At 34.2% G+C, this 61,285-nt stretch overlaps 2 protein-coding genes and 1 non-coding gene across 3 annotated transcripts in view; all 3 read left to right on the top strand.

The window, feature by feature from the left end:
- The first annotated feature begins 1,371 nt into the window (after positions 1–1,371).
- LOC134245343 (centromere protein I-like) lies at positions 1,372–34,363 on the top strand. The gene is made up of 18 exons (XM_062727641.1): positions 1,372–1,456; positions 8,682–8,816; positions 9,181–9,299; positions 9,499–9,606; positions 9,814–9,909; positions 10,136–10,225; positions 10,693–10,845; positions 11,169–11,336; positions 13,343–13,463; positions 13,630–13,718; positions 13,866–13,983; positions 14,210–14,274; positions 28,435–28,529; positions 29,009–29,162; positions 29,612–29,733; positions 31,502–31,772; positions 31,937–31,978; positions 34,234–34,363. Exons 1-18 carry the CDS (start codon positions 1,399–1,401, stop codon positions 34,345–34,347), a joined length of 2,118 nt encoding a protein of 705 aa, XP_062583625.1. The 5' UTR covers positions 1,372–1,398; the 3' UTR covers positions 34,348–34,363.
- Positions 7,010–7,083, top strand: Trnat-ggu (transfer RNA threonine (anticodon GGU)). The gene has a single exon. It is a non-coding gene; the product is annotated as a tRNA-Thr (tRNA).
- A 26,098-nt stretch (positions 34,364–60,461) lies between the features above and the next one.
- LOC134245342 (protein O-mannose kinase-like) overlaps positions 60,462–61,285 on the top strand; it is a 3,222-nt gene continuing 2,398 nt past the window's right edge. The window contains exon 1 of the mRNA XM_062727640.1: positions 60,462–60,865. Coding sequence (XP_062583624.1) covers positions 60,533–60,865 — 333 coding nt within the window. The 5' untranslated portion in view covers positions 60,462–60,532. The remainder of the gene's footprint in view (positions 60,866–61,285) is intronic.

The following is a 61,285-nucleotide window of genomic DNA, read 5'->3' as shown; positions in this document are numbered from 1 at the left end:
TGCCAGGGTCGACAAATATTTATTTTCTGAAACGGTTCAGATAATGCCTACAGTTGACCTTGGTCGGTCATATAAGTATATAAAATTATATATACTGTTCAGAAATCTTTACACAGGCTTTCTGTTAATATTTAAATAAAGTATGTTTTAATTAAACATATAGCCTAATTTTCGCCACGTTTCGAAATCGCACTTTAATTTGAATATACATGTACGTATTCTGCACTTCTCAAGGCTGTTATATATCAGATCACTCTCACGACGCAGAACGAATTTCGTCAGTTTAATGGTTTAGGTATTGCGCAGCGAGAAAATTGAGTGAAAAAAGTTCATCGCTGTATTGCATTTGATTAAGGTCAGACGACACGTTCCTCAAATATATGTTTTGTATCTCTCGGTATTATATAATTTTTTTTCATATTTGTCATTCTCTTCTGATTTCTACATTGTTTTCAAAATGTTTTTAAATATAAGTACACCAAAAATTGTGTTATATGCCATTTAGAAGAATACCATTAAGGGTTATATAAGAAATATGACCCTATGGTATCTTGGCCAAATGCCTGGTAAGGTATCCTAATTTTTTCTGAGGAAACTTGTTTAAGTACCTATACTTCAATGACAAATTATCAGGATAAATTATATATTTTTGAGGAACGTGTCGTCTGACCTTAAATATAATAAAGGAAAGAAAGGCATTGGTTTGGTCTACAGGAATCGGTGTAAATGTCCAAAATATGGTTAGCTGACCACAGCTGCACAGACCTTGCAAAAGTACGCGCCTAGGAAAATCTATTTACAAAGAAATGTCATGCAAGATCTAGTAAATTATATTGAGGAGAAATTATGTAATAGATCTCTTAGAATGTTCCCCCAGGTACTGGGTTTTGGTTTATAAATATGTTTGTACCGTTTTGATGTGAAAAAAAAAAAAAAAAAAAAAAAAAAAATTTCTAAACCATGCAAGACCCAAGTACCTGTGGACGTCCCTTTTAGAATATTGTTTCTGCATTGAAAGGCTGATATTTCCTCTTAATCATTTTTATGATTTTTGTGTGTGCATTTTTTCAGAAAAAATAAAGTAATTTTTTTTATTTGCAAAAAATTTGCTGTAACATGCATCAATTGAATTTCTAATAAAATATGTTTAAAAAACATAATGATGCATTTTTATTTACTAAATAATGATAACCAAATATATACAATCCAAAAAAGTTACATAATATATATTTTGATTTAATAAATGCCCTTTGATCCGCTCGACAGTGATTGTTGATAGAAGGGTCGGGTTCGGAATACCATAAATATTGTGTTTACTTTTGGCGGCCAATTCAGAATCGTTATCGTCCTACGGGCCTATCAATTTATCAAAAGAATGTAGCCCTCAGAAAACACAAGATGCCTACACTGGACAAAGACAAAGGAATTGTAGATGCAGTAGAATATTTTGTTAAGGGTAAATATGTCTTTGTTAGCGATATGGTATCAAATTTTAGTTTGTAAACAATTTTGAAGAACCCCTGGACAACTGTCTAGTAGTTGTGTATCAGCTGGTGTATTTAATATTATGTTACTTAGTAAGTTTATAATAATCACTACATATAGTTACATAGAATAACCAACAAAGCATTAGTTAGCTACTGAAAGTATTTTTGCTTGATTAATTTGTTAAAATTTAATGACAATTTTCCAGCTAATAAAATCTACACGAAAAGTAAACAAAAAATAAAAGAATATTTTAGGGTACTACTAAACAGAGTACGTTAGAGTGCGATAGAGTACCCTCGAGTGCCCAGTAGTCGTGCTCTTAAGAGATTATCAGTGCTAAGAACAATTTAAATGAAAAGTATGGTTATTTCTTCTGATAGTTAAACTTACTGTGTAATTGTCTAATTTTCTTGATATAAAAAATATTTCTAAGCGCTTTATTGAAATTAATATCGGGACTCAAACCACGTGAGTTTTACGTCGGCCATATTTGTTTTGGACCAGTAGTCGTGCGCTTGAATGAAGCAGCAAATATTGGGCCAAGAAAAATGAAAACAAAATAAAAACAAATTTCAGGTGACTAAAATGTTATATTTCAAGGATCAATTCAATCATTTTTAGAATTTATTTGATTTAATTAGGTTTACGAATGTTTTTCTAAATTAAGTCATAAGTTTTTCATCACTATTTATTTACATGTATTTCTATGTAATAATTACGTATTTCAGTATAAGAACTATAGCATTTTTATGAAGTCATCTTTTAAAATTCTTGACAAAAGGAAAAACATAAAATACCCAGTGATCATCACGTATGATTATGCTAATTAGCCATGTGCTCGCCGTGTCCATAGGTGGCGCTTTCGTGCAGGAAGAGCATATATTTAGAAACTTTTAAAAGAGTATTAGCAAAATGGCGGCATTTATTGATGCTTATGTTTATTTGATTAATTTATAAATGTTTCCTCGGCATATTTGACTTTTCGTTTCAGAGTAAGCACTTTCTTCTTTGAAAATCAGTTGTTTATGACGTAATATCATAGCACGTGACAAACTTTTGACAACAAACAAAATGGTGCACGACTACTGGGCACGCACGACTATAGGACCCTCGACCATACTTTAGAGTACGCTAGAAAAATTATGTTATTCAATGCAATTAAATTGTTTATTTATGTATGTACAACCTGATTAAACATTATTACCGGTATACATGGTATAAACTTATTTGCCAATATTTGACTTTCCAATATTTGTTTTTAGCGATATTTTGACAAGAAATAACATCCAAAATTCAACGCATTAAGATTACGTTATACCTATAGCTAATACCCCTATCTCGATAACTATTTTGTTTCAGACTTTCTTTCTAAAGACTTGCATCTAAATTTTATCAAATATGAACAGTCAGGGGCATAACTTAAACAAGTTATTTTCAAAAATAACTCAAATGAGTTATTTTTTTGTCTCAATGAGTTACTTCTCTTTGCTATGACCTACTTTTTCCCAACCTTAATAACTCAAACACGTTATTTTTCCAAAATAGCTTCAATAAATAAATAACTTATTTAAGTTATTTTGTGTCATTCCTCCCTAACTTCACACCCCGTGCACCAAAGGATTTTGCTCGTGCACCAAGACAAAAACAAATGTTTGACTAAATATAAACCTTGCTCAATGCAGGAAAAGTGTCAAAAGTCTTGGGAAAAGTTGGGATTTTTTTTTATTTAATGATAAAAGTTGTACATATACACCATGTGGATAAAACCACAAAATAAGGATTAAAATGCTGTTTATCTCCACCTCCTCACACATTCTCCATTGGAGTCGGTGAACTCCATCTAGTATTACATAATGGAATCCCAAAATGCAATGCAAATTGGCAGGAAACATGAAATATCCAAGAAATCAATGTCCAAGTGGGATATAAAAATAACTTATTTAAGTTATTTTTCAAAAAAAATTTATTTGTGTGAAATAATGAAAAATAACTTATTTAAGTTATTTTTTTTATAACTTGTTTAAGTTATGCCCCTGACTGATGAAATTAATTGCATATGTAAATATTTTTCACATTCACAATGAGACATTTTAACATGTTTAAGTTAAATTAGATCGGGATCAAACGATCGAACGTAACCTGAAATCAAAAATTGAAATAACTTGTAAGATACAGAAAACATACAATTTGTTTTTTGAATATATATTCAATCTGTTAAACTAAAGTAGAAAAACATATAAAAAGTGGTTTAACTCTTTACCCCCTAATGCATTACATCCTTTACCCCCTGATGCCACCATTTGAAGCTATGCCCCATTTCCCTGATGCCACCATTTGATGCATACACACAACAACCCTAATTTTGCTCTGTGATTTCCCCTGTTTCTAAGTAAATTCAGCTCTAAATAATAGCCAATCATGTGTATTACACATTAGGTAATGTTACTATAATTAGTGAAGTCACAGCTTGGTGTGAATTCACTTGAGATTTACCTGTGTGAAAACAATGGCACCCAGTCTGTTTACGAGAAGAAATTGGGCCTTGTCACAAGCAAAATGCAGCCTTAATATTGCATTTTATGTAACATACCTTGGATTGCATTAGCATTCACAATGTTTTTACATCAGTTCTAAAGTTGAATTTAATAGAAATAAAATTTTACAATAAAAATTAGAGGAACTTTAACAAGAACAACAATGGCGGCCACAGATTTCCCATGTGTTTTATGAGTACTAAATAATCTACTTTCAGCATTTTTTTCATTTGGGCATTGATTTAGATAAAAACATGTATTAATTTATTTTCCCCAAGACTTTTGCAAGAAGTGGTCAACTAAATATATAAAATATTTATAAACATGCCTGCTTGAACATGATTGTGAAGTTAAGTTGGCTCAAGTCTAAGATAACTACCTATCATTATTAATCTATCTTAATCAATATTAATTAAACAAAAAATAATGAGCCTATTAATTGGTTTGGTATTATTAGCTCACCTGAGCCGAAGGCTCAAGTGAGCTTTTCTGATCAAAATTTGTCCGTTGTCTGTCGTCGTCGTCGTTGTCGTTGTTGTCGTCGTAAACTTTTCACATTTTCATCTTCTTCTCAAGAACCACTGGACCAATTTCAACCAAACTTGGTACAAAGTATCCTTGGGTGAAGGGGATTCAAGTTTGTTCAAATGAAGGGCCAGTCCCTTTTCCAAGGGGAGATAATTATGAATTAGAGAAAAATTAATGACATTTTTAAAAAATCTTCTTCTCAAGAACCACTGGGCCAGGAAAGATGAAACTGATGTGGAATCATCCTCAGGTAGTGTAGATTCAAATTTGTTCAAATCATGACCCCCGGGGGTAGGGTGGGGCCTAAATGGCCGATCAAAGTTTTACATAGGAATATGTAGGGAAAATCTTTAAAAATCTTCTCAAGAACCTTTGGGTCAGGAAAGATGAAACTCATGTGGAATCATCCTCAGATAGTGTAGATTCAAATTTGTTCAAATCATGACCCCCGGGGGTAGGGTGGGGCCAAAATGGCCGATCAAAGTTTTAAATAGGAATATATAGGGAAAATCTTTAAAAATCTTCTTCTCAAGAACCACTGGGCCAGGAAAGATGAAACTGATGTGGAAGCATCCTCAGGTAGTGTAGAATCAAGTTTGTTCAAATCATGACCCCTGGGGCTAGGACTGGGCCACAATGGCCGATCAAAGTTTTACATAGGAATATATAGGGAAAATCTTAAAAATCTTCTTCTGCAGAACCATTGGACCAGAGAGGATGAAACTCCTGTTGAAATATCCTCAGATAGTGTAGATTCAAGTTTGTTCAAATCATGACCCCCGGGGGTAGGGTGGGGCCAAAATGGCTGATCAAAGTTTTACAAAGGAATATATAGGGAAAATCTTTAAAAATCTTCTTATCAAGAACCACTGGGCCAGGAAAGATGAAACGCATGTGGAATCATCCTCAGGTAGTGTAGATTCAAGTTTGTTCAAATCATGACCCCCGGGGGTTGGGTAGGGCCAAAATGGCCATTCTAGGTTTTACAAAGGAATATATAGGAAAAATCTTTAAAAATCTTCTTATCAAGAACCACTGGGCCAGGAAAGATGAAACGCATGTGGAATCATCCTCAGGTAGTGTAGATTCAAGTTTGTTCAAATCATGACCCCCGGGGGTAGGGTGGGGCCAAAATGGCCGATGAAAGTTTTACATAGGATCATAGGGAAATCTTTTAAAATCTTCTTTTCAAGTACTTCAAAGCCAGGCTTCGTTATATTTATTGGAAATCATCCTCAGGTAGTGTAGATTCAAGTTTGTTCAATTCATGACCCCCTAGGGGAGGGGGGTTGTAAAATTCAAGCCACCCCCCCCCCCCCCCCCCCCCACCCAGTTTACTTTCAGTTCTGATCTGATCTGTGTTTTTTCCTAGCCAATTGCTCAGGTGAGCGATGTGGCCCCTGGGCCTCTTGTATTTTAAGTTTACTGGTATATTTTATGGAAAATTTCTTTCATAGAAAGGATAATATGAAGATTAGTTGTGAAAAATTCATTTTACCTGGTTTCACCTATATATTGTTAATTGTAGATTAATTATTCTTAGAAAATTATATGACAATACTAAAGTTCAATCCATTCCTCAAACATTGATATATAATATGTGCCACTTTGATGATGTTTAGGTACTTAATTAGCATGTTCTAAATGTAATGGTCAGTCATTTCCAGTCAGTCAAAATGGCTTCAGGGGGCAGCCAGATAAACACTCTAGGGAAATCGCAAATGCGTCAAATGGTGGCAACAGGGGGAAAAGAGTTAATTGCATTAAATTACAAAATATTACTAGCGTACTCTAAAGTACTCTATCGTACTAGCGTACTCTGTTTAGTAGGACCGAATATTTTATCATGTTTATATATATTTTTTATTTATAGTCATTAATCTGTCAAACATTTCAACAGTGATCGACCTTTCAGACTTATTCTTTGTGTTTAACATTTACAACATACATGATTTCTACAAGCAATCTTTGATTTACTTCTTTGGATATGAATCTTAAAACAATGTTGACTAGTTAGAATATTCTAACTGTGTCTCGGGACAAGCCCTCACCACAGTTAGAATACCACCCATATACTCGCAATGTAGCAAAAAATGGCAGAATTGCTCCAAAACGATTTTGAAGGATACAAATGGATTTGCATAGAAAATAACTTATAAATTAAACAAAATGTCACCAGGTTCACAGGTGCGTGAAAGTCAGTCAATATATCGGGTCTCAATAGCTCAGTTGGTTAGAGCGCCGGCACGGTACGCCAGAGGCCCTGGGTTCGAGTCCCGGTTGAGACTTGATTTTTCACCACCTGTGACATTTGGCGCCCAACGTACAAAAACCCACTATTTCCTTGGAACATGCCTCACAGCATATCCTTAACTGGTAGAATTCGAGGACGAATTTCTACAAAGAGGGGGAATATGTCACCGGGTTCACAGGTGCGTGAAAGTCAGTCAATATATCGGGTCTCAATAGCTCAGTTGGTAAGAGCGCTGGCACGGTACGCCAGAGGCCCTGGGTTCGAGTCCCGGTTGAGACTTGATTTTTCACCACCTGTGACAAAAATTAACCTTCTTGGGGCTGGGTAAGTATTTAAACCTAAAATTTAGTCTAAATAAAGACGAAAATCAAATAATTTTCTCAACGTTTTTTCTCGCTTCAAATTTTCACGCCATATTTACATTCGGAACTCTCTTGATTGTTCATTCATAGAAAATGCACTAGTACAAGTCATCACCCATGTTTACTTTGCTCCATTGTGAATACACAGAACGCATTCTATCGTTAAACCGGGTCTGTAGGACATTTATAATTTTAATGATAGAACATTCTATCTAAATGTTGACCAATCTGAATGGAGTGTCTTACAACTTTAGCCTAATAACACATCTTGCAAGTGATGGTTTGCTCTCATAATGCCACTTTTTCTATAAATAACAGACCACAACAATATATTGTGGTTTATACTTTACGTTAAAACTAAATGTTAGTCTTTGAATACCAGAATACCACTATTGTACAAAAAAAAAATCACTATGTAATTTCCAGTATGGCCTACAGCAAATTTTGTTTGCATCATTAAGAAGTTTGCAAGTTATTGTCCATAACTCTGTAAACTCTTGGACTGTAAGAATTATTAAGAATTGTTAGTTACCATTAATTTAAACAATGCTTAAGAAATGAAGAGCCTCCCAAGTTCAACATGTTCAAAGGAAGCATTACTGTCTCAAATATTTGAAGAAAATGGATATAAAAATTTGTATACCAGGGTTCAACATTAATGTTAGTCCGTTAGTCTCAGACTAATACATTTTCATTCGGACTAGTAAAATTTGTAGCTAATTAGTCCGAACGGGCTAATAAAGTTTTCAGGAGAAAAAAGAATTAACCGATGTTTAAATATTCTTGACAACTTTCACTGGAAAACCCTGTATTTGTTTTTAGCTTTCTAGCTTCTTGGCGGGAAGTTAGGTATTTCTGAATCAATTCGGGGCTTAATTTTAGGACTCATTGGTATGAAATTAAACATTTTAGCAATCATGATTTGATATGACACATAAAGAAAGATGTCAGATGTTTGGATAATGTAATCATGCCCAGAGAAAAAAGAATGGGATCCGGAATACGATCGTAGCACGATTTCAACGAATTTTGGTATACACCTTTCATGTAAATGCTTTGTTTATTTCAAAAAAGTATATAAAATACATTGCAACATTTATTCTATTATCTATTTATATTTTTGACGGACTAATGAAATTGCCCGCGGACTTGTAAAAATAAAGGGGCACTAGTCCGGTCAGACCAAAGCCTAAAAATGTTGGTGTCGAACCCTGTATACTGAGATTTAAATGTACATTTCTAAAACAGTAAAGGCAAAATTATTGTAAAATTCTTAAGTCCTCTGAGACAGATGGAAAAGGAAAATTATTAATTTGAAAGTACTGCCTGTATCTCTCTTTGAAAATTACAGACAGCTTTGGATTTATCTGGTATTTGGTAGAATAAACATGCTGAATATCCCATTCATACTGTGTGCTCACAGTAAATGGAAATGAAAGCTCAGAATTGTAACACATGAAATTCTTAATAATCATCTCTGTTCTGGTTAATATAGACTTGTTTTACATTCAACAGAAGAGAAAATAAAGAGGAGGGGCAATGTACAATTGTCAGAGGCTTTGGAGACGCTGGAGAGGGTCTCAAAAAGTCAAGGTTTATCCGCAGACGATATCATCACACTTTGTGAAGTCGCCGCCAGCGGTCGCCATGGTAAAAATATGAACCAAATGATTTAAATATAAATTGTAAGCTGAAAAGATCATTATTCCAGGAAATCATATTAAAGTTGTTTGCTGATGAGATTGTTTTATTTGCAACTTGCAAGAACTTTATTTTCAGGTAATTACTTAAGACAGTATTCTCACAAAAAAATCATTCTTTCATATAATAATATTCTTTATGGTAATATAGAGCAAATAAACACAATTTATGAAAGTTTTGTATGGTTAAGAAAAGTAAGATTGTAATTCCAGGTGAACATTGTAATTTCAGCTGATATCAGTTGTAAGCTGATAAGATTGTAATTCCAGGTGATGATATCAGATGTAAGCTGATAAGATTCTTGTAATTCCAGGTGATGATATCAGCTGTAAGCTGATAAGATGCCTGATTCCGGCCAAGGAGTTTCCAGACAGGGCTGTGATGGTGTCTATTTCCTACATTTGTTCCAACATCCCATCCAGCAAAGTCCAGGTAGGTGGATCCAAGTTTTTGTGAAATATTTGAAATAAGAATTTAAACCAATTTTTTTTTTAATCTGTGCAATGAGAAAATCTGAATCTTATCTTTTGATCTACTGATTTGAACAGAATTTACTGATGTGGAAGTAGATTTTACGTGCTATTTCGAGCCATGATTCTTAGGTTGACCTAGATTATTACTTCTATTTCAGGCCATGCTTTTGAGATTGCTGATTGCTGTATATGACTACATTGACAAAAAGGAAACAATTCAGAAGCTAGGATACTTACTTTTCTGTTTTATTGAAAACTCCTTCTTGGTAAGTATGAGACAATGTAAAAATAAAGAATAAAATACATGGACGTTTTTGAGTCATTTGTGATGGTGATGTATTTTTGTGTTATCTTGAAAATAATTTAGAGATTAACAATTATTTGTACACATAGACTTTTCACTAATTTTTATTAATTCTGGAAATTGATTAACTTGATACTCATTTAAAGTTAACATTACATGACTTTTGTAGACGCCCTATATCTGCCATCTCCTGTACCTGTTAACAAGGAAGGAAGATGTTCGATTGTTCAGAGTTAGAAAGCTACTAGATCTACAAACCAAACTGGTACTATTCTTCTATGACCTTTGATTTTATTAAATCTTGTAATGAGAATTTAAAAATTACATTAACTGTGTCCATTACATTTTGGATTTTAAGATAAAAAGGGAAAGAATTCAGTGTTTCTTAAAATTCAGTTTAACAAAGGAAAAAATGCATGCCTTCAGATTAAATGGCTCCAGATATGTTGTTTAGCACTTTCAATGTCTTTTTTTTTTCCCTATTTTGACAGGGCCCCCAGTCGTACCTTATTGGACTGTTGTCGATTTACAAATTGTACTTTCCAAATCTGGTGTCCATTGTCATTCCAAGTACCAAAAAGGTAGACTAGCTTAAATCACCATATTCTGTAAAGGTAGACTGGCTAAAATCATAATATTCTGTAAAGGTAGACTAGCTAAAATCACAATATTCTGTAAAGGTAGACTGGCTAAAATCACAATATTCTGTAAAGGTAGACTGGCTAAAATCACAATATTCTGTAAAGGTAGACTAGCTAAAACCACAATATTCTGTAAAGTCAGAATAGCTTAAATCATAAATTCCAGTCAAAGCATACATGAAAACCTGGGATTAAGGGTAGTGAGCCTTTATGCAATAAAATATTAGAAAATACAGTAACAAGCAAAGGCAGAATATATTTACAGTGTATGTACTTTAAGGCAGTGTATTCTCAAGTAGTTGGTTTAATAATAAACAATTTCTTGGTTTCACTGCTAGTGAATCTGTATGAAGAAATGCAGGAATTATGGGAATTTAAGGTCACTCAAGTTAATTGTTTTGTTGCAGCACTTTTTCCCCACCAGGGACAGACAGTGGTGTTCTATTATTAGAGAAGTTCAGGAGGGGAACCAGAATATAGAGACATCCCACCTTAAGCTGTCGCTGGAGTTGTCAGAGAAACTGAGAGCCGCCGAGACCACAATGCTTCAGGGAATACCAGTCAGTGACTCAGAATTTACTACCTCTAGTGATCAACGAAAATATTTACATCATTTATAAGATTAAAAAGAGTTGTGCCTCTTGGAATTACAATAACATTTGTGTTTATCTTTGATAGAACAAATATTTGAAAAGTTTGAAAAGCCAGGATGATGAAAAGTTTAAAAACTTTGCATTTAAATTTAGTAAATGGAACATATATCCCACCCTTCCCTCTTAATTAATTACTACTGTGTACGCTGATTTTGACTTGTATTACTAGCCTGATTTTGACTTCAATTACTAGCATGTATTACTAGCCTGATTTTGACTTCAATTACTAGCCTGCCAAGAGGAGGAAAGTTGAGCCTATCCCAGTTGTCCACTCCAGCCGGTCTAACCTGACGGTGAAGATGTCCAGCCGCCTGATAGCCATGCTGGAGGAGAAACCTATTCCTTTTGTACAGATACCAGATATAGACACGTTACTTAGGAACCCAGATAAAGTAGAGGTACGATACACTGTATAAACATTGAAGAGGTATTTTGATTAATCTATATTTATTATATATTTGGGTGTGCAAAATTTTGCAGAAATTAGATCATAGACAGTCAGGGGTGTGACTGAAATCCATCATTTTAAAAAATGATGGATAATGGTCATTTCTTCTAAGTATATAATGTACACAATTTTCTGATTTTTGTAAATATGACGTCTTTTCATCATATTTCCATTCTCAAGTCAATTTTCCCATCCCATTTACTACAGTAATTAGATATAGTACACTATCCTGCCATAGACCCTTGTGTAGAGAAACATCTTGACAAGTAATTGAAATCAAAATAATTTGGTGCGCTCCGTAAAACTAATGAGATAATTAAGTGCGCCCAGACCTAACAATTTGATAAAAAATGATGAAAAACAGTCATTTTTAATATCAGAGATAACTCTATTTCTAAAATAAATTTCAAAATAGAAATGACTGTTTTTCATCATTTTACTAAAAAAAGATGAATTTCCATCATTATTAAAAATCAATTTAATGACTGAAAATCATCATTTTTAAAAATGATGGATTTCAATCACACCCCTGACTGATAGAATCAAAAATAATCAAAAATTACAGTGCAATCAGAATATCCAAACTCTCTCATAACACTATGCAACTTAAAATACAGTTTGAACTTCTGTATCTCAGACATGGATATCTTGAATGCCATGGATGTATTGGAGTCATTTTGAAAATTTAAATTCCTGGAATATTTTACCCTGGATATCTTGAATGCTCTGCTGTTTGGAATTTTTTTTCTCAGTCCTTTGGAGATCAGGATATTGAGGCTTGATTGTATGTTCACTGTTAGAATATTAGAACAAAAATAAGTCTAGGTGTCTAAATTGAATCAGAAATTGTTGTAATTTCAGTTACTGGGTGCAGTGTTGAGGAGTCCTCTACTTCAATGTTTAATGTCATATTATTGTCATAGTTTCAGTTTACAATCCAGCTGGTCGGGGCATTGCAGAGTCCGATACTTCAGTGTTCAATGATATAATGTTGTTAATTTCAGTTACCGAGCCAGATGGCTGCGGCCTTGAGGAGTCCATTACTCCAGTGTTTTATGATTTCAATTTGTTAATTTCAGTTACCGAGCCAGATGGCTGCGGCCTTGAGGAGTCCATTACTCCAGTGTTTTATGATTTCAATTTGTTAATTTCAGTTACCGAGCCAGATGGCTGCGGCCTTGAGGAGTCCATTACTCCAGTGTTTCATGATTTCAATTTGTTAATTTCAGTTACCGAGCCAGATGGCTGCGGCCTTGAGGAGTCCATTACTCTAGTGTTTTATGATTTCAGTTTGTTAATTTCAGTTACTGAGCCAGATGGCTGCGGCCTTGAGCAGGGGACGACACTAACTTTTAAACCCTAGTTGTCAGCAGGGCTAGCCATTTCTAATTTCTGCAAGCCCTGTTCATGTATTAGTTGTGCAGCAGCCTAAGGCTGGTGACCGAGTCGCGAAGCCAAGGGGGGTAGGTGCGGGAAGGGGCTTCCCCCTCCTGCTGGCGGGGGTAGGGGGGCCTCCCCCGGGAAATTTTGAAAATAGAGATGCCAAATCCTGCATTCTGGCTGTATTTGGGGTAAAAATGATATGTCACTCTATGATTGTACCTAAGACATTTTTCTATTCGAAGAAGTACACATATATAATCATTTAGGGTATTTCGAATTAACTTTAAATTTTACAATTTTGACATACAAAAATAATAATTATGATGATAAAACATGTTTGAAAATAGATTTAAAAATTATTAGATACATTGTGTTTAATTGATAATTATTTTTGTTTCTCTGAGTGAGTACTTAGTAAAATTCTTAGTAGCCCTGCAGGGCAAGTTTAAAGGCATGTTTGGTAGCCCGACCTCAATATTCAGTTGTCCCGGGCCAGCGGGCTACCGTTAGTGTCTAACCCTGCTTGAGGAGTCCATTACTCCAGTGTTTCATGATTTATTTTGTTAATTTCAGTTACCTAGCCAGATGGGTGCGGCCTTGAGGAGTCCGTTACTTCAGTGTTTTATGTCGTACAGTGCGGACCCGCTGATGACCTGCCGATTTTCTTACTGGCTCCAGGACACTCTCTGCGATGGTAGGCATTATTCTCGCAGATTTAACTGGACTCTCCTGGAAAATTTATCTCAGATTTGAGTCAGAGCATTTAAGAATGAATCAAATATGACTCCCACCAAATTAAAATCACAAATAGTGATCATTTTTGAGAAGATGTTTGAAAACAGAATTAATTGTCTTTGTAGAACTTCTGGATAGCACAGTTACCCCCTCTTGTTTCCCGAGAATTGAGTCCATACTAGAGAAACTCATACAGTTCACAGAGTTCATTCAGGTTCTCCATTTATCCACCTCTCTATGTAAAAATAAAGATGTAATCTGAAAACACATTGAGATAATCCCATAGCATTTTACTGATAATAGCCCATTCTAACTTAACATTTGGGAAAAATCAGTAGAAGCTGCTGTGTTTGTTTTACAGGAAGGCATACCAGCCGTGGACCAGATTTTATTCCGCTATCTTCAGGTCTGGAATGGAATGGACTTCAGACAGCACGTGTTCAGACTCATCACCAGATGTAGACTCTACCCCTTCTCATGTAAATTAACTTTGTTTGTGTGTGTCTGTATGTTAATTTTTTGTTTGTTTTAATTATTATCATACCTAAAGCATTAGATTTTACAATACACATTCTTTAAACAATCTAAGAAAATAAACATACTTTTTGTATATATCCCTGCTAAGAATTAACATTTCAACAAAAAATTAAAGTTATCTCAAGTAAGTTTGATCTATCATAGCACTATTTATGGTAATCATTTCAGTGTTAAATGAGAATGTTTTGGAGCCATTGAGGAAACTGTATGTCAGAACTTCTGTTTTTATTAAGGTATGTTAACACTTTCATTATTAGTATCATAAGTTGCATGTGTGGCACAGAGCACAGGGTATGAAGTTTATCCCTATGTCGCGGGTTCCAACTGTCAAACATGAAGAACAGTCCTTTGGGTGAGACAGTATAAACCAAGGTCCCTTTTCTCAGTAGATGCTGGTACGAAAAAAGATCCCTCACTGCAAAATGACAGTAAGTGCCGAGTAATGGGGGAGTAAATGTCAAAACTTGCAGCTTTCCACAGGTAAGTGGTGGTGTCTCCATATGAGTGAAAAATTTTTGATAGGGATGTTAAACAAACAAGTGTCATAAACAGAGCTCCAGATAAGGTGCAAATTTGCAGAAATATGCATATTTAAGCTGAGCGAACTGTTACGCTTTAGCAATCATAGATAAGCATTACACCACGAAAGTACTGCGTACAATTGGTTGAATAATACAAGTACGACTTAACAAATGATATGAATTGATATTAATTGAGGTGAACTCGGTGTTTGATTTTTCTCAAAATGAAAAAAACTGTAGATCACTAAATTTTCACGACACCTTTTTTTCACGAGATAGTCATTGACTCTTAATAAGCGAGACAAAATTTTCACAAATTGTGGTTATTGCTATATATTATCTTAAGAAATACTATTATACGCGAGAATTAAATTTTCGCAAGCACACTTTCTCGGGTAATTAAGCTAAAATTAAGTTCTCGCAAATAAAAAGTGATTTACAGTACAGATTTAAAAGCATTTTAATAACCAGGAATATTCATACTAGTAATGAAGACGACGATTTTTATTTCGGGAGAAAGAATCAGAGACCAAGATTATCATTGATTTTGCCTAATTTTTAAACTTTAAATTACTGATGAAGATTTCTGTTCAATTCTCTTGAGTTTTCTGTTTAGTAAGACGCTTGTATACAGTATGCATATAAATAATAATGTTTACATTTTTTTCTAGTCCATTGCCAATTTCTGATTTCTCTCAACTTGCCATATAAATGAAGATTTTTTTCTCTCCTTTACTCTTGTTACAATATCATCTCAAATGGAGGAAAAAATAAGTGATAACACCATACCTATGGCATGATCTTCCTTGTCAAAAAAAGAATGTTTCTCAGTTTTAGCCAAAGTCTTGTTTGTATTTTCAAAATTTTGTTAAATAAATGCAGACACTGTCCTCTATTTTTTTCCTCTTCTAAAGCACATATATGTTCAATATACTTTGAAACCATTTACCTGAAAATCAAAATCTGCATTAATTTGAAAATCAGGAAGTAAATACACTTTGGGGTAAAAAATTATCTGGAGCTCTGCATAAAGCACTACAGAGCATGATTGGCATGCTCGTCAAAATTTTACATACTAGGCATAAAATGGAAAAAGCTTATTAGGATATCTCGATCACTATAAACTCTCCCACTTTTCAAGCGGGGGTATAATGGTCCACTTGCAAATTTCAATCCCTAGGCATACAGATTTTTTTGAAGCCCCCCTGCTACAGACTTGTAACAAGCTTTTCAGATTGCTGTAGTTTAAATGTTGTGATGTGAAAGGATTATTATAAAGTAAGTGGACTAGCGCCATAAAATTAAAACTGCTTTAGGTACAATAATGAACTATGGATATTTAGGTATCATCATCTTTTCTACTTATAGAATATATTACAAATCAAAAGTTCTATTTTTTATCAAATGTTTTTGTAAGCAATGAATTGTCCAGGCTGCGCAACCCGAACATGACAATATTTTTTTTTTTTCAACTTGAGTTTAACAGAAAAAATCTTTTGATCATGTTGATTTGTATTTATTATATCTAATGTGTATCACTCAATTTTAACTGTTGATTTTATGAAAACACGTGACGTCGTGATCCAACTCTCCGGATGACTTTGTTTTCTGAATCCATACCACCACTCTCTGAAACTGATGACGTAGTACAAAGAAATATGACGTTATTTTCTTGCGCGTTAAAAAGTCCCTTGTTATTATGCTTTGTTTAATGGATAAATATTAGTTTGGCAACGAGTACCAGGTTAATCAGTTAACCATCGAAGGTTGCGAGTATCGGTTAGTAAAACTGCTATTCAGTTACTCGGATAAAATAGATTCTACACAGTAAAGGCATAGAAAATTAATGTTTTATAATTTATAAATGTATACAAACTTACACATTTCCATATTTTAAGGTAAGTTAGATTTGATCTAGTGCATGGTTGTAGTGAATCAAATTGTTTTGATTGGTTTTCACAGTTTATATAATTGATAGCTTTGATTGCTTGGGGTATACATATTTTGAAGGCCTGAGTTATAATTACCTCATTTGATAATTTAACGAAATGCTGCTGCAGACATAATAAGCTTGGAGTTGTAACAAAAGAACAGCTGATTCAAAATCTGTAAAATCACCTAAGCTTAAATTATTCGGAAACCAGGGATTTATTGTACACTCCACATATTAATTATGTAGTATGTAAATAATTATTCTCCTTGATTGCGACATATTTCGGGGGCTGAAACAGAGAGTGTAAAATGGTGATTGAAGATGACGTATTTATTTGTCTTCTATGTGTTTGTCGAATTCCTAATTAAGTTTCTTTATTTTAAAATCGTAAATCTTTGACGATATCCTATGTGTGTATTGTAAATATAATGTCCCTGTACAGCATATTTGTGCATTACTAATACCGATAAGTATAAAATACGATAAATGATTGATATTGATACTTTAACCAAAAATCATCCAAGTAACCGGGTACTCGATCAGAAGATGAAGCGAGTAACCAGTTATCAAAAATCGTCCCATTTGCCAACACTAATTAATATTATCCAATTTATCTCTTTATGTTTATTTTAATATATTAAGCCAGTTGTAAGGGGTTATATTATAAATTTATTATTATATTAGTAAATTGATCCGAAGAGCCGTATCATGTCTCGTTGACAGGCGCGGATCATCAAATCAAATGAGATGCGAAGTGTCTCGTTTGATCTGATGATCTGCGCCTGTCAACTTGATGTGATACGACCCTTCAGATCAAGTTACTGTTATATATATTTGTCATCTAAAAATCCCGTTCATTCAGGCATGTGATGCAACACATTTCTTCTGTAAAATGTGCATTTTATGTCCCCCTTCAGGGATTAATCTAGGCTTTGGGGGAAACTACCCTTTCTTGAGAAATTGGGAAAATCAGTCGAGGTCTGGGAACCACTCGAGCAAGTGAAGGGCAAGCACTGCTTGGGGACCAATTGAATTTCAGCATTTTTATGAGCATAAAGTAGCAAAGTAAAACCATATTTCTCATATACTGAAACATTTTACTTTGAATTTTCAGTTTTTATGAAGGGGAAAAATTATGTGAAGTTTTTATTATTGTAAGGGGAATATTTTACTCATCAAAGGGGAAAAATTAGATCTTCAGGGGAAATTTTCTCTAGGGGAAAAATACTGAATACCGTTAGTCAATTTACCCTAGATTTATCCCTGCCCTTCAAAGAAGGGAGTGCATATTGCTTTGCTGCTGTCTGTCGGTCGGTAGGTCTGTTGGTCCATTTAGTTTCCATTCATTTTCTTCATAACCGTTGCACATACTGAAATGAAATTTGGTATACAGGTATATCAGATGAATATCTAAGACAAGTTCTGTTTTGGGTACGATCGCACCATAATTGACAGAGTTATGCCCCTTGGACTTCCAATTATTTGCTGTTTCCATTCATTTTCTTTGAAGAGAATGCACATATGGAAATGGAATTTAGTAAACAGATTAGTCAGATGAATATCTAGGTCAAGTTCTGTTTGGGTATGATCACACCATAGATGCAGAGTTATGCCCCTTGGACTAAGAAAAATTCCATATTTTTAGCTCACCTGAGCCGAAGGCTCAAGTGAGCTTTTCTGATCACATTTTGTCCATTTTGTCTGTAAACTTTCCACATTTTCGACTTCTTCTCAAGAACCGCTGGGCCAATTTCAACCAAACTTGCCACAAAGTATCCTTGGGTGAAGGGGATTAAAGTTTGTTCAAATGAAGGGCAACGCCCTCATTCAAGGGCAGATAATTGGGAATTAATGAAAATTTGGTGGCATGTTTTAAAAATCTTCTTCTCAAGAACAACTGTGCCAGGAAAGCTGAAACTTATGTGGAAACATCCTCAGGTAGTGTAGATTCGAATTTCTTCAAATCATGACCCCCGGGGGTAGGGCGGGGCCAAAATGGCTGACCAAAGTTTTACATAGAAGTATATAGGAAAATTCTTTAAAAATCTTCTTCTCAAGAATGACAAAGCCATAATTCATCATATTTAAATGGAAGCATGCTCAGGTAGTGTAGATTCAAGTTTGTTCAAATCATGACCCCCGGGGGTAGGGTTGGGGCCAAAATGGCCGACCAAAGTTTTACATAGAAATATATAGGAAAATTCTTTAAACATCTTCTTCTCAAGAATGACAAAGCCATAATTCATCATATTTATTTGGAAGCATGCTCAGGTAGTGTAGATTCAAGTTTGTTCAAATCATGACCCCCGGGGGTAGGGCGGGGCCAAAATGGCCGACCAAACTTTTACATAGAAATATATAGGAAAATTCTTTAAAAGTCTTCTTCTCAAGAATAACAAAGCCATATTTCATCATATTTATATGGAAGCATGTTCAGGTAGTGTAGATTCAAGTTTGTTCAAATTATGACCCCCCCCCCCCCCCCCCCCCCGGGTAGGTTGGGGCCAAAATGGCCAACTAAAGTTTTTAAAGATATATGTAGGAAAATTCATGATTGGTCATGGGACTACTTTTGGATTTAAACTTTACAATAGGCAGTTTCCCTTCATTTTCTTTGGAGAGGTTGCACACATTGAAATGGAATTAATATACAGATTAGTCAGATGAATATCTAGGCCAAGTTCTGTTTTGGGTACAATCGCACCATAATTAAGAGATGTATGCCCCTTGGACTTAGAAAAATTCCAATAATTTGCAGTTTACATTCATTTTCTTTTGAGAGGTTGCACATATTGATATGGAATTAAGTATACAAATTAGTCAGATGAATATCAAAGTCAAGTAATGTTTTTGGTATGATCATACAATTTTTGACGGAGTTATGCCCTTTTGGATTTAAAAAAATACCAATTTATGGGGGAGGGGGCATAAGTGTTTTACAAACATCTCTTGTTTACTTCTTCCTGTATGATGATCCATAAAATTTTATTGTACTTTTATATGGAACGTTTAAACAATTAAGGAGAAACTGCTGTAGACCTAGGAAATGTTTAAACTTGATACAGAGAAATGAAGTGCATAGAGTACATGTACTTGCTTTTTAATGCCAAAAGAGATTCAGAGAGATGAGGGATGCACTGTTAATTGTCGATTTTAGTCAAGGTGTTAAAAGTCAATCACGTCAAACTGTGACATTAATCATGTGTTGCAGATATTGAACTCTAAGAAGCAAAATATGCTGGCATAATAAAACGCAGATCTTTCTGTATGTACAAATCCATTTGCAATATTATATATGAATATGCACTGAGAGCAATAGTTCATGACATTGTAAAGTCTAATAAACAGGACGGATTCAAGTTTTTACTCACATCTAGGGAAAAGGGCTAGGTATTGGCCAGAGATTCATATTATGATATTTTGGATTGCATTGCAATACATGAATGTATTGCAATATTTTCAACCAAGATTAAAATGGCATTTTCTTATTTTGTTATTAACTTTGATTTACATGCAGAATGTACATAACTATGATAAATAATCAAAAGGAAAAAAATGTTAATTCAATCATGTTTTTGCACTGAAATACACCTATAAAACAGCATCTGTCTAATGGTTTAGCTTAATAAAAGCTTTTATTAGCTCACCTGAGCCGAAGGCTCAAGTGAGCTTTTCTGATCAAAATTTGTCCGTTGTCTGTCGTCTGTCGTTGGCGTTGTCGTAAACTTTTCACATTTTTATCTTCTCAAGAACCACTGGGCCAATTTCAACCAAACTTAGCACAGAGTATCCTTGGGTGAAGGGGATTCAAGTTTGTTCAAATGAAGGGCCACGCCCTTTTCCAAGGGGAGATAATCATGAATTTGTTAAAAATTAATGGCATTTTTAGCTCTTCTGAGCCAAAGGCTCAAAGAGCTAATGCTATGGCCATTTGTGCGGTGTGCGTCGTGCGGTGTGCGTTAACTTTTTAGAATATGGGCCATAACTCAAGAACCCCTTGGCCAATCAGTACCAAATTAGTCACAGGGTATCCTTGGCCCAAGGGCTACCATTTATACTAAAATAAGGGTTGGGACCCTAAAACAAGGGGAGATAATCAGGAAAACAAAATCAAAAGTACTGGTTGCAAAAAAATCCTTTTCTCTAGAACCACTAGGCAGATTTTCACCAAACTTACATACAATGATCAGGATATGTTGAAGATTAAAAATTGTTCAAGGCATGACCCTGGGGCAAAGGGCGTGGTCTCAAGGTCACTTCAAAGTTGACCTAAATTTACAATTAATGAAAATGTCTATATTTTGCTTACTATAAGGACTAGGATCATCAAATCTTGTTAGTAGATGCATCTTAGGACTTCACATCATGTTAACTCAAAAGAAGGTCACGGTGACCTACTTTTAAAATTTTGCGGGCATTTGTTTTCAAATTGATTTGAAGGCATATTTTGGACACTTTAAGGCCTATGATCATCAAACTTTGTCATTTGATGCATCTTGGGTCCTTGAACAACGTCAACTTAAAAGTAGGTCACCATGACCTACTTTTTGAACTTTATGACTTATCCTTTTTAAAACATTTCATCCCATTATTTCAGACACTGAGAGGGTTAGAATCATCAAATCTTGTAAGTTGCTGCATCTTGGGACCTTAAAACATATTTAAGTAAAAGTAGGTCACTGTGACCTACTTTTAGAATTTTGCAGGCGTTTGTTTTCAAATTATTTTAAAGGCATATTTTGATTACCTTCAGACCAATGATCATCAAACTTGGTCAGCTGATGCTTCTTGGGACTCTGAAAATGATCGACCAAAATGTAGGTCACTGTGACCTACTTTCGACATTTTATGGCTATATTTCAGTATCTTAGGTATTTATTGGCTTAGAATCATCAAACTTTGTGAGTTGATGCATCTTGGGTTTTCGGAGAGTGACGACCAAAAATTAGGTCACAGTGACCTACTTTCAATATTTTATGGCTATATTTATGTATCTCCAGTACTTATCTGCTTAGAATCATCAAACTTTGTCAGTTGATGTACCTTGGGTTTTCAGAGAATGTCAACCAGAAAGTAGGTCACGCTGACCTACTTTTGACATTTAATGGCTATATTTATGTATTTCTGGTACTTATCGGTTTAGAATGATCAAACTGTTAGTTTATGCCTCTTGGGTTTTCAGAGAATGTCGGCCAAAAAGTAGGTCACAGTGACCTACTTTTGAATATCTCAGGTATTTATTGGCTTAGAATCATCAAACTTGGTCAGCAGATGCATCTTAGGCCTCTGATAAATGTCAACCAAAATGTAGGTCATAATGACCTACTTTTGACATTTAATGGCTATATTTAAGTATCTCCAACACTTATTGGCTTAGAATCTTCAAACTTTGTTAGTTTATGCCTCTTGGGTTTTCAGAGAATATCAATCAAAAAGTAGGTCATGGTGACCTCCTTTTGAATATCTCAGGTATTTATTGGTTTAGAATTATCAAACTTTGTCAGCAGATGCATCTTGGGACTCTGAAAAATGTCGAATAAAATGTAGGTCATGATAACCTACTTTTGACATTTTATGGCTATATTTAAGTTTCTGTGGTACTTATTGGCTTAGAATCATCAAACTTTGTCAGTTGATGCATCTTGGGTTTTCGGAGAATGTCGACCAAAAAGTAGGTCACGATGACCTACTTTTGACATTTTTGGCTATATTCAAGTAACTCTGGTACTTATTGGCTTAGAAACATCAAACTTTGTTAGTTTATGCCTCTTGGGTTTTCAGAGAATGTCGACCAAAAAGTAGGTAACGGTGACATACTTTTGAATATATCAGGTATTTATTGGCTTAGAATAATCAAACTTTGTCAGTTGATGCATCTTGGGTTGTCCAAGAATGCAGACCAAAAAGTAAGTCAAGGTGACCTACTTTTGAATATCTCAAATACATATTGGCTTAGAATCTTCAATCTTAGTTTGTCTATTAATGCATCTTGAGTTATCAGAAAACTTCAATCTTTAAGTAGGTCACCATGACCTACTCATGTTTTTTTTTTATAGCTTTATTAAAATATCTTCAGTCCTAATTGGCTAAGAATCATCAAACTTTTTATCAGTTGATACAACTTGGGTTTTAGGATACTTAGGGTTAGAGGCTTCAAATACAAGTGATAGGTTGTACAATTTCTCAGAAGAGCGATTCAAGGCCCTTGGGCCTCTTGTTAAAAAATCTTCTTCTCCAGAACCGCTGGGCCAGGAAAGATGAAACTCATGTGGAAGCATCCTCAGGTAGTGTAGATTCAAGTTTGTTCAAATCATGACCCCCGGGGCAAGGGTGGGGCCAAAATGGCCGACCCAAGTTTTACATAGGAATATATAAGAAAAATCTTTAAAAATCTTCTTCTCCAGAACCACTGGGCCAGGAAAGATGAAACTCATGTGGAATCATCCTCAGGTAGTGTAAATTCAAGTTTGTTCAAATCATGACCCCCGGGGCAAGGGTGTGGCCAAAATGGCCGACCCAAGTTTTACATAGGAATATATAGGAAAAATCTTTAAAAATCTTCTCCTCCAGAACCACAGGGCCAGGAAAGATGAAACTCATGTGGATTCATCCTCAGGTAGTGTAGATTCAAGTTTATTCAAATCATGACCCCCGGGGCAAGGGTGGGGCTGAAATGGCCAACCCAAGATTTACATAGGAATATATAGGAAAAATCTTTAAAAATCTTCTTCTCCAGAACCACTGGGCCAGGAAAGATGAAACTCATGTGGATTCATCCTCAGGTAGTGTAGATTCAATTTTATTCAAATCATGACCTCCCGGGGCAAGGATGGGGCCAAAATGGCCGACCCAAGTTTTACATAGGAATATATAAGAAAAATCTTTAAAAATCTTCTTCTCCAGAACCACTGGGCCAGGAAAGATGAAACTCATGTGGAAGCATCCTCAGGTAGTGTAGATTCAAGATTGTTAAAATCATGACCCCCGGGGCAAGGGTGGGGCTGAAATGGCCGACCCAAGTTTTACATAGGAATATATAGGAAAAATCTTTAAAAATCTTCTTCCCCAGAACCACTGGGCCAGGAAAGATGAAACTCATGTGGAATCATCCTCAGGTAGTGTAAATTCAAGTTTGTTCAAATCATGACCCTCGGGGCAAGGGTGTGGCCAAAATGGCCGACCAAGCTTTACATAGGAATATATAGGAAAAATCTTTAAAAATCTTCTTCTCCAGAAGCACTGGGCCAGGAAAGATGAAACTCATGTGGATTCATCCTCAGGTAGTGTAGATTCAATTTTATTCAAATCATGACCTCCCGGGGCAAGGGTGGGGCCAAAATGGCCGACCCAAGTTTTACATAGGAATATATAAGAAAAGTCTTTAAAAATCTTCTTCACCAGAACCACTGGGCCAGGAAAGATGAAACTCATGTGGAAGCATCCTCAGGTAGTGTAGATTCAAGTTTGTTCAAATCATGACCCCTGGGGCAAGGGTGGGGCTGAAATGGCCGACCCAAGTTTTACATAGGAATATATAGGAAAAATCTTTAAAAATCTTTTTCTCCAGAACCCCTGGGCCAGGAAAGATGAAACTCATGTGGAATGTCCTCAGGTAGTGTAGATTCAAGTTTGTTCAAATCATGACCCCCGGGGCAAGGGTGGGGCCAAAATGGCCGACCCAAGTTTTACATAGGAATATATAGGAAAAATCTTTAAAAATCTTCTTCTCAAGAACCACTGGGCCAGGAAAGATGAAACTCATGTGGATTTATCCTCAAGTAGTGTAGTAGATTCAAGTTTATTCAAATCATGACCCCTGGGGCAAGGGTGGGGCTGAAATGGCCGACCCAAGATTTTCATAGGAATATATAGGAAAAATCTTTAAAAATCTTCTTCTCCAGAAGCACTGGGCCAGGAAAGATTAAACTTATGTGGATTCATCCTCAGGTAGTGTAGATTCAATTTTTTTTCACACATGACCTCCCGGGGCAAGGATGGGGCCAAAATGGCCGACCCAAGTTTTACATAGGAATATATAAGAAAAATCTTTAAAAATCTTCTTCTCCAGAACCACTGGGCCAGGAAAGATGAAACTCATGTGGAAGCATCCTCAGGTAGTGTAGATTCAAGATTGTTCAAATCATGACCCCCGGGGCAAGGGTGGGGCTGAAATGGCTGACCCAAGTTTTACATAGGAATATATAGGAAAAATCTTTAAAAATCTTCTTCCCCAGAACCACTGGGCCAGGAAAAATGAAACTCATGTGGAATCATCCTCAGGTAGTGTAAATTCAAGTTTGTTCAAATCATGACCCTCGGGGCAAGGATGTGGCCAAAATGGCCGACCCAAGTTTTACATAGGAATATATAGGAAAAATCTTTAAAAATCTTCTTCTCCAGAACCACTGGGCCAGGAAAGATGAAACTCATGTGGATTCATCCTCAGGTAGTGTAGATTCAATTTTATTCAAATCATGACCTCCCGGGGCAAGGGTGGGGCTAAAATGGCCGACCCAAGTTTTACATAGGAATATATAAGAAAAGTCTTTAAAAATCTTCTTCACCAGAACCACTGGGCCAGGAAAGATGAAACTCATGTGGAAGCATCCTCAGGTAGTGTAGATTCAAGTTTGTTCAAATCATGACCCCTGGGGCAAGGGTGGGGCTGAAATGGCCGACCCAAGTTTTACATAGGAATATATAGGAAAAATCTTTAAAAATCTTCTTCTCCAGAACCACTGGGCCAGGAAAGATGAAACTCATGTGGAATGTCCTCAGGTAGTGTAAATTCAAGTTTGTTCAAATCATGACCCCCGGGGCAAGGGTGGGGCCAAAATGGCCGACCCAAGTTTTACATAGGAATATATAGGAAAAATCTTTAAAAATCTTCTTCTCCAGAACCACTGGGCCAGGAAAGATGAAACTCATGTGGATTTATCCTCAAGTAGTGTAGTAGATTCAAGTTTATTCAAATCATGACCCCCGGGGCAAGGGTGGGGCTGAAATGGCTGACCCAAGATTTTCATAGGAATATATAGGAAAAATCTTTAAAAATCTTCCTCTCCAGAAGCACTGGGCCAGGAAAGATTAAACTCATGTGGATTCATTCTCAGGTAGTGTAGATTCAATTTTATTCAAATCATGACCTCCCGGGGCAAGGATGGGGCCAAAATGGCCGACCCAAGTTTTACATAGGAATATATAAGAAAAATCTTTAAAAATCTTCTTCTCCAGAACCACTGGGCCAGGAAAGATGAAACTCATGTGGAATCATCCTCAGGTAGTGTAGATTCAAGATTGTTAAAATCATGACCCCTGGGGCAAGGGTGGGGCTGAAATGGCCGACCCAAGTTTTACATAGGAATATATAGGAAAAATCTTTAAAAATCTTCTTCCCCAGAACCACTGGGCCAGGAAAGATGAAACTCATGTGGAATCATCCTCAGGTAGTGTAAATTCAAGTTTGTTCAAATCATGACCCTCGGGGCAAGGGTGTGGCCAAAATGGCCGACCCAAGTTTTACATAGGAATATATAGGAAAAATCTTTAAAAATCTTCTTCTCCAGAACCACTGGGCCAGGAAAGATGAAACTCATGTGGATTCATCCTCAGGTAGTGTAGATTCAATTTTATTCAAATCATGACCTCCCGGGGCAATTTCTTCTTCTCCAGAACCACTGGGCCAGGAAAGATGAAACTCATGTGGATTCATCCTCAGGTAGTGTAGATTCAAATTTGTTCAAATCATGACCCCCGGGGCAAGGGTGGGGCTAAAATGGCCGACCCAAGTTTTACATAGGGATATATAGGGAAACCTTTTAAAATCTTCTTTTCAAGTACTTCAAAGCTATGATTAGTGATACAGTGGACCCTCAGATATCCGGACCCCAGATATCCGGATGCTTCAGTATCCGGACGATTTTTCATAGGAACGAAAAATTTTAAATATTATTTTGTCTTGTTTAACTTGTGATTCAGATATCCGGATGCTTCACATATCCGGACAATTTGACTGGATAAATGAGGGTCCACTGTATTTATATGGAATCATTCTCAGGTAGTGTAGATTCTAATTTGTTCAGATGATGAACGCCTGGAGGGGGGGATAAATTCAAGCCAGATGTGCTCAGGTGAGCGCTGTGGCCCCTGGGCCTCTTGTTACATTTATTTTTATATTTAGATATAAAATTCCTTAAGGCCTAAAATAAAATTAAGTTTGTTTGCAGTTGCCTACAGACCCACTGAAAATGCACCCAACCTAAAGTTTTTTTAGCCATTTGGTAATTTTTTTTTTCAATTTTTCGGAATATTGAAACAGTTTCATTTTAAAATTTTGACACGTTTTTTGTCAATCAGTGGTTTATAACAAGAGGTGAGCTTATTCATATCTAGTAAGTGTATGAAAACCTGTTTTATTTGTTATCTAACAAAAATCTGATTTTTTTTTCCAAAAAAAAAAAAAAGAATGCCTACCTACCGACCCAGTCTAAAAATTACAGGTCGGTAACTGCAAACAAAGAATTTTTTACGCTTGGCCTAATCTTCACATTTTGCAGGCATATTGATTTTATGAAAACATATTGCAGTACCATAATTTTTTGTCATTGTACATATTGCAATATACGAAATATATTAGATATTTTTGTCCAGCCCTACTAGAGAATTTCATCAAAATAAGCCTATGAGGTAGGGGTAGCGGACATTGAAAACCTATGATGTCAGATGTCATGAAACTTAATGGCAACAGTGGCAGGTGGTAAAAAAATGTTTTTGTTTTGTAATAAAATTGCATTTCAACGAATCAAGCTGAAATTCTAAACACTTCTTAAACTTTTGTTGTTTTATGTTCCTTATCAATTTTGTAATCAATGACTTCATAGTATTAATTATATTGCATCAGTTTTTTTTTATAACCCCCTGTACTCTATTAAGTATTAAAAAAAATATGTGTAGTATAAAGAATATTAATGTCTATAAACAAAATAAAAAACTTCATGATTAAGCTGCTACTTGCATATAATATGTTCATATATTTACAGTGTACATGTTTTTTGTTTCCTAGAAGGTGTATTTTATTAAAACAGAAGATGAAATTTAATCAATAGCCTTCATTGTATGTCATTTTATGATAATGATGACAATATTTAGTTGATTTTCTACAGCTTGAGTATCTCTGACGTTTTTTCATTATATACTTATTTATTTTAATCACCATAAATAAGTCATTGACACCAAAAAATACAGTTTTTGCATGAATGAAAGCATTTGAAAGGTTTTTATGCCTTAGAGTGAAAATCAATTTTTAGGTCAAGTACACAGCATTCAGGTTTTTGATGATAAACGTCGTGAGGTAAATAAAAGAAAAAAAAAAGTGGGATTTTTCAATGTGGGTGATATGAATGGATAAAAAAAACTTTGACAAGTCTTTCAGAGTCAATGTCACACTTAGTCATTGTCTTGAATTTATGATTATTATGATTAGGCCATAATAAATATATTCCTAGATTCTCATCTCTGCTTGCCCCTAATTTTTTCCCCAGCCTCAATTTTTTTTTTCTGTTTTTCTTCATCTGAATTCTGATTGAGATTGGTATTCAACTACCATTCAACTTTAAAATGGTAATATATACATAATTGCTGTAATACATGTACCCGGTATGTATTGGTTGTGAAAGATTGGTGATGATAAAAAGTAAGACATAAATGGACCTCCACTATGACTTTTAATTTGGAACATGTATTAGATAAATCTGCAATGATTGACCAGGTCAATAAAAAATCTGCAAAATGGAAAAAATGAAAAATATAAAATAAAAGCCGCCTGCCCGCCTCGATCTTTCAAAAAATTTGGATGAGACTCTAGGAATTTTTTTTTATTGTGGCCTTACAAAAACTTTGTTTAAATGATTACTTTATGTCTGGGTATAATTTTTATACAGTGCCAGATAACTATGTGTTTGACACAGCTGCTGCGTCATTATGTAGTGGTGGAAATTCACAGATACAATCAGAAATATCCCAAATCAAAGCCAAGGTGAGCAGTACAGTTATATTCAGTACATTTCAAACGCTGATAATATCAAGGAAGTCTATTTTAGGAAGGTTCAGTCAATTATGCTGAGACTGGAACTACAGTTTATGTAAATTATTATTATTTAAGGTTCATAAACCCTCTGCTCACTCATATGAAAATTTTCTTTAACTTTTATGATTTTCCAAAGCAAATGTATATACTGAATAAAATACAAACAATTATAGAATGGCTTGCGGGGAAAAATTTGACAAATTGGGCACTTAAACTTGACATTGAAATTTATTTAAAGGAATAATAGACATTTGTGTCATTAAGAGTTGTCTCTCTTATCAGAATATCAATGTAGCTTAATGTAAGCAACACATTTTCTTTAAAAAAAAATTGCAAAAAATTTCTGTAAATGATAGTAAAATTTATTATGTTTATTGGAAATGAAATTTGTAATATCCTAAGCTTGTATATTGATTTTGTTTGGACAGTGTGTCCATCTTTGAAGACGACATAGGACCATTTGACCCGCTATCCACAGTTCAGGGACTCATTCAGTTTATAGACAGACTTAACTGTGCTGGCCTAACTCTGGAAAACAACCACAATCTTCTGCTCCATTTCACCCTCACCTTCAGCGAAATGGTACGTCTGTCTGTCTGTCTGTCACAATTAGGGATTAGTAATTCTTTTATACACAATTTAATTTAATCTTTTTTCCAGCTTTTCTGAGTTGCAAACTCAACTGTTTTTCCTATCACCCAATATCTGTCATATGTCTTTCTCTTTAGGTGTCCATATATCTGTAATCTTTTAATGTTTTGAACATTTGAAATAAAATGGGAAAAATAATTTTTAAAAATCTCAAGAACAGGTAAAACTTTGAAAGTATTGTGGGTTAATTTTTTTTTTTAATCATTCCCCGGGATGTTGGGTGCAGACATAGACATACTAGGGATTCAATTTATTTATTCATTAATAGGAATATGATATAGTATAACCCAGATGAGTGATGTAGCCCCTGAACCTTTTATTTTTTATATTGATTATATCAATTTTTCCAATACTGTAATATTGTTTTGATTTATTATTAGGTATCCACATTATATACCCGCTATGATTTACCATGTGTATATTTGCCTAGCCGACACATCATCAGAGCCTTTCTGACAGACAATGCAATGGGCCCCGCTAGACTCTGTGGCATTATTAATAGGTAAAGCAAATATTGTCATAACTATGACATGGCTTGGTTGTAGATCAAATGAAGCATATAGGCTATGGTGGAAAGTGTTATCCATCCATATTACTTTTTAATCATATTTTATTTAGATGCGTGGCTCTTGTAGATTCCTCCTCACCCCCATTCCAATTATTTTCTTTTTACAAGTACTAAAATCAGACTGACATGTTTTTAATTAGCTCACCTGAGCCAAAGGCTCAAGTGAGCTTTTCTGATCAAAATTTGTCCGTTGTCTGTCGGTGTTGTTGTCGTCGTTGTTGTCGGCGTTGTTGTCGTCGTAAACTTTTCACATTTTCATCTTCTTCTCAAGAACCACTGGGCCAATTTCAACCAAACTTGGTACAAAGTATCCTTGGGTGAAGGGGATTCAAGTTTGTTCAAATGAAGGGCCAGGCCCTTTTCCAAGGGGAGATAATTATGAATTAGAGAAAAATTAATGGCATTCTTAAACAATCTTCTTCTCAAGAACCACTCGGCCAGGAAAGATGAAACTCATGTGGAATCATCCTCAGGTAGTGTAGATTCAAGTTTGTTCAAATCATGACCCCCGGGGGTAGGGTGGGGCCAAAATGGCCGATCAAAGTTTTACATAGGAACATATAGGGAAACCCTTTAAAATCTTCTTTTCAAGTACTTCACAGCCAGGCTTTGTTATATTTACAGGGAATCATCCTCAGGTAGTGTAGATTCAAGTTTTTTTCAAATCATGACTTCTTGGGGGGGATGTAAAATTCAAGTGCCCCCCCCCCCCCCCCCCCAGTTTACTTTCAGTTCTGATCTGATCTGTGTTTTTTCCTAGCCAATTGCTCAGGTGAGCGATGTGGCCCCTGGGCCTCTTGTTGTTATTAGTGGATATTTGCTTTGATATTTGTTAACAACATAAGGCATGTAGGATATGAACTTATCAGCTTATCAGCTATTGGAAGGATTATCTTCTTGCCAGACAATCAGGGAAAGATATTCCAGAATCAGTCTTAGATGGCTTCAACCTTGATCTTTGACCTTGACATTTCAGAGTATATTATGTCAAGTCGACATAGGAAGCCTTTTCTTGACTATGATATTTTAACCTCACACAACAGGAAATCAGGATAAGATGTCTGGATATCCCTATGTTGACTGTTGACGTAAACGATAGCCAGCTGTTATTTTTTTTAAAGACCTTTTATGAGTACCATTGTCAAACTTTGTATTCAGGCCCCAGGATCATGAAGCATCTTAAGCTTAAATCAAATTCTTCATGTTATGCTTAAATGTTGTGGAGTTCAAGCAGATCAAAATTAGAATAAATTTCAGTATTGATTCACAAAAGTGCTGTAATTTGCTAATTTTGAGATCAACTCAGTGATTGATAAAAATTAAATAGTCAATTGAAAAATTGACTTAAGTCTAAGTCTGTTTCGTGACCCTTGGGCCAGATAAATTGAGTTCAATTTTTTAATGTCTTGTTGAAATGTCACCACTGAACAATATAACCATTGAGATATATATGAGATATTTGTCTTGCTCTTAGTTGATTAGTAGGGTTTTACTAGTACACACTCATATGGCAGAAAGCAATGTGGCAAAGATGAGTGTTGTAGCTCAATGGCTTCTAGCTATTTATTCTTCAAATAAGTCTTCAAAATTTTTAAGATACTGTGATGGAGGAGAAAAAAGATTTTTGTAATCTATATAAATCTAAAGTCAAGGGAAAAAAGAAATGTTTATTAAAAATTGTTCTGAACTTTCTGTCCAATAGATATAAAGAGAACTGTCAGAAACTAAAAAACGACCTGAAGGGGACGGAGAGTGAGGCTGTGAGACTGCGGCTGAAAGAGACGGTCCGTAGCCTGAACATCGTGATCATGGACCTGTGTGACACGCTGTGGAGGAGAAAGGCCTTCACGCACGGCCGCAGTGACTCGTACTTCAACTTTGATTCCGCGCTCCTGGACGGGGGATCAAATGACGGACTCTCCTTGTATCTCCATCAAGCTTTTCTTCCCTTCTCTCTCCTCTTTCTTAAAGAGGTAAGTGGCTTAATGAATAAAAAACTTCTTTAATTTAGTTATCTGGTCAGAATTACATATAAAAACTTCAGTTATGAAGTGTATAGAGGTGAATTATGCTTTAAAATACATCTGAGATTTTTCATTATCTTGAGAAAAAATTTCATACATATTTAAAATTTCAGACACAGCCAAAGGAGCACATTGGACACCCAAGGGGAATTCAGGTAAGTTAATTCACAAACTTTACAGAAGGTACACAGGGTGGATAAAGCTTCCTAATTAATTGAGGTATTTATTGGAAATTGATATTCTTGCCACAAAATTCTTGGTATTAAAGATTGATATAATGCTAGCATTTCTATTTTACTTACATTCATAAGGTACATATAAATAATTTTTTGCTCAAATCTTACTTTAAACCCCCTTCCCTGCAGTCACGCATTTTAACGCATTTACCATGTCCTATTGCTGCAAAAATCAAACATTTACCGTTTCCCCATAATCACACATTTTCACGCACTTTAAAAAGTTCATTAAATCTTCAATTTATTGCCAAATTCCAACTATTTCATACTTGCTTAATCTCATAAAATCAGAAAAATTATTTTCTAATTAAAATATTACGCATTGACATTATTTTTGCTAAACTTTAGAGAAACTGGTACCCTGCTAGAAAGTGCTTTCGGGGAAATGGTAACGTAATATTTCTATGACGTGAGGATTCAGTTTATTTTGCATAACAATTTTGTGAGTTGTGTTAAAGACATGCCAGGGGTTTGGTAGTCTTTAATGAGAGCCTTTTTTTATGCACCTGGATCGATAGATCCCGGGCATATATTGTTTTTGTCCTGTCTGTTTGTCTGTTTATCTGTTTGTCTTTTTGTCTGTCTTCAATTTTAACCTAAGCCAAAACTTTTGAACCATAAGAGATAAAAACTTCATATTTTGTATGCATACTCCACTAATGAAGTTCTTTCAATTCAAATGGCATCAAGGTCAGTCATCCTGTGACCTTGACTGTGACCCATATACTAAAAATAGCTTTTTCAACTGTTTGTCATAACTTTTGAACCATAGGAGATAGGGACTTCATATTTGGTATGCATACTTCACTAATAAAGTTCTTTCAAATGACATCAAGGTCAATGACCTTGTGACATTGACTGTGACCTATATATACTAAAAATAGCTTTTTCCATTTTTTGCCATAACTTTTGAACCAAAGAGATAGGGACTTCATATTTAGTATGCTTACTGCACTTATAAACTTCTTTCAAACTACAGAACTGCCAATGACCTTGTGACCTTTACTGTGACCTATATGTTAAAAATATCTTTTTCCACTTTTTGCCATAACTTTTGAACCATAGGAGATAGGGACTTCATATTTAGTATGCCTACTCCATTAATAAAGTTCTTTCAAACAGCCCCAAGGTCAATGACCTTGTGACCTTGACTGTGACCTCTATACTAAAAATAGCTTTTTTGAACTTTGTTGACGCCGGGCGCATAGTGTTTCACAAACACATCTTGTTTAGAATGAAAAACAAGGAAATATAAAATACATGGTTACTGTCTTGAAATATAAGTGATATTTGGGCGAGGGTAAGAAAACGTGATAGAGGGCGAGGCTTGCCGAGCCCTCTTACGTTTTCGACCCGAGCCCAAATATCGCTTATATTTCAAGACAGTTATCATGTATTTTGTTTATCCTGCAACAAAATTTTACATTTGAGCGTCCAAAACAAGCTAATTCCGACAGATTTAGGGACATCTCTGCAGTTGAAACTATGACGCCATTGCGTAAACATTGCAGTATACGAGACGTCACAATGCTTTTGGAACGTCGGAATACATGCACGAGGCTTTATTAGGGCAGTGACCAGATAAAGCTTTGGTTTATTAGGTTACCTTTATTAGGTCATTGCAAGAGGTGGTTGCAGGATAAATATTCAATATACATACATACTCAGGAAGCTTAAATTATATTTTCAATTTAGTGGAGTAGATGTCTTTGTGTTAACCATAAACATAAAAAAGTTGTATTTAAATATTTATTTCTGAGAACAACAAATGTGCTAAGTGTCAAACTGAGGTGTTATGTACTGTAATGCAGCTTCCTATTTGATTTAACATTATTATAACATATATTTTATTTATAACCTAACTAGAATGATTTTAAGGTTCATCAATACTCTGATAAGAGAGATAACTCTTAATCACAGTAATGTCTATTACTTCTTTATAACTTCGTCAAGTTGAAGTGTCTTTTCAGTCCAATTTTATTAAACAAACTATTACATGTTGTTTTATCAATTTATTTTCACAGAAATATTGCCATTGAAAAAAAAGAAACTAAAAATTAAACTCCTGTGCTTTTTATTTTTCACTAAAAACAAATAGACAACTGCAATTCTTGAACACATTCTTTCATATAGTGCTTATTCAACTAAGATTGAATTGTGTTTGTGTTTTGTAGGAGGTCCGCGACACATTTATGGAATTTTTACAAAGAGAGAATATCACCGAAGTCAAGGAATTTATAACAAACACGATAACCCGATACAGACTGTCTACTACTAACGTTACCTGACGATGGAAAGGTCTGCTCTGAAAAACAGATAACCAGATACAGAATGTCTACTACTACCATTACCTGACAACGGAAAGGTCCGCTCCGCAAACGGAGGAGGACGTTATATCTTTTACTGAACAACAAAACTGACACAGGAAGTGAATTCAATTTAAAAATTTGAATCAAGTGAATGATTAAATATATTAATTTTGAGCATTGGAGTTAGATTTCAATGCACAGTTCTCTGTATATTTTACCCTTTATAGTATCAAAGGCGAAGTAGACACACCTATAATGTACAATTTAAGGTATAATGGGCAGAGTTCTTCTTTTAATTTATTTTAAAATATACATTAAACTTGTCTAATCCTTGGGTTATATAATCCAAAATTATGCCAAATTGGATATGAAAATCATTTTCAGCAAATTCCCTTGTTTAAAATGTTGTCTAATGTGGAATGTTGTCTAATGTGGAATTTTGTCTAATGTGGCCAATGTTTTTTTATACCAATGCTTTATGGATTAGACAAGTTTTCTGTTTTAATTTACGTTATCTGTTGAAGATATAGAGTGCAATAAAATTCAAAAGATGAAAAATCTTTTTTTTTTTTTTTATGTTCATGTATTTCTTAATCTCTTTCGACTCTTGATATTTTTTTTAAAAATAATTACTTATAATGACGAAAAATTAAAAGGAAATTTACCAGTAAATACGATAAAGGAACACAGTTCTCTGAAACTAGATATTATCTAAGATATATTTATATAAGGGTCTTATAAATAGCATCTTGATTCAGGCACGTAGCATCGTTTTTGAAAGTGGGGGGGCCAAAAGCAAAAAAAAGAAAATTAAAAGTTGCCCAAACTCGAAAATCCTGGGGGGGGGGGGGGGGGGGGGGGGCCAACTTTTTCAAAGCCAACTTACTACCACTTCAACTTTTTTTCCTTACAATCCTTGCTATCACTATGCTATGGTTACAAAGTGGGGGGCCAACCATCCCATCAATGAACATTTACTATAGTAACGGTTATGTTGGGGAAAAAAGTGGGGGGGCCAGGCCCCCCCTTGCCCCCCCGGATGCTACGTCCCTGTGACTTAGCTATAGAAATTTCAAAAGAATACATATGCAGTATACAGAATGAAAAAAGAAAAGGAACAAAAGCTAGTAGTGTTAAGAAAAATACAGCAGTACAATTCTACTGATTTGCTAGATCGAAGTTCTGTTATTATCGGGGTTGTCTTTATTAGTGCCCTGTTCACAGATTTTAGTTGTTTGTACTATTTGTTCTGTTAAAAGACCCATCTTTTCCCTATTGTAATCTTTTTCTTCATGGTCGTTTTGTATGAAGATTAGTAGTTTCAAAGAATGGTGTGAAATACTTTTGAAATTTTCTGAATAAAGGTTTCTTTTGAATTTCCTATGTATACACTGTATATGTTATAATGAAAAGCAGAAATCATCATATTGCTTTTTTGCATGAAGAACCCATCAATCCCTTGTTGAACATACTTGAAAATGTCACCCTATAGGTATAAGGTAGTTCAGGAAAATAGGATTTTTAATGTATAATAATATTCCAAGCGGGACATTCTGTCGTAGAATAGTTAATTATGTTCCCCAAACGAAGTTGGGGAACATATTGTTTTTACTCTGTTTCTTATTATGTCGCCCCGAACGAAGTCGGGGACGACATATTGATATTGTACGCATGTTTTTTTTATCCAGGCTGTTTCTCGGAGATGGCTGGGACAATCTTCCTGAAACTTTCCTTAAAGGACGATCACTGGTTGTAGTTGTGCAGTGAGGTCGTTCAGTTCCAATATGTCTACCGTTGCCATGGAAACCTGTAAAAAGCGACAAATTTTGTCCGAGAGTGTTCTCTCTGGTCCCTTAAACGTTCGTCATGAAACTTTTCTTATTTTAATGATTAGTATCTGTAGTTCTGCAACTCGTATTTAAAATTTTCATATAATCGATTATTGCCATGGAAACCAGGTGAAAGTTAAAATTCTTTAATTTTGATTTTCTCAATAACTACTCAGGCAATCGTTTTGAAACTTTCAATGTTTATTTCTTGCAATGTGTCAACGTGATTTCTACTTTCAAAATAATTGTAATGAGTCGCTCACGGTTGCCATAGAAACGAAACAGAAAAAAGATTCAGATGTACACATGTGTTCTCCAAGGTCTAGGTCAAAGGGTCAAAGTTCGTCGTATCCAATAAAAGTTCTTTTCACAAGGATTACATATTTGAAATACGAAAGCCCTAGTACTTACCGTTCAAACGTTATGGCTATTTACTATGTTCAAGACGACCCCCCCCCCCCCTTTTTTTTTGAAGCACACAGCCAAGTAGAATACACAGATATAACATATACAACTTACAAGTAACTTTTTAAAATCTTCATTCATAAAATTCAGTTCCCGTCATGTGATATTTTGCCATCATTCATTCTCCTTCTGTTTTGTCTCTTGAATTTATAAATATTTTATTTTATCTATATAAAAAAAAATAACGATTGTCAGCTGCATTTATTATCATTTCGCGTTTTCTTGTATATCTATCACTTGTATATTATTCATTTCAGTAGATAGTGCAAGTATAAATTAAAAAATTGGTACCGTCATTTCCATAGTTTTTATTCATTCATAAATTCTTTGATCCGCTCCTGATGGTTCGCAAAGCCTTGATCACCACTGTATACAAAACATTCATCTCGCCGAAAATGTTCATGATTCCGCTTAACTGAGAAAGTTTACACATGATTTATTATCTCATAACACACATCAGCTCTCTGCAATGCAGAAATGCTCGAATTGATGGTGGCATGTCAGATTCGTTTTTCGGTAGAACCTCTAAAATGAAAGTGAAAGAGGGAAATTTCAGAGTTCTCACTGGCGTTACAATACACAAAATAATTCGGCTGATCTTCTTCATAAATTACATTTCCCAAGCTTTTATCATAGGAAAGATACTGCCAATTAACAAGTATGAGGCTCAGTTCAGTACATCTGCCAGATTTCTTTTATGCAAGTCTGCAAATTGAGGAACTTGTAATTTTCCTGCACTACTTTCTTCTCCTACCAATTCTAAAAATAATGAGTGGGATGTACCGAATTAAGGTCTTCCGTTTCCAATGGAAAGGACTGATATAACTCAATGGTTGTTCAAACTTAGCTTATGGACTTTTGTTTTAGTGATGATAAAAATGAAAGTCTTGTCTAATACGGGGCGACATATGCTATTGCTTGCAATAGCAGACTTTCTAGTTAAGGTCTTCCGTCTTCAGCGGAAGACCTTATTGTTTTTCTTAGGTTTCTTTTCCACTATTTTTATTATTATTGTTTTTTTTCTTACCGATTTTGTACGCGCGATTTCTCGAGAATGGCTTGATCGATTTTCATGAAACTTTCAGGTCTGATAGAACATCAAAAAATCTAGATATATATTTTTTTAATTTGATGACGTCACTTCCGGTTCGGAGTTTTCTGCGATTTAGTGATTTTTAGAGGGTCACTTTGTCCGGCAGTTTTCTCAAAAAGCGCTTAACACAGAAGCTTGAAATTTTCAGTGATGCTAGAGCAACTTTTGTAGAAGTGCACTAAGTATATCACAACTACCGGAAGTACGAAGCACCGACGCTCGCTATGGCCCTAAAATAGTCCTATTAAGAATTTCAAAATTTTAAGCACTTTTTCAACGATAACTTTTTACCTAGAAATATTTTGTTAAAGCATGTAGAACAAAAAAGGTGTAGAATTTCAAGATCTTTCAAATGACATCTCAAAAAAAGGGCTGGCCCCTTAAATCAGGGGCCTGGAAGGGCCGAAAGTTTTTCCTTTATATATCAAAAAGTATTGAGAATTTGTGATACGTCAAAGAAACAAAATTGTTCAAAATGTCAAGCTTAATCTATTAAAGTCGTCAAAATACGTCCGGCGTCGTCACTTCCGGTCAAACCGGAAGTAGTCGGAAAACTCGTATTTTTGCCGTTCTTGACAAGTGTTCTGGTAACATATTTCTCTGGGAGCATTATAATTAATTTTCCGTCCGTCGTCGACACTTCCGGTCAAACCGGAAGTAACAGAAAATGGCTTATTTTTGCAATAATTAGCATGGATTTAGAGGAATCAAGCCTTTTTTTGGACGTTATTTCTCATTTCTGTTAAAAAAGAAAGCCACTTCCGGTCAAACATGACGGAAGACCTACTCGTTGCTTTGCAACGAGCTTTGCTCTAGTTATTATTATTTTTCTTCTTCCTGGGCACTTTTTTGTCCGCGAATGATCTCGTAAACTACACATCCAACTAAGGTGAAATGTTTTTAGGGTCAGTAGACATGTTATGTAGATTTGCGGAACGAAGGTCATTTTGCGCGCACGTGCTTGCAAGAGCGCGCACGTGCAACACGTAAATGACCAACATAATGTATATTGCCGTAACTTTTCTATTTTTTGATGAAATGTTTTGAAACTCATAATGTAAGGATGTATAAGTGGTTTAAACAATATGACGTGGTCAATATGGCAAGATCTCACGCGCATGCACGTGCGCTACGCTCTGATTGGCTGAAACTAAAGTCTCAATATCTTTCTTGTTTTTTGACGAAATCCTTTGAAATTTTGAACAAAGCCATGCATTAGGATATCCTACAAAATGATATATAGCAATTATCATGAAATCACGTGCATGCATGTGTGCTGCAATCTGATTGGCTGAAATTTTAAATAGCAATAACTCCCTTGGTTTTCAACCAAAAAGGATGGGATTTGGAACATAGATATATATAATGGACTTCTACAAGAAGGTATGGTCACCATGCACATGCATACATGTGCGTGTACGTGCTCTGCAATCTGATTGGCTGAAACTTTAAACAGCTATAACTTCCTTGGTTTTCAACCAAATGGGATGGGATTTAGAACATAGATAGATGTAATGAACTTCTACAAGAAGGTATGGTCACCATGCTCATGTATGCACGGGCGTGCACGTGAAATGCGTAAAATCAAAAATACACTTGAATGAGCGTTTTTTTAATACTTTTGGATTAAATACTTTAATATTTAGTGAAGAGAATATGATATGGTCATTACACACATGCATTAACATGCGCAAATGTGCAATGATAAAATTTGAATGAACATGGTACACTTCTGGGTAAACGTTGTTAAAGTCTCAAATGCATAAACTTTGTCTTATTTAATTATGCTTACAGGGAATATGACTATAAAGGGGAGTTGGGGAGCGTTTGGGGAACATCTGTCACGGTCCCCGTTACAATTAGCACTAGTTCATTAATATCTTTAAATATAAGGCAGCGTTCGAACACGATCAAGACGCAAATTACCGCACTTCCATTACGCGCACAAGGATAGACGTTACCCACCCAAACACGCGTTTCTTTATCCCCTTCAACTCTGTTCCAGTGGGATAATTATTTTTTTCTCTATTTTCTTTTTATCTTATTTTTTCCCAAGTTTTTATACGTGATTCTAAACACAACTAGTCATCACACCGTGAAAAAAAACTAACCTTCTCCATATAAGTGTGGAAATGTGCCATTGCCAACCTTTCTATGTGTTTTCAGTAACACTTGCTAAATAAAAACTCATCTGTGCCATTTTAGACATATCTTGATTTTAACAACAATAAAATCTTCTATCACTGTTTGTTAATTAACATACCTGCAAGCTGTCGCGGACTAGACCGTCACGTAACGCGTCAGATGAAAGCTATTTTTAGCTGATGTTGCAGAGGAGAAGTCTATTTTGTAGATGTTCATCAAAAGATGAATAAATCTTTTTAGTTAATTGACAAGAACTCTTTTACTTCAAAGAAAATGATAGGAATACATACAGAAACAGCTAAGACTTAAGACCACACCACGAGAGGGTAGGCGTGTTGTGTAAACATCAAAGAGATGCGCTTTGTCAGATGTCTTTTAGTTAAACTCTGTTGACATCTCTGCCATTCCTACCCATTAAGTGATAATTTCCATCCCATGTCGATATATCAGTTTATCATTTTGAATATATTTGACTGTGATATGTTAAATACATGTATAAGGTAATGATAAAAATCTCATTCTCGGGATATTTTTTTGATAAATACATGTACTTGGAAGATAGAATTTTGCGTCTTTAATTTTTGGTATATAAAAAATGTTATCATGTTTTTCATACAAATTATTAAGGTATTATATTCGTAATGAAATGTCTACGTTTTTTTTTTTTATTTCGCCAACCATGATGACAAGGCGCACACGGCTGGTGTGACAGGTCGACAGGGGATGTTTAGTCTTTGATGGCATCTGATCCTATCTCTGATATTTTAAAGGTCCATATTTGTCAAATTGGATTGCTTTAAACTTTAAATGGACTTTTTAGCTTGTGTACCAGTGTAAAATAGTAAATAAGTTTTCATTACAGCTCTTTTTAAGGGGATGTACTTTGTGGACGATGTTTTCCATTAAAATCGGGTTTGGAAAGATTCAACACATTCAAGACATTCTTGGTTATGGTTACATGATCCTTAAACCTTTTATTATGTTTATATACATAAAAACAAACATGTTATTGATAAAATACAATGCTTTAGTTCTTAACCCCTTCAAAATTGGTGAAAAAATGAGCAATTTTGTCGTGTACAATTAGTTAACATATGTCCCCCTTCCCCTCCCCCGTGAAAAAAAAATTGGTATGAATTTGTGAAATAACGATCCTGTGAAAAGGAATTTTTGTTTCATCGGGGGGGGGGGGGGGTATTTTTTTTCCGTAGAAAAAACACGTTTCAATACCAAATCTTGGAGTTATCTCACCTTTTTTTTATCTAAAATAATTTTTTTTTTAATTCATGTAAATTTAAAAAAAAAATCGTTCAAATATCTTAACTTTTGAAAATTGACTCAGACTGAGTTAGGTTGGAGAACAATACTATTTAACAGTATCAAAGGCTGTTTGCAAAATATACAATAAAAACTAGGAGACTTATTGTTCACAGAACAATAAGAGGTCTTTCCACCTTTTGAATTTCAATTTCATTTAATATTTATCTATTTAAAATTAAATTATATAAAAAAGAAACCAGGAATGGCTTAAAAGAAGAAAAAAAAAGAAAAATGAATTATTTTTTTAGGTGACCTTGACCTTTGACCTTCAAGTCATGTTCAAGGTCAAAGGTCAAGGGTCACATTGTAATTAACCCCATGTCTCTATGACTTATAGTTTTAAAGTTATAAGGTTTAATAGTTAGCACAAAAGCATTTAAGGGCAGTAACTCATTCAAGGAGTCACCAGATCCTTTTGCACTTGAACATAAAAGTTTTGCCTAAAGTCCAATAAGACATTAGAGAAGATTCCATGTCTTTGCGGTTTACAGATTTGAAGCAATAGCAATAAAAAAAAAATTCGCACAAGGGGCAATAACTTTTAATAGGTTCAATCTTAAGGGACGAGAATGAAATCTATGACACAATTTTAAGAGTGCATATTAATGATGCATAGACATTAAGCATATGTTGAAAGACAAAAGAGATTTAAAAAGAGCTAAATTTCTCAGTTTTGGAATGACCTTGACCTTTGACCTTTAAATGAATTTTAAGCTCAATATTCAATGAATCTTATGCAGTTTGGTTCATGTCTCTACACTATCTCGTTTTGAAAATTTTTAATTATTTGTAAAATTCAAAAAGTTTCAGGGGCAATAACTCATTGTAGGAGTCACCGAAGACTTTCGCAATGAATACATTCCAGAACCCTCTTAATTAGTCGAAGACTTTAGTAAAGGTTTCATATTTGTACGATTTAAGGTTTCGAAGTAGTAGCGATAACAAGGTTTACCGCACAAAGGACGATAAGTTTTAATAGGTTTATCTTACGGAATACGAATAAAATCTTTTAAATAGTTTTAAGAGTACATATTATTAATGCTAAGACAGTTTGTATATGTTAAGAGACAAAAAAGATATAAAAAGAGCTTAATTTCTCAATTTTGGAATGACCTTGACCTTTTACCTTTGCATTAATTTCATGATCAAAGGTCAATGAATCTAATGCAGTTGGTCCCATGTCTCTATCACTTCTCGTTTTGAAAATTTTTAATTATTTGTAAAATCAAAAAATTTCAAGGGCAATAACTCATTGAAGGAGTCACCTAAGACTTACGCAATGAATACATTCCAGAACCTTCTCAATTAGTCGAAAACTTTAGTGAAGGTTTCAAATTTGTACGGTTTACGGTTTCGAAGTAGTAGCGATAACAAGGTTTACCGCACAAAGGACGATAAGTTTTAATAGGTTTATCTTACGGAATACGAATAAAATCTTTTAAATAGATTTAAGAGTACATATTATTAATGCTAAGACAGTTTGTATATGTTAAGAGACAAAAAAGATATAAAAAGAGCTTAATTTCTCAATTTTGGAATGACCTTGACCTTTGACCTTTGCATTTATTTCATAATCAAAGGTCAATGAATCTAATGCAGTTGGTCCCATGTCTCTATAACTTCTCGTTTTGAAAATTTTTAATTATTTGTAAAATTCAAAAAGTTTCAAGGGCTATAACTCATTGAAGGGGTCACCGAATACTTTCGCAATGAATAGATTCCAGAGTCCCCTCAAGTAGTCGAAGACTTTAGTGAAGGTTTCATATTTCTACGGTTTACGGTTTCAAAGGAGTAGCGATAACAAGCATTTCTTGCGTAAAGGGCAATAACTTTGAAAGGGGTCATAGTTCATAAGCGTTGGGTCAAATTTGTTCCTAACTTTTAATGACCTTTACGATGAACAAAAAGTCTTTTCGATAAATGTCGAAACAAAAAATCAGCGGAAGAAAAATAATAGGAATAATAACTAGGAGACTTATTGTTCACAGAACAATAAGAGGTCTTTCCACCTTCTTTGAACTCTGTTTTATATCTGACTCCTTAAAATAAGATTCCATGAAGAAGAACCCAAAATTGTCTTAAAGGATAGAAAAAAATGAAAATCAAAAAAAAAATTGAAATGACCTTGACCTTTGACCTTGAGAATGCTCAAGGACAAAGGTCAAGGGTCACATTGCAATTGACCCCATGCTTCTATGACTTATAGTTTTTAAGTTATATTGTTTAATAATAAGTACAAAGACGTTAAAGGGCAGTAACTCATATAAGAGGTCATCAGATCAGTTTGCACTTATACAGTGTATTTATGCCTCAAGATCCTAAAGACATTAGTGAAGGTTTGGTGTCTCTACGGTCTACAGTTTCGGAGGAGTAGCAATTACAAGGTTTTTGCACAAGAGGCAATAACTTTTAAAAGGGTTAATCTTAGGGAACAAAAATGAAATATTTAAAATAGTTTTAAGAGTACTTATTAATGATGCTAAGATATTAAGTATATGTTTAAAAACAAAAGAGAAATAAAAAAAACACAATTTCTTAAATTTCGAATGACCTTGACCTTTGCATTAATTTTATGATCAAAGGTCAATGAATCTTATGCAGTTGGTCCCATGTCTCTATCACTTATCGTTTTGAAAATTTTTAATTATTTCTAAAATTAAGAAAGTTTCAGGGGCAATAACTCATTGAAGGGGTCACCGAATACTTTCGCAATGAATAGATTCCAGAGTCCTCTCAATTAATCGAAGACTTTAGTGAAGGTTTCATATTTCTACGGTTTACAGTTTCAAAGGAGTAGCGATAACAATGTTTTTCGTACAAAGGGCGATAACTTTTAATAGGGTCAATCTTAAGGAATACGAATTAAATCTTTAAAATAGTTTTAAGAGTACATATTAATGATGCTAAGACAGTTTGTATATGTTAAAAGACAAAAAAGATATAAAATGAGCTTAATTTCTCAAATTTGGAATGACCTTGACCTTTGACCTTTGCATGAATTTCATGATCAAAGGTCAATAAATCTTATGCAGTTGGTCCCATGTCTCTATCACTTCTCGTTTTGAAAATTTTTAATTATTTCTAAAATTAAAAAAGTTTCAGGGTCAATAACTCATTGAAGGGGTCACCGAATACTTTCGCAATGAATAGATTCCAGAGTCCTCTCAATTAGTCGAAGACTTTAGTGAAGGTTTCATACCTCTACGGTTTACGGTTTTGGAGGAGTAGCAATAACAAGCATTTCTTGCGAAAGGGGCAATAACTTCGAAAGCGGTCATAGTTCATACGCGTTGGGTCAAATTTGTTACTAACTTTTAATGACCTTTACAATGAACAAAAAGTCTTTTCGATAAATGTCGAAACAAAAAATCAGCGGAAGAAAAATAAGAAGAAGCGGAATAATAAGAAACAGAAGAAAATCAATAGGTCTTTCCACAGAAAGGTGGAAAGACCTAATAATAATAATAATAAACAGAAGAAAATCAATAGGTCTTTCCACAGAAAGGTGGAAAGACCTAAAAATGAATGACCTTGACCTTTGACCTTGACCTAAACTTGAAGGTCAAAGTATTTAAAGTAGTTGAAGACACTGTTTAAGGTTTCGCATCCCTACGGTTAATGGTTTTGAAGGCGTAGCAATACGAAAGTTTCGGGGGCTATGTTTGGTCTACATTGTAGTTTAACACTAGTAGACTAATTGTTCACTGAACAATTAATGGTCTTCCCACCTTTCTTTTAAGTTTTCATGTCATTTGAATTAAAGAAGGAAAACAAAAAAAAAAAAAAAAAAAAAAAAAAATGTGCTGCCAGCAGGATTCGAACTGTGGACCCTCAGCCCTCAGATTGCCAGGCGAGCGCTCTACGCACTACACTACAGGCTCCGATGACATTGTTTTCCGTAAACTAAGAGTGAAGAAAAAAGAAGAAATGAAAGCACGTGGATTTAAATAAAAATAGTACAGAAACACGTGTATTTATTTGTTTGTTATGGAACATAGAGAGGAATAATGAATAGTTTCGAGAAAAACGATTGGTGGATAATGAAAATAGAGATTTCCTGTACAAAAAAAAAATTGAGTTTGTTTATAGTTTGAATAGATTGAGTTAATCATACAGAGCTTATGATACATTCGAACTTCCGTGTCGGCACTGTGTTTACAATTTGTGAAAATATAGGCGCGTTCGTTTTGACAGAAATGGCGAACTCATAGGTTAGATTAAATAATCATCTCTATTTGCATTGAATTCATAGTTTTGAGCATAAATTAAACTTGAAAGATGCATTTCATGAAGAAGACGGTGTCACGGAGAGCGTGCAAATTTCTTTTATATGAAAAATCGCTATTTCGGAGTTTCAGCCGATTCATATTTAAATCTAAATAAAATTAAAAGAAATTCCATACACCTAAGAAAGCAAGAATACTTGGTATTAAAATGTCGTAATAGAGCAGAAGAATCGAATGATATTAACCATAATTGCAGAAATAGCCAATGCGAGCTTTAATTAATTTTTATGCTCAGCAGTAACTTAATTTCAGATAGAAAAAAAATGCAGATTTTGCCGATATTCACTAGAATTTCATTGTCCTTTAGAGACTCACCTTAAAACTCTCAGGACACTTTCTTTCAGGTCTCTTCTTCCTTTTATTACGAATCTTATGTCGATATTTCGTTTCGTTTGACTTGTAGACATTTTCTCTAAGTTGGTGTTGATTTTATTTTATTTCTTTACAAGGGGGGGGGGGGGGGATGTGTGTTATTTTATAAGCATTTGTTAGAGTGATGGTTGTAAAAAACTCCACGACCTTTAGCTTGATTGTGACCTTTGGGTCAATGGGGTCAAAGGTCAAGGTCATTTATCAAGGTCAAAGGTCAAGGTCATCCAAAAAAAAAAGAGAGAGAGTTAAACTTGAGATTAACACTTGAAGCTGAATCTAGATAAAGGTAATGAATATTTCTTTATGACCTTTTGAGTAAGGGTCAAAGTCAGAAGTCAAGGTCAATGTCAAATTTCGAGGTCAAAGTTCAAGGTCATTTGGATTTTAAGCTTAAATTGACCATTTCTCTACTTTTCCAATGACCTTGACCTTTGACCTTGACCTACTTTTCAAGGTCAAAGGTCATAAGATCTCATGCACTTGGTCCCATATCTTTACCACTTGTCCTTTAAAAGTTTTTAATTTTTCTTGTCAGCTTTAAGACTTTCAGGGGCAATAACTCATTGAAGGAGTCACCGAATACTTTTGCAATGAATAGATTCCAGAGTCCTCTCAATTAATCCAAGACATTGGTGAAGGTTTCATACCTCTACAGTTTACGGTTTCAAAGGAGTAGCGATAACAAGCATTTCTTGCGAAAGGGGCAATAACTTCGAAAGCCGTCATAGTTCATACGCGTTGGGTCAAATTTGTTCCTAACTTTTAATGACCTTTACGATGAACAAAAAGTCTTTTCGATAAATGTCGAAACAAAAAATCAGCGGAAGAAGAATAATAATAATAATAATAATAATAAACAGAAGAAAATCAATAGGTCTTTCCACAGAAAGGTGGAAAGACCTAATAAACAGAAGAAAATCAATAGGTCTTTCCACAGAAAGGTGGAAAGACCTAATAAAATAGCACATACACATTATATTTTCAAAGGGCAAAAACAATTTCAGAGACCAGAAGAGCCAATGCGATGTAAACAATTCCAAAATGCTACTCCTACAACATTTTTGGTCTAATTAGGTCTTTCCACCTTTCTGTGGAAAGACCTATTGATTTTCTTCTGTTTATTATTAGGTCTTTCCACCTTTCTGTGGAAAGACCTATTGATAGTTTCTTATTATTATTCTTCTTCCGCTGATTTTTTATTTCGACATTAAAAAAGACTTTTTGTTCATCATAAAGGTCATTAAAAGTTAAAAAAAAATTAAACCCAACGCGTATGAACTATGACCGCTTTCAAAGTTATTGCCCCTTTCGCAAGAAATGCTTGTTATCGCTACTCCTTCGAAATCGTTAACCATAGAAATATGAAACCTTCACTAAAGTCTTCGACTACTTGAGAGGACTCTGGAATCTATTCGTTGTGAAAGTATTCGGTGACCCCTTCAATGAGTTATTGCCCCTGAAACTTTTTTAATTTTAGATATAATTAAAAATTTTCAAAACGAGAAGTGATAGAGACATGGAACCAACTGCATAAGATTCATTGACCTTTGATCATGAAATTAATGCAAAGGTCAAAGGTCAAGGTCATTCCAAATTTGAGAAATTAAGCTCTTTTTATATCTTTTTTGTCTTTAACATATACAAACTGTCTTAGCATCATTAATATGTATTCTTAAAACTATTTTAAAGATTTAATTAGTATTCCTTAAGATTGACCCTATTAAAAGTTATGGCCCTTTGTACAAAAAACCTTGTTATCGCTACTCCTTCGAAACCGTAAACCATAGAAATATGAAACCTTCACTATAGTCTTCGACTAATTGAGAGGACTTTGGAATGTATTCATTGCGAAAGTATTCGGTGACCCCTTCAATGAGTTATTGCCCCTGAAACTTTTTTAATTTTAGAAATAATTAAAAATTTTCAAAACGAGAAGTGATAGAGACATGGGACCAACTGCATAAGATTCATTGACCTTTGATCATGAAATTAATTCAAAGGTCAAAGGTCAAGGTCATTCCAAATTTTTAGAAATTAAGCTCTTTTTATATCTCTTTTGTCTTTAAACATATACTTAATGTCTTTGCATCAATAATGTGTACTCTTAAAACTATTTCAAATATTGCATTTTTGTTCCCTATAAGATTAACCCTTTTAAAAGTTATTGCCCCTTGTGCGAAAAACCTTGTAATCGCTACTCCTTGGAAACTGTAGACAATAGAGACACCAAACCTTCACTAATGTCTTTAAGATCTTGAAGCATAACTTCACTGTATAAGTGCGAAAGGATCTGATGACCCCTTATTTGAGTTATTGCCCTTAACATCTTTGTACTTACTATTAAACCTTATACCTTAAAAACTATAAGTCGTAGAAGCATGGGGTCAATTGCATTGTGACCCTTGACCTTTGACCTTGAACATTTTCTCAAGGTCAAAGGTCAAGGTCATTCAATTTTTTTATTTTCATTTTCTTCTATCCTTTAAGACAATTTTGGTTTCTTATTTATGGAATTTTATTTTAAGGAGTCAGATATGAAACAAAATTGAAATTCGAAGAAGGTGGAAAGACCTCTTATTGTTCTGTGAACAATAAGTCTCCTAGTTATTATTAGGTCTTTCCACCTTTCTGTGGAAAGACCTCTTGAAATGCTTCTGTTTATTATTATTATTATTATTATTATTATTTTTCCGATTTTTGATCCAAAGACTTATCGAAAACTTTTTAGTTCATGATACTCGACATCAAAAGTTATTTCGAAAAACTACCCAACGTATATGACCTATGACCCCTTACGGAGTTCTTGCCCCTTTTATGTAAAACCTTGTTATTGCTACTCCTTCGAAACCATAAACTGTAGAAATATGAAACCTTCACTAAAGTCTTCGACTAATTGAGAGGATTCTGGAATCTATTCATTGCGAAAGTATTCGGTGACTCCTTCAATGAGTTATTGCCCCTGAAACTTTTTGAATTTTCGAAATAATTAAAAATTTTCAAAACGAGAAGTTATAGAGACATGGGACTAACTGCATAAGATTCATTGATCTTTGAGCTTAAAATTCATGTAAAGGTCAAAGGTCAAGGTCATTCCAAAATTGAGAAATTAAGCTCTTTTTATATCTTTTTTGTCTTTTAACATATACAAACTGTCTTAGCATCATTAATATGTACTTTTAAAGCTATTTTAAAGATTCAATTAGTATTGCGTAAGATTGACCCTATTAAAAGTTATGGCCCTTTGTGCGGAAAACCTTGTTATCGCTACTACTGCGAAACCGTAAACTGTACAAATATGAAACCTTCACTAAAGTCTTCGACTAATTGAGAGGATTCTGGAATCTATTCATTGCGAAAGTCTTCGGTGACTTCTTCAATGAGTTATTGCCCCTGAAAGTCTTTGAATTTTACAAATAATTAAAAATTTTCAAAACGAGAAGGTATAGAGACATGAGCCCAACTGCATAAGATTCATTGACCTTTGAGCTTAAAATTCATGTAAAGGTCAAAGGTCAAGGTCATTCCAAAACTTAGAAATTTAGCTCTTTTTATATCTCTTTTGTCTTTCAACATATGATTAATGTCTATGCATCATTAATATGTACTTTTAAAACTGTTTCTTAGATTTCATTCTCGTCCCTTAAGATTGACCCTATTTAAAATTATTGCCCCTTGTACGAAAAACATTTTAATTGCTATTGCTCCAAAACCGTAAACCGCAAAGACACGAAACCTTCTCTAATGTCTTATGGGACTTTAGGCAAAACTTTTATGTTCAAGTGCAAAAGGATCTGGTGACTCCTTGAATGAGTTACTGCCCTTAAATGCTTTTGTGCTTACTATTAAACCTTAACTTCAAAACTATAAGTCATAGAGACATGGGGTTAATTACAATGTGACCCTTGACCTTTGACCTTGAATATGACTTGAAGGTCAAAGGTCAAGGTCACCTAAAAAAAAAAATCATTTTCATTTTTTTTCTTCTTTTAAGCCATTCCTGGTTTCTTTTTTATGAAATTTAATTTTAAATAGATAAACATTAAATAAAATTGAAATTCAAAAGGTGGAAAGACCTCTTATTGTTCTGTGAACAATAAGTCTCCTAGTTATTATTATTATTCTTCCGCTGATTTTTTGTTTCGACATTTATCGAAAAGACTTTTTGTTCATCGTAAAGGTCATTAAAAGTTAGGAACAAATTTGACCCAACGCGTATGAACTATGACGGCTTTCGAAGTTATTGCCCCTTTCGCAAGAAATGCTTGTTATCGCTACTCCTTTGAAACCGTAAACCGTAGAGGTATGAAACCTTCACCAATGTCTTGGATTAATTGAGAGGACTCTGGAATCTATTCATTGCAAAAGTATTCGGTGACTCCTTCAATGAGTTATTGCCCCTGAAAGTCTTAAAGCTGACAAGAAAAATTAAAAACTTTTAAAGGACAAGTGGTAAAGATATGGGACCAAGTGCATGAGATCTTATGACCTTTGACCTTGAAAAGTAGGTCAAGGTCAAAGGTCAAGGTCATTGGAAAACTAGAGAAATGGTCAATTTAAGCTTAAAATCCAAATGACCTTGACCTTTGACCTTGAAATTTGACATTGACCTTGACTTCTGACTTTGACCCTTACTCAAAAGGTCATAAAGAAATATTCATTACCTTTATCTAGATTCAGCTTCAAGTGTTAATCTCAAATTTAACTCTCTCTCTCTCTTTTTTTTTGGATGACCTTGACCTTTGACCTTGATAAATGACCTTGACCTTTGACCCCATTGACCCAAAGGTCACAATCAAGCTAAAGGTCGTGGAGTTATTTACAACCATCACTCTAACAAATGCTTATAAAATACCCCCCCCCCCCCCTTGTAAAAAAAAAATAAAATCAACACCAACTTAGAGAAAATGTCTACAAGTCAAACGAAACGAAATATCGACATAAGATTCGTAATAAAAGGAAGAAGAGACCTGAAAGAAAGTGTCCTGAGAGTTTTAAGGTGAGTCTCTAAAGGACAATGAAATTCTAGTGAATATCGGCAAAATCTGCATTTTTTTTCTGTCTGAAATTAAGTTACTGCTGAGCATAAAAATTAATTAAAGCTCGCATTGGCTATTTCTGCAATTATGGTTAATATCATTCGATTCTTCTGCTCTATTACGACATTTTAATACCAAGTATTCTTGCTTTCTTAGGTGTATGGAATTTATTTTAATTTTATTTAGATTTAAATATGAATCGGCTGAAACTCGGAAATAGCGATTTTTCATATAAAAGAAATTTGCACGCTCTCCGTGACACCGTCTTCTTCATGAAATGCATGTTTCAAGTTTAATTTATGCTCAAAACTATGAATTCAATGCAAATAGAGATGATTATTTAATCTAACCTATGAGTTCGCCATTTCTGTCAAAACGAACGCGCCTATATTTTCACAAATTGTAAACACAGTGCCGACACGGAAGTTCGAATGTATCATAAGCTCTGTATGATTAACTCAATCTATTCAAACTATAAACAAACTCAATTTTTTTTTTTGTACAGGAAATCTCTATTTTCATTATCCACCAATCGTTTTTCTCGAAACTATTCATTATTCCTCTCTATGTTCCATAACAAACAAATAAATACACGTGTTTCTGTACTATTTTTATTTAAATCCACGTGCTTTCATTTCTTCTTTTTTCTTCACTCTTAGTTTACGGAAAACAATGTCATCGGAGCCTGTGGTGTAGTGCGTAGAGCGCTCGCCTGGCAATCTGAGGGCTGAGGGTCCACAGTTCGAATCCTGCTGGCAGCACATTTTTTTTTTTTTTTTTTTTTTTTTTTTTTTTTTTTTTCCTTCTTTAATTCAAATGACATGAAAACTTAAAAGAAAGGTGGGAAGACCATTAATTGTTCAGTGAACAATTAGTCTACTAGTGTTAAACTACAATGTAGACCAAACATAGCCCCCGAAACTTTCGTATTGCTACGCCTTCAAAACCATTAACCGTAGGGATGCGAAACCTTAAACAGTGTCTTCAACTACTTTAAATACTTTGACCTTCAAGTTTAGGTCAAGGTCAAAGGTCAAGGTCATTCATTTTTAGGTCTTTCCACCTTTCTGTGGAAAGACCTATTGATTTTCTTCTGTTTATTAGGTCTTTCCACCTTTCTGTGGAAAGACCTCTTGAAATGCTTCTGTTTATTAGGTCTTTCCACCTTTCTGTGGAAAGACCTCTTGAAATGCTTATGTTTATTATTATTATTATTCTTTTTCTTCCCGAACTTTTGAAACCGTAAGACTTATCGAAAAACTTTATACTTCATGATATTTATTATTAAAAGTTATTCCGAAAAACGACCCAAGAAGTTTGAACTTTGACCCCTTTCGAAGTTATTGCCCTTTACGCAAGAAATGCTTGTTATCGCTACTCCTTCGAAACCGTAAACCGTAGAAATATGAAACCAACACTAAAGTCTTCGACTAATTGAGAGGATTCTGGAATTTATTCATTGCGAAAGTATTCGGTGACTCCTTCAATGAGTTATTGCCCCTGAAACTTTTTGAATTTTACAAATAATTTAAAATTTTGAAAACGAGAAGTGATAGAGACATGGGACTAACTGCATAAGATTCATTGAGCTTTGAGCTTAAAATTCATGTAAAGGTCAAAGGTCAAGGTCATTCCAAAATTGAGAAATTAAGCTCTTTTTATATCTTTTTTGTCTCTTTACATATACAAACTGTCTTAGCATCATTAATATGTACTCTTGAAACTATTTTAAAGATTCAATTCGTATTCCGTAATATTGACCCTATCAAAAGTTATTGCCCCTTTCACAAGAAATGCTTGTTATCGCTACTCCTTCGAAACCGTAAACCGTAGAAATATGAAACCTTCACTAAAGTCTTCTACTCATTGAGAGGACTCTGGAATCTATTCATTGCGAAAGTATCCGATGACTCCTTCAATGAGTTATTGCCCCTGAAAGTTTTTGAATTTTAGAAATTATTAAAAATTTTCAAAACGAGAAGTGATAGAGACATGGGACTAACTGCATAAGATTCATTGAGCTTTGAGCTTAAAATTCATGTAAAGGTCAAAGGTCAAGGTCATTCAGAAAATGAGAAATTAACCTTTTTCTATATCTCTTTTGTCTTTCAATATATACTTAATGTCTTTGCATCATTAATATGTACTCTTAAAATTCTTTCAAATATTTTATTTTTGTCCCCAAAGATTAACCCTTTAAAAAGTTATTGCCCCTTGTGCAAAAAACCTTGTTATCGCTACTTCTCTGAAACTGTAGACCGTATAGACACCAAACCTTCACTAATGTCTTAAAGGTCTTAAGGCATAACTTCACTATATAAGTGCAAAAGGATCTGATGACACCTTATATGAGTTATTGCCCTTTAACTTCTTTGTACTTCCTATTTAACCTTATAACTTGAAAACTATAAGTCGTAGATGCATGGGGTCAATTGCATTGTGACCCTTGACCTTTGACCTTGAATATTTTTTCAAGGTCAAAGGTCAAGGTCACCTCAATTTTTTTTTTATTTTTTGCTACCCTATAAGACAATTTTGGTTTCTTATTCATGGAATTAAATTTTAAAACAAAATTGAAATTCAAGGAAGGTGGAAAGACCTCTTATTGTTCTTTGAACAATAAGTCTACTAGTTATTATTATTATTATTTTTCCGCTATGGACTTTTGAACCGAAAGACTTATCGAAAAACTTTTTAGTTCATGATATTGGATATTAAAAGTTATTTCGAAAAACAACCCAACGTATATGACCTATGACCCCTTACGGAGTTCTTGCCCCTTTTATGTAAAACCTTGTTATCGCTACTCCTTCGAAACCGTAAACCGTAGAAATATGAAACCTTCACTAAAGTCTTCGACTAATTGAGAGCACTCTGGAATCTATTCATTGCGAAAGTCTTCGGTGACCCCTTCAATGAATTATTGCCCCTGAAACTTTTTGAATTTTACAAATAATTAAAAATTTTCAAAACGAGAAGTGATAGAGACATGGGACCAACTGCATAAGATTCATTAACATTTGGTCATGAAATTATTGCAAAGGTCAAAGGTCAAGGTCATTCCAAAATTGAGAAATTAAGCTGCTTTTATATCTTTTTTCTCGCTTAGCATATACAAACTGTCTTAGCATCATTGATATGTTCTCTTAAAACTATTTCAAAGATTCAATTCGTATGCCGTAAGATTGAACCAATTAAACGTTATCGCCCTTTGTGCGAAAAACCTTGTTATCGCTACTCCTTCAAAACCGTAAACTGTACAAATATGAAACCTTCACTAAAGTATTTGACTCATTGAGAGGATTCTGGAATCTATTCATTGCGAAAGTCTTCGGTGACTCCTTCAATGAGTTATTGCCCCTGAAAGTCTTTGAATTTTACAAATAATTAAAAATTTTCAAAACGAGAAGGTGTAGAGACATGAGACCAACTGCATAAGATTCATTGAGCTTTGAGCTTAAAATTCATGTAAAGGTCAAAGGTCAAGGTCATTCCAAAATTGAGAAATTAAGCTGTGTTTATATCTTTTTTGTCTCTTAACATATATAAACTGTCTTTGCATCATTGATATGTACTCTTAAAACTATTTTAAAGATTCAATTTGTATTCCGTAAGATTGAACCAATTATAAGTTATCGCCCTTTGTGCGAAAAACCTTGTTATCGCTACTACTTTGAAACCGTAAACCGTACAAATATGAAACCTTCACTAAAGTCTTTGACTCATTCAGAGGATTCTGGAATCTATTCATTGCGAAAGTCTTTGGTGACTTCTTCAATGAGTAATTGCCCCTGAAAGTCTTTGAATTTTACAAATAATTAAAAATTTTTAAAAAGAAAAATTGTAGAGACCTGAGACCAACTGCATAAGATTCATTGACCTTTGAGCTTAAAATTCATGTAAAGGTCAAAGGTCAAGGTCATTTCAAAACTGAGAAATTTTTCTCTTTTTATATCTCTTTTGTCTTTCAACATATGCTTAATGTCTATGCATCATTAATATGTACTATTAAAACTGTGTCAAAGATTTCATTCTTGTCCCTTATGATTGACCCTATTAAAAGTTATTGCCCCTTGTGGGAAAAACATTTTTATTGCTATTGCTCCAAAACTGTAAACCGCAAAGACATGAAACCTTCTCTAAAGTCTTATGGGACTTTAGGCAAAACTTTTATGTTCAAGTGCAAAAGGATCTGGTAACTCCTTGAATGAGTTACTGCCCTTAAATGCTTTTGTGCTTACTATTAAACCTTATAACTTTAAAACTATAAGTCATAGAGACATGGGGTTAATTACAATGTGACCCTTGACCTTTGACCTTGGATATGATTTGAAGGTCAAGGGTCAAGGTCACCTAAAAAAAAAATTTCATTTTCATTTTTTTTTCTTCTTTTAAGCCATTCCTTGTTTCTCTTTTATGAAATTTAATTTTAAATAGATAAATATTAAATGAAATTGAAATTCAAAAGGTGGAAAGACCTCTTATTGTTCTGTGAACAATAAGTCTCCTAGTTTTAGTATAAGTAAATACTGTTCATTTAGTCTAATTGGTTATTTATTTTGATTAACGGTATTGCCGTGGTAATTTTTAAAAAATTTAAATACTTTCAAAACGTTACTCCTACAGTTTTAGTTTGTTTGCAATCCTTCCATGAAAAGAAACTAAATCAAGGATGTGTGTGTTTTTTTTTAATTGCTGATGCAAAGTTTCAAGTTCAGCTGCTACTCTCCTCTTTCATTGTTACAAACCAGTATGACAATATAGAGAGCATGAATTTGAAATTAATTTTTTGAAATGGTCACATAAACAAGAATTATATGTAAATGACACGACTTTTGTAGCAGAGGCATCATCAAATTTAACCCCCCCCCATATTTTATCAAAAGACAGCTTAAACCTAGTCAGCAGCAAGAATGGACTCTGTGAACATGAAATATCACAAATTGCAAATATCTCCTAATGCATCGTTTTTTTTTTTTAATAAAACAAAAATGTAGAATGAACTTTCTTAACACCCTTTAGTTGTTGACCGTATAAACATTGCCCAGTATTTTGATTTGTTAGACCTATGGCATGTAGAGTATGGCTCTCATATTTCACATTTTGTATCATAGTACATGTATTCCTTGTGACAAGGCCTTTCTTTGGGTACCAACATATTTTTGTCCTTGTTTTTGGAGTGTGGCTCAATTTTCAAAGAATTTACCTAACTTTTACCTTGGACGTATTTTAAAGGTATTTTCATTGAAAACAAGATTTCTTTGAGTAACATTTTTTATCACTTGGCCAAGCTTGGAGTTTGACATACATTTAAGAAAATTCAACCATTAAGCCAAAAGTTGTCATACTGGGACATCGGTGTTTCGCAAACACATCTTGCTATTGCTTGAGTTCGACCCTAAAGAATTCCACAATTTATCTTAATCATGCAATAATTTTTGCTGAAAAATTACTCTAAAATGAAAATATTAATTCAGCTACTTTTAAACATTGATTTGATTTATTTCAAAATTAATGATTTTGAATTAATATCTTTGTCTATTTCATTAATACATGAAATCATTATTTAAATATTTTTTTATATATACATCACCTATTCTCACATAATCCGTCCAAATGCGCTATTTGGATGTCGCAAGCACTTTAAATTACATTAGTATAAAAATAACTAGTAAAATTTGTAGTATTTTGTTTGTGATGCGTCTATAGTTACCAACCCAACACAGTAAAATGTTAATACACAGGTTAAAACCTCCCTGGGATCGAAGTATTTAGTCTAAAAAGTGACTTTTCAGTCTGTCGCTCAGGCAAAGGTCAATGTTTAGACCACTGAATAAAACACAGCAATTATATTTTATGTTAAAAGTTATAACTTTTGCATGTAATAATGCATAAATATACTGAATTTCCGCACTTTAAAATATATGTCTACAGTGAAATTTAAAAAAAATGTAAAATAACTATGTCGCAAAATTTGTGTAATTTACGTTATCAAATTATTATTACTTGTTTAAATAGCATAAAAGGGTATCTAAAAACATAAGATATCTTCTAGAATATCCAACAAAGTCCATAAAATGCAACCAGAATCAAAAAAAAGTCATATGACAGAATACTTACAAAAAAACATTGGTCTTGTAGCCAGAGGTGAGTGGTTCGTTTTAAGGATGTATTTTACGTTATCAACAATACTTAAAGAATACGAGTATAACTGTCTTTGCATATTAATTCATTTATTCTTCCTGACGTACCAAATACGTAAAATATCAAAACGAGCATTGATCTGTTCGATTACACATTATACACCAATAAAACTGATAAAAAGTAATTTACGTTATGTAATTTACGTTATCAGTAGAAAACATACATGGTCCATATCTTGCAAATAAGACGTCGGATCAATACGGAACCATGCAGGAAACGTTATTGGTTTTCTCTCAAGGGTATCTTAATATCACCGAACTTCCGATGTAGATCTGATAAAGAAAGCGCCATCAGATAACGTAAATTACATGTTGCCTTTAACAACTTTCAAATATTTCTTTATTGATTCGTCAAGAATGCATTTTTTGAAAGAATTTTAATTGTTTTTAAAAACAATGTATTCTTCTTTTTATTTGAAGGAATAGTTCACGCATAAATCTCTGTTCATTGGTGACTTCCTGAAGCAAAACTCTCATAACGTAAATTACAGTAGTGATAACGTAAATTAAATATACTTTAAATGCCTTTCTCTGTAATTATATTTCATAAACCTCGTTTAACAGAGATGGTAAAGTCAAAAGAAGAAATTTAAAAAGCATATAGGGAGTAAAATAAAATAAAATAGGAAGAGACTTAACTCGAAAAATAGAAGAAAAAATAAATTTGACAGCAGATCTTACGTTATCATTATATCTAACTGTGAATCTCTCAAAAAGATGAACAATAATCAGTATTTGTGGCATTTTATAGGTGTATGAAAATACTGTATGTCATTTAGATATGTGGAAAAAAATTCAAGAAAATATTAATTTTTGGTTTGAATAGCAATGAAATTGTAATTTACGTTATCAATATATTTCTTTAGGAGAAATGATGTAGAATTTTCACAGGTTCTTACCTAAGTAAATTTTAAAATCCCTTTCTCTTCAGGATTCAAAATCGTAAAATTAAGTTGCACAGAAATTCAGTTTAAAAATTTTTAGCGAAAAAGAACAGAATTATTCCAGTTTAAAATTAAGATTAAAGCAAACAACATTTGTTAATTACAAATTACGAGAAAAACACAGGTGCAAAAACAAAATTGTTGGTATATTTTTTTAGTACAGACATAGTTCTAAAAAACCCAGATAAATTTGAATATTCATTTTGGCAATTTAAAGACTTTTAGAGGGGGTCAAATCGACCTAAGACAATAACGTAAATTACAAAGGAAAATACCCTACCTATATAACTTATTGAATATTTTTGTTATCGTGCATGGTTGAGTTCTGATTTAAAAAAAAATAATTCTCCAATGTTTTGTTTGCTTAAAAGCACCGACTTTTCCCCAAAATAATGACTTTATTTTTTTCATAAAAGTCGGGTTGCATGTGGACGGATTATATGAGAATAGGTGACATGTAAATCATGTACCCAAAACCTTTTACTTTAACTTTATTTTTATGTTTGTGGTTTCTATGTTGATTTTTTTTCAAAGATAATTTTTAAGGACTCTTTACCCTATAGCAACTGTTATAACCATTTTCTTTTTTATATTTACATGTAATAGAAATAAAAATTAAACTCCCTGCTCCGGACGGCCGGTATTACTTCCGTTATCTAACTTCCGGTTACCCTGTATTGCGTAAAGCTGATCAATGGACATCTCCTCGCTTAAGGCGCGCATCTCTCGATCCGTTATGGTAGAATGGCTGAACATCTGGTGATGGCGCCCAAGTGTGGGTTCAGGATGATACCAGCGTGTACTGATAAGTCTCATATCTTATCAAGAAATACTATAAAAAGTAAAAATTTACATCGTAGGATCTTGTTTTCCTTTTTTGTGAGTTTATTGAGATATAGACCTGTTATGTGACGAGAGTCTTTGGCGATCTGTCCACACACCTGCTTACGCCCTGGACTTCCCCCCTCGGGTAAGATTACCTGTAATGGATAATGCACAATAATATGAGATAATCCATCATGCAGTTAATAGTCCTTTTAATGTGTTTACAACCGTATTTGTTTTTAAGTATTTTTTTGTATTTTTTGTTAAATCAACTTTTTTTTAATATTTGTTTAAAAATAAATATGGTATCCATGCATTTGTAAAAGTGTATTATTCATTAATATAGCATGCATAGATTCATTACGATTTACAATTCTTTTGGTTTTCTCATTCATTTCTTTCTCCTTATTTTATAATGGCTCTGTGTGAAAAAAGCTAACTTTCAGTTTTGGCTCCCGACCCTTTCCTCAACTTGCTTTGATTTCTTTATTGTGCTGGGGGTCAACAAATTGACCATCAGATTTAACTTCAGTATTTATATTTGATATTTTAAGCCGTCTACTATCATTTGGCAAAGAAAAAATCCAAACATTTTAGTTTTAAAATGTGATCATTTTTGTATATCTTTATATGGAGCTCTTCTAAAGGAGATCTAAATGGTCTAAAAATTGCCACAAACCTCAACTCTCTTAACAGCTTTAGCAGAATTATGTAGAAAATATGGTATTTTCATGACATTCAATTTGAAATCAATTGAATTCAGTTTGTAAAATGTAAATTTTCATTGATTGTATTTTTTCTCTCGCTCTTTTGAAACATTTTCCTATTTTATACATAGTAATAAAAATATTTTTAAAAATTATTCCAATTGAATATTATCCACTTTTATGAGAAATAATTTTTTTTTGAAATTTCATTATTTCTTGGTTGGGCGTAAGAGGGAATACAAGATGTATAAAAATCTGTGTTTTAAGATCTTCAAGTTGTAGTTGAATAAAGTCAGTCGAAAAATTTCGCATTTGAAAGAATCTTTCGAATAATTGCTGATTGCAATCGGTAGGTACTAAAGCAAAATTATTCAAATCATTGGTTATAAAAAAGAAATCGATTTCAATGACAACATACAAGTCTTTTACTAAAAACATCTGTTAGAGGGAAGGTCGCATACTATTATATAGGACCTTGACTTGTAGACGTTATGTATACACAGGGAAAACCGCATTTCGTTTATAACTTCATTCATTGATTTGAAACTTAGGATATCATTTTATATCTCTCTGTCACGGCGTCCTAGAGGCATTGTCCGTCTGTCTGTCTCTAGTGTATAACTGTAGATGAATCGTTATATCGTTCTTCGACTATATAAGAGCTTTCCAAACCAAAGGCAGATGAGGATATAAGTATGGTTTGAAATGGTACAAGTTTCTCATGTAATCTTTTATTTTTGTTAATTATAGGTTTTATTAAAATTAAAAATGTTGTTGTATTCTTCGCTGTATTAGATTTTGGTTATGCCGGGGAGGGGTCCTTTTTTACTTCTGGTTGAGAAAAAAAAGTAATGAATCAGTTTCTGTTTCCTTTTGTAGGTTTGGTTTCAAAATTGACTTTTTGTTTCTGTACAAGTCCGGTAGAGGAGTGAGCTTCCAATGGTTTATAAACTAAGTCTCCCCTGTATTCGTTACTTATTCCTCTGGACTATCCTTCTGTATCTCTCCGTCTGTTATATATCAAGAAACATTCCGTCCATGCTGGCTCTCCAGTTGTCCAAGAAAAAGACAATTCGTTCCCCTGACGAGGACCCTGTGGATTTTACCTGTATTTGGAGCGCGGTGGACGAGAGAGAAAAATGTAAACCGAACTGTAAGCCGGGATACTTTGGGCTGTACGGAATGAGAAGTTGTCACCCTTTGCTAACGTGTGAGGAGGTCGGGGAACTGAACATCTCCTCGGAGATAGGGAACCAGGGATTCGTCAAAGAGGTACTCAGTCTGCACTAAAAAAAAATAAATAAAAAGACTGTCCATCATACTTAAATTAAACTTAAGTAAAGTCATTAGATTTAAAATTATCTATTGTTGTCTTAATTGAGTCGGTCTATGGCTTTAAGAATTATTGAGACCGAGACAGAATTCAAGATAAACTAACCAATTTCACACCATGATATATAACAAAATGTTTTATTCAATTTATTGGCCATGCAATAAATCTCTTGCGTAAGGCGTAGCTGCCCCCTCTTATTCCAAATGTACATTTTACTATTCCTTGGCTTTTCACTCTTACTATCCTATCCCTGACTTTATCCATGCCATGAGCAGAATAAAGTACTGGATACATATACAGGAATAATTATCTAAAAGTTATTGAAATTAAACGAATTGGATGTTGTAGTTTAATGGTTT

This window comes from Saccostrea cucullata, unplaced genomic scaffold (genome assembly GCF_032062105.1).
Source record: "Saccostrea cucullata isolate Sc308-1 unplaced genomic scaffold, CSIRO_AGI_Scuc_v1 ctg2276, whole genome shotgun sequence".
Taxonomy (NCBI): domain Eukaryota; kingdom Metazoa; phylum Mollusca; class Bivalvia; order Ostreida; family Ostreidae; genus Saccostrea; species Saccostrea cuccullata.
The sequence above is the reverse complement of the archived record's forward strand: the minus strand, read 5'-3'. Positions and strand labels throughout refer to the sequence as shown.

What these genes read in the sequence shown, in the direction of transcription:
- LOC134245343 (XM_062727641.1), top strand. Translation starts at nt 1,399, where the DNA reads ATGCCTACACTGGACAAAGACAAAGGAATTGTAGATGCAGTAGAATAT. An exon ending in AGTAGAATATTTTGTTAAGG is followed by an intron (nt 1,457 to 8,681) that starts GTAAATATGTCT and finishes TACATTCAACAG; the next exon opens with AAGAGAAAATAAAGAGGAGG. An exon ending in CGCCGCCAGCGGTCGCCATG is followed by an intron (nt 8,817 to 9,180) that starts GTAAAAATATGA and finishes TTGTAATTCCAG; the next exon opens with GTGATGATATCAGCTGTAAG.